At 36.2% G+C, this 72089-nt stretch overlaps 2 protein-coding genes across 2 annotated transcripts; both read left to right on the top strand.

The window, feature by feature from the left end:
• Window positions 1-19830: 19830 nt before the first annotated feature.
• Window positions 19831-70319, top strand: LOC114276690 (uncharacterized). The gene is made up of 14 exons (XM_028218516.2): window positions 19831-20173; window positions 24897-25071; window positions 26890-26973; window positions 28684-28925; window positions 29491-29734; window positions 34289-34368; window positions 51144-51228; window positions 53343-53474; window positions 59918-60031; window positions 68049-68099; window positions 68609-68693; window positions 69243-69293; window positions 69405-69559; window positions 69914-70319. The coding sequence occupies exons 1-13, from the start codon at window positions 19980-19982 to the stop codon at window positions 69494-69496; spliced, it is 1629 nt and encodes a 542-aa protein (XP_028074317.2). The 5' UTR covers window positions 19831-19979; the 3' UTR covers window positions 69497-69559; window positions 69914-70319.
• Window positions 45358-46069, top strand: LOC145806283 (uncharacterized). Its single transcript, XM_082902791.1, has one exon. The coding sequence runs from the start codon at window positions 45396-45398 to the stop codon at window positions 45999-46001; it is 606 nt and encodes a 201-aa protein (XP_082758917.1). The 5' UTR covers window positions 45358-45395; the 3' UTR covers window positions 46002-46069.
• Window positions 70320-72089: the final 1770 nt, after the last annotated feature.

Here is a 72089-nt window from a genome sequence, read left to right as displayed (position 1 = left end):
GACTTCACAATCCATCTACATATACAGACAAAATAAAGGCAGGCTGACAATAAGGTAAATCAATGAATTCACTGTTGCCATGTGACTTTCTAAGTTGAGAATCCCACATATGTAAATAAGAGATGAGTTGTGACTGTAATAAACAAATCAATAAAACCGAAGACTGTGCACCAGGTCACATGACTTCACAATCTATCTGCATATACTGACAAGTCTCTCCACGATTTGACTACTCAATGTGTGAAAAAATGAAGCTTATGAAGCTTACGACCCGCTATTTGTATTTCATTGAAAAGTATGACTATTTGAATTGTTCTTGTCATTTGGGAAGCTATTCACCGACCTACCTGTTATGTTTTATGTGTTGTTGAAGGCGGTAGTTCGATTCACCGAGTTTAGTTTTTTGTCAACCCCTCATTCATTACCGGAGTCATAATTTTTACTGGACTTTCAAGAATTGGAAGGTGACTCTTTCTTCTTTCCTGATGGAGATTGAAATTCGTTGTAATTTCATCCCTATTTCAGCAGCCCCAGTTAAGGGAACCTTTTCTCCAAGTTGCCTGATCTATTTTATGTGTTTTAAGTATTCACATAATTGAACATACATTAATCCATTAATTAATCCAGAACATTCATTAACAAATTGCAATTCAATAAAGAAAGTCATGAACTCATAAATGTGTACTTATAAATGTACGTATTTCATAAACTTCAGGTTCATAAGAAAAATACTTGAAATACATCCGTACGTTACACCAACAAGAACGTTGTCTTACACTCCAGGAACGAACATATGAAAGATAACGGTGTTTGATTTCTTATTCGTCATCTGACATGTAGTAGTCAGAGAGATATTTTTCATTGTTGAAGACATTATTTCGCTCAACCATTGTCAAATCTCTGTTGCTTGCTTCTGCCATTTCAGTGGCTAGCTGAAGCATGAAATGTCGACATCTCCGCATCAACATCCTGTTGTTCTCCTTCTTAATTCTGCTAACTGCTTTTTCATAGTCACTCACATTTCGTCTAGCCATGGTCAATGAACGACGATGAGGTACCGGTGCCCCAAAGTTACGTAGATCATTATACAATCCTTCTTGCTCCGTTACCCTGAACGCCCATTCTGCTCGGATACCAGCATAATAATCCTTCGGACTTGAGTACTTTTCGCTCTTGTAGTCATACATAAATGGAGGTAGCAGCCACACTTTCGGATTTCTTTGCCGGTGTGAACTTCCTGCACCTCTTGAAGACATTGTTAATAAAATTAAAAATAATAATAATAATAGTAATTGTATATCTATTACTATTGTTATGCCTTCAACAAACATCATACTGGGGTATTTATAGACATGATAGTGGTGCTAGGGCACTATGGAATAAGTGATACACGTGATATTATTTGATGTTATTCATTTCATGTAATTTTGATTACCCGTGACTTTGTGTACCTGTGATGTAGTCACGGGCGTGGTTGTAAGATAAAATAATAATTGTAGGCCATAGAATCACAATGCTATCCCTTCATATTCGAGCAGTGCATTGTCAAATAAAACAAAATGCAGTGAGTTGTCACATCGGCACATGAAACTATTTTGTCATGCTTACTTTTGTAATACAATAAGTACTCACTTGGAATTGACGATTTCAGTACGTATAAGTGTTTTCGAGAAATTATAAATCAAATCGAAAAATGAAATTTTCTTTGTATTACATTCGGAAGATTCTGTACAACCTCTTTCTGAATGTACACTTCCAAACAATTTGGTGGTTCGAAAGTTCCACCGATACTTAAAACGGTGTTCAACGCCTCATCGTCATTTATCGGTAATATTTTGTATTTGCTGGTTGCTTGCCACTGGCGATAAGGATATCTACATTTGAAGATCAATCGGACTGTTTCCCCGTAACTTGCGACCTTGGACATAAACATCTCCTCCAAATTGCCAAGTGTGGTGCCAAGTTGCACCATATATATCCCTTTCGGCTCAGCATCATATGACACACCTTCATCGGGATCCCGAATTATGTTTCCCCCCCAGTAAAAGATAATTGGAACAGTTGCCATATACTTGCTTCAATGAAACAATAAATATTAAAATATCAACAATATACATATATCGAATTGTACTTGTAAAATAAACATTAAAATTTGCAGAAGCCACAAATAAAAGCAACCCTCTAATTTTTTATAAATTTATATTTTCCAGGGTTGAAGGAACTGTAGAGGTGAAACATTAATTCAATTTGTATTTTGTCAACTATATATTTGTGTCTCAACTTGATTATTACTTTTTATTCAATAATCTTGTTCACTTATTTTTATTCGTATAACAGAACAGCTGAGATTTCATCTATACGTGGAGTTATATATTGTGTCTCATTTACTTCGTATGTGAAGACTCTTATCTTTTCAACGTGAATGTTCTTTGTTGTCATTGCTCTATTGTCTTCATCTAAAAAACACATAACAAGAAGTATACTTGTTGTCTTAATTCTTTCGAATTAGTGGCGAAAAATAAAATAGGTTGAGAGATATTTAGTAGAGGGTGACGCGATTGATTTGGACAATATAAAATACAGGGTGCAAACATTGAGAGAGATTTTTTTAACCTGGTGATGTAATTGTTCAGATTTATGGAAAATATAAGTTAATTTGATTTGCTCCAACTTGTGCCATTACGGACCTTAATGACAAAGTTATTTCCTATGTGAACTAGTAACCCTCGTCCATTTTGTAGAGGGCATAGAGGCTTTCTTATAAAATTAAAACAACAAACTGATTTTGGATCATTTTGGATTGTTCTGAAAAGTAAGAAAAAAATTAAATTTATTTACTCCTTTTTTTTCTTACACATACAAAAACAAAAAAATTATTACAGAGATAATTTATAATGGCCAAAAATTAGAGATAATTAAATTGAAGTTGGTGGTTAAATGTATGGCCTACATTTTGGATAGTTATCCATGTGAATCTATCGGGCCATCCGTACCAATTATTTGGTATTACAAAATACATGCTTACCCATCAACGTGCCATTTTTTTTTTCCCTTCTTACGTACGAAATTGCTATGGACTATTAATTAAAATAATTTATTACTCTTTTCATGCATATATGTCTGCACACCTCTATGGACAGAATAATTATGATATTTGCTTCCGCCAACCCCTAATTTTGTAAATCTATTTAAGTGGCCTTCGGTAATCTTAGGATTACTGGCCGGTCATACCTATAGTAGCGGGTTTGGGTCGTGATAGAGTGGTATCAGAGCACGAGTTATACTGTACACATGAGTCTATATAAGCTACTAGATGTCCTAGACAGAATTAGGGGCATTACATCAGCATGTGTTAGTGTATGTGAAATTATACGACATGTCTGAAACAATTAGACATGAAATGAAATTGAACATTGTCAAAACTATAAACGAGCTATTTGCCTATGTTTATTAGTGCTCTATTTACCTATAGCAAATGGAGAGAACAAGAAGTGATGATGTGATTGAATCCTTTGATGGCAGAATGGAAAGAATGTTAGAAGCTTTAACCGAGTCCATGAGATAACAACAGAGACAACAACTACCTCTTTCGCCTTCTTCAGTGCAAGTGGAACTGATAATTAATGACATTATCGGGTTGACTCAGAAATTTAACAAGATGAAACCTCTGACTTTTCTAGGTGTTATTGAGCAACTGAAAGTTGAAACCTGGATACTAGAAACTGAAAAATTATTTGAAGTGTTTCCATGTTGGATCATTTTGGATCGTTCTGAAAAGTAAGAAAAAAATTAAATTTATTTACTCCTTTTTTTTCTTACACATACAAAAACAAAAAAATAATTACAGAAATAATTTATAATGGCAAAAAATTACAGATAATTAAATTGAAGTTGGTGGTTAAATGTATGGACTACATTTTGGATAGTTATCCATGTGAATCTATCGGGCCATCCGTACCAATTATTTGGTATTAAAAAACACATGCTTACCCATCAGAGTGCCAATTTTTTTTTTTCCCCTTCTTACGTACGAAATTGCTATGGACTATTAATTAAAATAATTTATTACTCTTTTCATGCATATATTGTAACTACTCTAAATTTTTTACAAAGTAGATTTTCCTTTTCAATGGTAGTGGACAATCACAAAGTGAAAAAGACGATAAGTCAGTTCGTTCAATACCCATTTCAAAAACTTTCTCAAATTTTCTCCAGTTTTCTCATAAAATTTTAATTTGTACTAGAATACTATTATATGTATTACAAATTCAGCTCATTAAATGTTTTAATCATATTTTGGCTGCTTGACCCCAAATATGACCCCAAATATAGTGAAATAAACCAAACGAAATTAAACCAATTTTTTTTTTTTAAATCAAATACAGTCAGATTTAAATATTTTCAGAAACCAATAAAAATATTTCTTTTCAATAAAAAAGAGTCAAAATTAAATATTTTGATAAACCAATAAAAATATTTCTTTTTAATAAAATAGAGTCAAAATTAAATATTTTGAGAAACCAATAAAAATATTTCTTTTTAATAAAATATAGTCAAAATTAAATATATGAATTTCGGATTTTTTAATCGCAATTCTTAATTAAAAAAAATTACTTTTAAAACCCTAATTTCCTTTTAATTCCTCTTCACAAGCAAAAAAAAACAATTTCCAATTCAACAAATGTACGTTGGTTTATTCAATATTCAAAATATAGACATTTTCATTCACAAGCATAATTTCAAAATTCTAATTCCTAATTTCAAATTTAAAAATATAAACATTCAAAATATTCAAATTTATTCAATATTCAAAATATTTTTCTTTTGGGTCCAATGCCAGTGGTGCAATACATAGTAATTAATGGGTGGACATTGGAGATTCTTCTTTCTACTAATAAACCCACTTCGCAAAAGTATGAAACAAAGAACTAGCTTGTTGGTCAAGAGTCTTTTTATAGCTATTTTAGCCCAAACATGACATGCCAAACGAAACCTAAGATTGACAAAAATTAAATTTAGAAGGCATAACACTATTTACATACATCCTAAAATTATATATATTACAGCTAAATTAGCTAATTGCCCAATAGAAATCCAGTCTATGATTTTGCATAATGATGAGTAGCTCTTTCACTTGTTCATGAATTCCCTTCATTTGACTTGATTATGATTGTGTTTGAATCATAACTTTGAACACAGATTAAAAATAAAATAAAATAAGAAAAAAAAAGAAAAGAAAAGAAAAGAAAAGAAAATAGAAGAAAAAATTAGATTTTATTTTACTCACATTTTTCTTTCTCTTAATTCCAACTCAGTTTTAAGAGATTGATTGACCTGACAAATGAGACACTTTCTTAATCAAAGTTGTATTAGATTTATCATTGCAGAATTGATTGTAAAAAGAGAAAAAAATACTCTCTTTTTTTCTTTTTTTTCGGCTGAAGGTTAGATTTGATTTCAAGTTTTTGGTACACCTATTAAAAGACTTGTGAATTAAGTTAATGTGGTTATTTAATGTTGTACCCGAGCCTTGGATTTACCAAGAGAAATAAATAAATTCACCTCATTTTCTTTTTGTCAAGATAAAGAAACATAATCTTAGGGTGTTGTCATTTACTGCATTCCAACAAAAAAATCAAGATTGAGATCTGAATTTGGTGTAACCAAAGGGTTTGTTTGGATATGAGTCGATTTTTTGACTATTTAATTTGGGGCTAAAAAATGTCGTTAGTGATAGGTTTTTTTGACTTTTATGAGAGAAAAAATAAAATAATTATGATTTAGATGTAACATTTTGTCTTATATGAATAAAATAACTTATTTTATCTTATATGACTATTTTAGCCCAAACTAATATCCCAAACGGGAGCAAAGCCAGATTGAGTTGTTGTGCCCTTTCTTTGACTTGAAACCTTGAAATTTGTTTATGTTCATTTTATTTTTTATTTTATTTTTGGGTAGCCCTATTAATATTTTGGTTTTGTTGTAACGGTCCATGAAATTTTGAGATGATCAAATTATATTAAATCTAGCATTTAGTGAATCTTATCACGTTTTCAAGAGATGAGGATATATAATTAAGTAAAATATTTTGATCCTCCATGTAATTCTCTCTGCCTTAAATTAATCAGAGTATACATATGTGACAAAACTTTCCTATTTTTTTTTTTTACATTTTAATTTAATTTGTTTTTTGGGGTAGGTCATCCATATGTGATCCTAACACATTCAAAACCCAATAAAGAAAACCCCTAAATAGTCCCAAAGAAACATGGATCCTTTGTCTCTTGGGTATCACAATGCAGGTCTCGAGTCTTGACCTCTACAATTTCTCCCAAATTAATGACATTTACATGCTTTGATTTCTATTTTAACTATCTTCATTTGTATAGGAGAATGTAAAACATAAATAGAAATAAATATGATGAAACTTAGATATTTTTGTACATAGACAAAAATGTTCTCACATTTGAAATAATGAAATTAACTAATTTATAAAAAAAAATATAAAAAAATAAAATGATAGTATCCTCTTGAATAAAAAAACAAAAAGCATTAATATTTCATTATAAATAAAATATAAATTTATAAATCATATAAATAATATTACTTTCTTTATTTGGAAGCTCATTTAACTTGAAACAATTCTTTGAAATAGATTGTTGAATTTCACTTACAATTAGATTTTAATCTATTAATTTTATAATATTAGAACCAAAAAAATAAAATCCATTGATGCTATAATATTACAAAAAAAATAAAGCATTTCAATTTATTCCAAAAAATAAAAAACCAAATAAATAAAAATACTTTATTTAAAATTATATAATGACAGTATATGTTTCAAATTAAAAATACTTTATTTTGATAAACCAATAAAAAATTCAAAAAAATTCAAAAACTAACCATGATTCCAAAAAATTCAAATTCATTTAAAAACCCTAACATTGACAGAAAAACCCTAACCCGTATGCCAAAAAATTCCAAACCCTAATTTCATAACCTCAATGATAAAAACCCTAACACATTTAATAATTCACAAGTAAAACCCTAACATTGACAAAAAAAAATACAACACATTTACAAACACAAAAACTAAATACATAAAAATTAGGGTTAATGTCATACCACGGAGAGAGAGAGAGAGCAGAGACAGAGAGCGAGAGCGAGCTGAGATGGAGGAGCGAGAGCAGAGAGAGAGAGAGCGAGCGAGAGCAGAGACCGAGCGAGAGAGCAGAGAGCAGAGAGCCAAAAAACCTAAGTCTGAAAATCTGCAAAACGTATGCAAATGAGGGGGGGGTTTGTTCGTATATATGAGGACTTTGAAAACGCTGATCTAAAAAGCGATTTCATTTAAATGAAATCGCTATTACAAATAGCATTTTTTTGGCAACAAAATTTGAACTGAAATCGCTATTAGAGATAGCGTTTTTTGCGGGGAAAATTTTTTCTTAAAATCGCTATTACGAATAGCGTTTTTTGGCAATTTTGAAAAAAGCGCTGTTAGGAAAAGCGTTTTTATCCACAGCCAAACAAACACTAGAAGTGCTATTTGTAATAGCGACTTATTAATCAAAAGCGCTATTTGTAATAGCGATTTTACTGTTCATCTACTTTTGCGGTCCTAACAGTAAAAGCGCGAATAGTAATGGCGCTTTAACTTAGTTTTGGAATTACGTCAGAAGTTGGCCTAGTTTTGGAAATACAATACAAAAATGGCTTATATTGGGAAAAGCCTCGAGTAACAGTGACATATCCCTGTTTCTCTAGTCGCATTAAGCTTTTGAAATTGAATTTAGGAATTATTTAAATAAATGTATTTTTTTATTTTTTATAAAAAAATATGTAAAAAAAAAAAATAGAAAGGCGAAGGATTTGTTTGGAAAGTGTGTTGACTTTTTAACTTTTTAATTTTTTTTTACTATTTTAATTTGGGACTAAAAAGTCTGATTTGTGAATGATTTTAGGCTGTTTTGACTTTTTTGTGAAAAAAATAATATAATGATTATGGGTTGAATATAATGTTTTGTCTTATTGAACAAAAAAACTTATTTTACTTTTTGTGACTAAAATAACTAAAAAAAATCTCAACTTTTGCTTCCCAAACGAGGTCATAATTTATAAAATAAAAAAAAAAGTACGCTATTGTAGTGTACCAAAACAAGCACTTATTGAGAATTTTCATTAAACTATTTTGAAAAGATGATTAAAAGTCATTCTTCACCTTTTAAGCCTCCGTTTGGAAAGTGGGTTGGCTTTTTGGCTTTTTGACTTTTTTGGCTATTTTAGCCTGGGCTTAAAAGCTTAGTTTGGGAAGGGCTTTTTGACTTTTTGGCTTTTTTGAGTTTTTTTGTGAGAGAAGAATGTAATGATTATGGGTTGGATGTGATGTCTTGTTTGTTATGGCTAAAATAGCCTATTTTGTTTTTTGTGGCTAAAATAGCCAAAAAAACCCAAACCATGACTTCCCAAATGAAGCCTACTAATTTTGAGTCACATGTTATCTTTCACATTTTTTTTAAAAAAAAAGGTAAAAAATTAGCTTTTAGGTATCTTCTCAATACAACCCTAAGGGTGGATTATGAAGGGAAATGAGTTGTTGAAAAATAATTAGTTTGTTTGGTTTGAATTTTCATGATTCACTTTTTTAAAATTTGAAATTTTTTATTTTTTGTGTGTTTTTTTATTTTTATTGATTTTTTTTAATTTTTAGATACACTTAACGTAAATATACTTAAAAAGTATAATATTTATGAAAACAAAACTTTAGAAAAATCATTAAATATCAAAAATACAAAAAAAAAATATGAGAATTCAGTACATTTGTCATATTCTTGTGTATTTATTGATTTTTTAAAATATTTTTTTTACAAATATTTTATTTTTTAAATACATCTAAGTAAGGTGCATATAAAAGAGTAAAAAAAATGCTTAAAATTTTAAAAATATTCACTAAAAATAAAAATAAAAAAAATGAAAAATAAAAAATAAAAAAAACTCAATTTCCAGAACATAGAATCCAAAAAATTGAAACCAAACACACTGAATGATTTTTTGGCAACTTTAATGTGAAATTAAAGTGGGACTCAACTGTCCATTGAGGTAGATTTAAGTGATTTTATATTTTCTTAAGTGAGAAGGTTTCAATACAAAAATAATGAGTCAAAACTATTAGATTGTGAATGAGAATTGTCTCATAAAGTGGGCATCAATAAAAGTTAGACTTAGATTTGGACTTGGTCTTGGTTTGGTTTGAACTGTGCTTAGGCTTATGCTTGTGTATGTGCTGGGTTTGGTCTTGAATTTGGACTTGGATTTAGTTTTGAGCTTGGACTAGGTTGTGTTGTATTAGGCTTAACTTATGCATGTGTTTGTAATTGAGTTTGGATCGGGTTGTGATCCAACATCAGTATCCGCTTTGTGACCCATCTGTTTGAATTATTCAAATATACACACTTATTTGCATATACATGGGAATCTTGGACTTTTGCAACTCTCATCTTTCGATGATGGAGTTGATGACCAAATTAATGGCCATGAGTTTTTCACATTCTAACTCTAACTCTAATGGTTAGAGTTGATGGCCTTGGTTAACGATATTTGATAGCCCTATGATAATAGCCTTTATGGTTAAGACTCCTCTACTTGTATAAACAAAGGCATTTCTCCTTTAACATAGTAGGATGATTTTGAAAAGATTTTTTAGATACAAAATAAGATGGTGTTTTGAGATAATAAAGTTGAAGATAATTTTGATACAAAAGAAAAAATTTCCTATTTTCTTTTTGTTAGTCTCTTCTTTGGTTCTTGTTAGAGAGGGAGTGCTGCCATTGTCAAGTTCGTTGAAAGTATTTAGAAGATGCTTCTGCTCTAATTGATTTCGATCATCATATTTTAGGAGACAGATGTCGATGTACCTCTATCAAAATCAGTGAGGTGGCAAATCTGTTTTAAAGGAACTATGTATACCATAGATTTCGATTTGTATCCCTAATCTTTTGTTTTTCAAAGTTTTAAATTTAAACTATTTATTGTATATTATTTTATATATTCATGTGAATCCATCTTGTAACATATGTAATCTATTTCATTTATGTATTTTTAGTTCTGTAGTTTATTATGTATTTCATTTTTTAATATAAAAAAAAATTATTTTATCATTTCTATTTAATTTAATTTTATATATGTTTATAGTATTATTATGAAAAAAAATACCAACATGAGCTGGTCTCCATACTTCATCTCTCTATATTTTTTCATATTTATTTGTGGATTTTAATTTGGATTCACATTGATGATTCGAACTATTTACCTTGTAAGCCTCGCGATAAAGATTATTTATACAAAAAATTAATTTTGTCAGATATTTTTTAAAAGACATTTGCTTTAGGGATAATAGAGAAGAGACCTTAGCATTCCAACTTCTTGAGGTATAGATCCAGAAATATGGTTTTTAAAAAGGTGTAAAATGGTAAAGTTGGCCAAGTTACATATAAAAGTAGGGATGGAACCAGTGAGATTGTTTGTTGACAATTCAAGTTCAATTAGAGACCTTAGCATTCCAACTTTTTGAGGGATGGGTCTAGAAAGAGGGTTTTTGAAAAGGTGTAAAACGGTTAAGGTGGCCAAGTTCCCTATAGAAGTAGGGACCAAACCTGTGAAATTGTTTTCTAACAAATCAAGGTCAATTAGAGACCTTAGCATTCCAACTACTTGAGGGATGGGTCCAGAAAGATGGTTTTTGAAAAGGTGTAAAATGGTTAAGGTGGCCAAGTTCCCTATAGAAGTAGGGACTAAACCTGTGAGATTGTTTTCTGACAAATCAAATTCAATAAGAGACCTTAACATTCCAACTTGATGAGGGATGGATCCAGAAAGTTGGTTTTTATAAAGGTATTGTAACACCCTGAAAATTAGGCAGGGTATATCTATTTATACTACAAAACCCACCTGATAGACAAACACACATATATAGCTAATTATTCCATACATCCATTTCCATTAAATCCCAAATGCCAAATACATGTTATTCATATCTCAATGCCCCAGTTCCAATCCAAAGCATACATTTTACAACCAGTATGAAATGGAAAGCGAAACAGATAATAAGTGCTCTACAAGCTTACAAATTTATCCAAGAACATTCTTGGTTATACAAAATGGAGTTTCAACTCAACACAAATACAGCCCTGGGCTTACATTCAAAAAATAACAATAAAACAAAAATGAAGTCTCAACTCTGAGTCCTCCCAAGTCAATGCCTTGGCAGAGACATAACACCTGTATCTGAAATGGTTTCCCTTATAGGGTGAGTCATAGTCCGGTAGAGATATAATACACAACATATGAACCATGACAAGACTAAGGAGGAGTATGCTCATGCCATGCTTATGATAAAATAGTTTATCTCGCTTTTTATAAAGCATGCAATGCTGAGATGCAACAACAAATATAAAATCATTTCCATTTTAAACCATATATGTTACATGAATACAGGCTCTATGAATCTCTAGGTGAGTGCCTGCAAGTAGGCCCTAATGTACTACCACTGTCATTTTTACCAATAAACCAGAAGGCTCGACACCTAACCGTAGAAGAATGAAAAAAAAAATACAAATATATGAGAGGTGCAAGTATATTTATAATGAAGTGTAAATAAAAGATTATGAAGATATAAATGTCACTTACACCTCTCTATATATTGATAATTATTTTTCCCTTCTCACATTTACACGTAGTTTCTTTTTTTTAATAGAAGAAGTAGACTTCGACTCTAAGGCGGCCTATGATTTTGAAGGTTAGAAATTGCAGTTTAGGTAAGTAGAGTCGGGATGACAATTTTCAAAGGGGAGTGGCTTCCTTTCGTTTGTGATGACATTGATCAAATATCGATATCTATTTTATCAGAGTAGATTTTTATCAACTGTTTATTTTTTCATTGTCTATTTTTTTCATACAAAACTAATTTGATCACGTAACTATCAATATTCAATCAAAGTGATTTTTATGAAAATATAGTACTCGACTAGTTCTACACATTGAACGATTCAGATTATTAAAACGAGATCTATAATGAGCCCCCACAGGCCCAACAGTACCCTCCAGCCCGTGGAAGCCATCCCCTTTTCAAAGCCCATTAATATAATTATGACACACTATAGCTTGTTTGGGAATTGATATTTTTAGTAATTTTTTAATTTTTTATAAAAGAAAAAATAAAAAAAAATAGAGGGAATGATTTTATAATTTGTAATGATTTTTTAATTAAAAATCTTACTTTTCAAACAAGGCCTTAAAGATAATGTTTGAAGTCTATCCCAGCTAGGATAGATATCAGCCCATTGACTCGCCTAGCCCTCCCAATCCAGTCTTTTTTTCTAGGGCTTAGGAAGGTTGTTTTAGCTCATAGAGTCGGGCTAGGTTAACATTTTTAGCCTGAAATATTAATGGGTTTGACTTAAAATTTATACTTTCAATCCAGCCCAGCCTGCTATTAAATGAATCAATTAATTAGTTATTTATAATACATTAAAAAAAATATTTTTTTTTGTTGAGATTTAAACTTTATATTTATTGATGTTATTGAAACTCATATTTATGGTGATTTGTGATTGAATTTATTTAAGAAATCTTTCAATTTATACACAAAATCTTTCAATTTATAATGATGTCAATATATTTATTTAAGAAATATATGTGTGATTGAATTTAATTTTAGAATGCTTTAAAAAAAAATTTAACATATAACCCGATAGGTAGGTTTGGAATTTATAATTATTTTTCAAATCGGTTTCAAATCGGGCTTGGGAAGATATAAAGATGTGATGTCACTATAAGAAAAATGAGATTTAACGACGTTCATTTAACGACGTTTTTTTAAATGTCATCTTTTTCAATATTTAACCACGTTTGATAAGCGCCACATTTTTTTAAAAATAAAACGGTACCGTTTTCATAAGAGAGGGCGTGTTAAAGCGCCTCCAAATGTCCAACTCTCCCACGCGCAAATGTACAACTTTCCCACGCGCGCTCTCTCTCTCTCTCTCTCTTCAGATGTCTTATTTTGGGTCAATGACCCAAAACACTCGCTTACTCTCTCACTCACTCTCTGGATCGATCTCACTCTCACTCTCTCTCTCACAACCCTCTCTAAACCCTAATCTCTCTCAACCGATCGAATCAACCTTCTTCAGCCCCGTTTGATCCAATCTCAGAGCGATTGGTGATTTATCTCAGATCCAATCTCAGAGCGGTTGGGGATTCATCTCAGATCCAATCTCTGAGCGATTGACGATTTCGATTTTGATTTTGAAGTTCTCTCTCTCTCTCGATTTCGAAGCTCCCCCGCCTGTCTGTGTGTGCGCTGCACAGAAAGACGTGCCTTAACCTTGTTTCCTAGGAGAAGCAGAAAATGAAATTCAGACATTTTTTCAAGAGAGAACCAAAGAAGTAGAGCCTAGTAAACAATAAATTCCAGAATTTATGCCTATTGTTCTGTTCACAAAAGGAAGCAAAAGTGATGAGACTTGAGAGTCATCTCCTACCTATGCTGTGCTCCAAAATTTAGGCCACCATGATAGATACCGGCTCCAGAAAGCCATGCGAAATGTACAGCTCTTCTTTGCTTGATAAAGAAATGCAGTTCACTGCAAGATAGGCAAAAATGGATTTCATTTTCAAAATACGAGAATATGATTATGAGAACAATATATCCACCCAATTTGTGTAAAATCATAATTAATTTGATTACACAAAAGAGAATAAACCCATGCAACCTGTCTGCTTTAAATTTCTGCTTTTTTATTATTAAAATTTTAGTTTAAGAAAAGAAATATCAAAATTGCTGCACATTGGCATCCAACTAGACAGATATATTTTGAGTCTATATATATTTTGAGGATGTTGTATGTTTAACTCTTTTGTTTGGTTGGAGGTTAATCATCATCCTCGAAATGATTGTCTGTAGGTCCAACCCCTTTGAACCAATGATGTCTTATTTGGTCATCTCATGGATATAAAACCCTCCAGTAATTCCTTTCTTTCCCCATGCATTAATTTTGTCTTGGCAGATTGTTAGATTTTGGAATTGCTATCAACGGTTAGATGCATTTCTATTGTTTATGATTACTGAAATCAACTTCTCTCTCTCTCTCTCGCTCCCCCCCCCCCCCAAAAAAAAAAATTTATACATGTTTTTAAGTTTAGGGAACAGTAGAGATAAATGGAAAAAGTGCATTGGAGATGAAGATGGAGAGGCTGGATTACAAGTCAACAAAACTTAGATTCCTAATGTAATTGCAGAGATACATGACATTGCATAGAGAGAGGCATCCTATTTTGGTAAACTAGATTGATATGGTAGGAAAAGGATTTGTGTGAATGTGGTTATTGTGAATGGGAATATGAATATCAAGTTGGCTCAAATGTCCAGATTTCTATTTTGTTGAACTCAGATTCCTATTTTGGCTCAAATAGAGGGGCATCCTATTTTGGTGACTTCTTAATGTTATTCAAATGATTTGTGTGTGAATGTTTTTTTTTTGCACAATGATTGTGGACTATCATTTGATAAGATTTTACTATGTGAATGGGAGTTATTATTTTATATTAGTGTTATTTTTTAGTTTTATTATAGGTATTTTTTTAGTTCAATAACACAAAATTAGCATAATTAAAAAAAAAAATAGGGCTATCATGGCGTTTCTAAAAACGTCGCCAAATAGTATTTTTTTGGGAGAGATATGACGGCGTTTTAAAAACGTTGCTAAATAGCATGATGACGTCGTGTTATCGTTAATGGAACTTTTAGCGGCGTTTTAAAAATGCCACCGATAGTTATATAAGCGACATTTCTAAAGCGCCATAGAATTATAGCGACGGTCGCATCTTCGGCGTTTGGTGCAAAGCGTCACGAAAGGATTTGGCGGCGTTTTTAAGACCTATCGCGGCGTTTTTAAAACGCCTCTAAATCCTCCCTTTCCAGCAGTGTGTTAGAGTGGGGCCGGACTTTGACAAATACAAATTTTCTTATTATGTAGTATCAACCTGACTGAATCCGACCTAGCCCGACGTTTCCAACCTCTAAATTATATATAACATTTATACTTGTACATATTACAAATAATTCATATTATTTAACTTTGTTAAATTAAAAATAATAATAGAAAACAGCTTTTTTGTATAAGAAATATATTTAAAAAATGGTCTGAACATTATTTTGTTTTTCAAGTCGGGGTACAAATATATTTAAATTTAAAGAGAATTATTGCGAAGGTCTTATTACAAAGATGGGTAAATCACCAAATATGTCTTCTTAATCTTTTGGTGTATCAAAAAGTCTACACTTTTAATTGTTACTATAAAATCTTTTTTTTTTTAGCAACATTTTCGTAAAAAGTGTCACTATTTGTTAATTTTTACCGACAATTGAAAAATTTGTCATGAAAAAATATCACTAAATGTCATTTTTTTAACAAATTTGAAAATTTGTCACAAAAAATTATGAATTGTCAATTTTAACGACAGATTCATAAAATTGTCACAAAATTTTTAGTAACAATTTTGATAGAACCAATTTTGAGTGACAAATTGATAGGACTTTTTAATCTATACAAACACTTATAAAATTTAATAGCGCACAAGTCCATATGACATGACCTGTGAGTACTCCTTAAATTTAGGGCACTTAATCCATAAATCCAAATTTAGATTTTGTTTGGCCAAAAGTACACACGTTAAAATACACTGCTATAAAAATAAACTTATGCAAAATGACCAAACAACCCATTCTCGATTCACCGGTCGGTGAACTCATGATTGGAGTCACATTTATAATCTATCTACTTCTATTCTCTCTCTCTGTCTCTCTGTCTCTCTCTCTCTCTCTCTCTCTCTCTCGCGTACTTCTCATGTTTTTTGCTATATCTCTTTTTGTTGGTTTCAATTCCCAACAACACTCAATTTCTTTCTTTCTCTACTCAGGCCTCGTTTGGCAACCTTCATTTTTGGCCAAAAAGTCAAAAAGTTACTAAATTAGCCAAAAAGCCAATAACCCATACCAAAAAATCAAAGATTCTCTTTCTCTCTACTTTTTGCACATCTTTTCGTAAAAAGTCAAAAAGTTATCCTAAACATACTAGTTTTTTTTAGCTCATATTTTAGCCAAATAGCCAAAAAGTTACTAAATTAGCATGTTCCCAAACGAGGCCTCATTCTCCATTTTTTCCCCCTCAATCCAGGGGCTTTTTCCATATTAGGCTTGTTTTACATCTTATTTTCCAAACTAAGCCTAGTTTGGACGGATTTCTCAAATTAGACTAAAGGGCTATTACAAATCGCGCTTTCACTGTTTGGAAACCAAAATTTGATGAATAGTGAAAGCGCTATTGAGAAACGCACTTTTAATTAAGAAATCGTTATTCCAAATCGCGCTTTTAGTATAAAAAATTTTTTCTGAAGAAAATGCTATTTTAAATCGCGCTTTCAGTGTGCGTATAATTTTTTTTTTTTTTAGAAAACATTATTTCAAATAACGTTTTTACTGTTTCAACACAAACTAAAACCAAAACCAACCCACACTCTGACATACGCACACACCCACACACACTGAAGCATTGAAATAATATAATTTTTATATATAATAATAATTTATAATAATCAATTATATAATTTTTATAATTTTCGTAAATATAAATCATTTTTAGGTTATAGATGGTTTGATTTATAATACGTATGTAAGGGTAAAAATTTTTATAATCAAAAATAATTTTTGTAATTTTTATAATCAAAAATAATTTATAAATTATCAAAAATAATTTATAATACGTATGTATTTACTTTAAATAAATTATATATAATATGTATGTATTATATATATAATTTTTATATATTTACTTTAAATAAATTATTTTTGATACGTATGTATTATATATATTTATATATTTACTTTAAATAAATTATTAATAAATATATAACAATTATTTTATAAAATAAATTATTAATAAAAATTATTGATTGTAAAATAAATTGATTACTTTATAAAATAAATTGATTATAATTTTTATTAATAATTATTTATTGTATATTTATAAAGATTATAATCAATTTATAAATAATTTTGGCAATTTTTATAATTAATTTTTACATACGTATGGCAATAATTTTTATAAATTATTTAAACCATACGTATGTAAGGGTAAAAAATTTTAGGTTATGGATGGTTTGATTTATCATTTATCAAAATTTTTACCCTTAAACCATACGTATGTAAATGTGAAGATGGGTTTACTGTAAATGTAAATGTGAAGATACGTATTAAATTATTTACATACGTATTAATTATAAATTTTTATAAATTATTTTTGAATAATACATACGTATTATAAAATGTGAAGATGGGTTTACTATAAAAAATTTTAAATAAAAAATGTAAAGATTTAAATAATGCATACGTATTATAAAATTTTATTAATAATTTATTTTATAAAATAATTATTATATATTTATTAATAATTTGTTTAAAGTAAATATATAATACATACGTATCAAAAATAATTTATTTAAAGTAAATATATAAAAATTATATATATATATATATAATACATACGTATTATATATAATTTATTTAAAGTAAATACATACGTATTATAAATTATTTTTGATTATAAAAATTGCAAAAATTATTTTTGATTATAAAAATTTTTACTTTTACATACGTATTATAAATCAAACCATCTATAACCAAAAACTGATTTATATTTACGAAAATTATAAAAATTATATAATTGATTATTATAAATTATTATTATATATAAAAATTATATTATTTCAATGCTTCAGTGTGTGTGGGTGTGTTCGTATGTCAAAGTGAGAGTGTGGGTTGGTTTTGGTTTTGGTTTGTGTTGCAACTGTAAAAACGTTATTTGAAATAACGTTTTCTAAAAAAATAAAAAAAAATTATACGCACAGTGAAAGCTCGATTTCAAATAGCGTTTTCTTCAGAAAATTTTTTTTATGCTAAAAGCGCGATTTGAAATAGCGATTTCTTAATTAAAAGTGCGTTTTGCAATAGCGCTTTCACTATTCATCAAATTTTGGGCTCCAAACAGTGAAAGCGCGATTTGTAATAGCGCTTTAGCTTAGTTTGGGAAATCCGTCCAAACTAGGCCTAGTTTGGGAAATAAGATACAAAAGAGGCTTAATATGGGAAAAGCCTCCTCAATCCACCACATTCTCTCTCTATGAGGTGATTTTGGACTTCGTCGGCGTTGGATCTCCTAACCGACAATGAAGATTTGCATCAACGGTCTCTGATAATTGTCGATCGTTGTAAAGAGATCGATCGTGGCGAACTGGGACTCCTCGCGAAGAACCACAACTATGATCTAGTCACTACCTTTGCAGTTCTGTCGTCACAATTCCAATATAGTCATCGCCTCTATAGATTTGAAAACAAATTTGCTGTTTAATTGCGACAAACATTAGTATACTAAGAGTGATTGATTAATAAATTAGTATACTAAGGCTTTTTGAAGTTGTTTTCTCAACAATATCAGAGCCTCTGTTATTATACAATAGTTGTATTTCATTATCTTTATACAATACAAGTAATTTTTCAATTTCTTCCTTGTTTTCTTGAAATTATTGTAACTCAGTGGTTGAATAAGATATAAAAAATTAGCTCTATTTAGACAAATTATTGCATTTCTCTTAAATTGAATTGAATTTCAACAGATAGATAGTTGGTTTCTACATATCAAATTTATTTTAACAAATAAAAAAATTGAATTGTTATTTTAACAGATAAAAAATTCAACAGATAGGAAAAATAATTTTAATAAATTTCAACAGATAGGAAAAATAAAAGTTTGGTAAAATTTCAACAGATAGATTAATTTTTTTTGAACAAATAAGAAAAAAATTGAACATATAAGGGAAAAGTTAGACAGATAGATACAAATTTAAACAGATAGGTTCAAAAAAATGAACAGATAAAAACAATTCTACATATAGGTTTAAGGGTAAAATTAGAAATAAAATATCCTCCAAAATAATAAAAGGGTAAATTACAAATACATCCCCTGAGGTTTGCTTAAAATATAGATTACTTCTTGTGATTTGAAAAATTATAAATACTTCATTGTTAAAATTTTTTATTTAATAGAATTAACTAAAAAAATAAAATTCATAATTGTTCTCTTTATACAATAATAAAATTACCTAAATTATTAATTAAAATATATTTTTAAAATCATTAAAAATTGTTAATTAACTTGATGATTTATTAATAAAAGGGGTGATTTGTTATGGCATTACAAATTTTAAGGGTAGAATGTAATTTTTAAAATCACATAGGGCGGTTTATATTTTAATCAAATGGCAAAAGATGTATTTTTAATTATCCATTTTAAAATGTGCTTTTCACCACAATATTTTATAAAAAATATATTTTCATAAAAAAAATATTCATAAAACCTAATCCCTTACATTCTCTTTAAAATTTTGCCAATTTTTTTTTCTCTTATTTGTTAGTCGAATGTGCTATTTGAAAAAACAGAGGGCTCTAAAATTGGGTTAGGGTGGACCATCTGTTTTGCTAAATTGACCACAAACAACGGTCAATCAATCTGACGTGTCCGTTGCCACATAAAACCTCTCATTTCCAGTAGGGACCACCACGTGTGGTGGGACGAAAGCCGATTTCGCGTCCAGCGAAATTATTGTTTTTTACACACCACAATACCAACCAATTAACACATAAATTGATTGTACTTTCATTTGGAAATAGCTAGACAATTTCTGGCAATAGCAAGATCATTTCTGTTTATTACAGAAAAAATTTCCATTCGTCTCCGCGGGTGAAAATGACCCCTGTCCCTGCTTCGTTGTCAACATTCATCGCAATTTTTCACAAAACCAGAGAGAGAGAGAGAGAAAGTGTATAAGGATCGTGACATTTTAGAGAGAGAAAGAGGGGGAGTATGGAGAATCAGGAGGAGGACGACAAGGTGGCGCCGCTGGCGGTGGCGGAGGCGGAGGCGGAGGAGGAGGCGGTGGAGGAGGTGACGGAGGAGCTAGGTTCGAGCTTGACTCTCGAGAGAGTCGCTGTTGCAAAGCAATTCATCGAAAGCCACTACAAAGCTCATATGAAACACATCAAAGAACGCAAAGAAAGGTACCAACTCATCATCATCATCAACAATTGCTCCTCGCATAGTCAACAAAATAGGCATATACGCACCTATATACGCATATTTATATGTACATGTTAATGTATTTCATATGATATTCAACGAATTATTCACTAATCATCTCTCTAAACATTTGCATGTGTCTCTGTTTTTTGATTTTGCACTAATCATTTCATTGCGTCCCATTTTTCTACCAATTGTGTCTTCATTTTGGTTATAGCTTGTAAAGGCAGGTTTTTTATTCCGATTATGCCTTAAATTGAAGCATGACATTTGTAATTTGTGATTTCATGGCCATAATTCTATATAATTCAATGCTGGGTTACAGGGACCAGGTTTGGTTGTGGTAGTATCAGGTGCAAAATTTCTAGGGATTTAATTGGTTAAAAAATATTAATGTAGGGATTGTTGATTGTTTAATGTAGTGATTGTTGATTGTTTCTAAGTTTATGTGGCTCGGGTGGCGGTGTGGAGTGAGGTAAGTTATGTTAAGGAGCAGATAAAGTCAGGTCAGGTAAGAAAAACCAAATTTGGGATTGGCTTGGGGACTGTTGTGCAGTTAAATGGGCCTATTTTAGGGCCCATTTCGATAATTCTAACGGTCTCTATTTTAGAATACATCGAGTAAAACATATCTGCAACAATGTAGTTAATTGGATATTGTTAACTCTTTCGTCCATGCACATTCGTATCTACAAAAATAAGTGATAATTGTAATTTAAAATATTAAAATGAATACAAATGTGCGTGGATGAAAAGGTTAATGATATCCGATTAACTTGATTTGTTACAGGTATGTTCTACTTGATATACTCTAAAATATGAACGGTTTGGATCATCGGAATGAGCCCTGAAATGGGCCCATTCGGCTGCACAGCAGTGGCTGCTGTGCCCCCAGCACAGCAGCCACCCCAAATCTGCTTGTGAAGTATATATGGGGGTGTCAAAGTATAATGTGGGTTTAAGGGCAAAATGTAAAAGGCATGTTTGTCATCCCTGCCATTACAAAACCCTTAATAAAGCTCATGTCACATGTATTTGAGCAATTGTTGATGTTGATCTCAAAGACTGTGAGTCTGTGACTCTTACCAAAATAGTGCATGCTATCAATAATTCGTAAGTAGATCAGATAGCCATGACAAATTCACAAGAAGTTAGTTTTACAGAGTTAGCTTGCCCATATGCGATTCTAATTTCTGATTTATGCGCTTGCATGCAAGTGAAGAAGTATCTCTAGAGAGATGGATGATTGATCAATATTCGAAAAGCTTTGCAAATGAACCTAGTAACTATGGCTACACTGCAATGCATGGGATGTGTCGTCATGAGTACCAAGGATGTTAAATCACATAACTCATGGATGAATCTGTAGGGATTTAACTATTTGTAGTCATGTCTTATTGTTTCATGTTTTTGTGTCGACTTGAGATGTAAGTTTCTAGTGGGGAGATAAAAAAGTTGAAAGAAGCTACATAAAATTGGCATTCCACTTGAATCTTAGAGAGAGCAAAGGAAAGCAAAGCAAAATGCTCAAGTCAGAAAGAAACTATTTTTAAGTGATGCCCTTTCCTAGTTCTCTTGGAGAATACCTTAGATATACGTGAAATTCAGTCCATGATACTACGAATAAAATTACTGCATCCCTGGTGAGCAGAGCAGATTATGGAGGTAACAATGTATACCGTAGTTTAGAGGAGCATTGATATGTTATATTTTTTCACCAGCCCTGCAAAATAATGGGCTAGTGAAGAGAATAGTTCTTTCAGTCTAAGTGGGTGAATGAGTTGTTGCTAGCAAAGTACCTAATTTGGGCTTATTCACGATGTACAGTTGTTTTCTACTTCTTTTTCCTTCGGCCGTTTGACATTTTGCCTTAGTTGCTATTTGCTACCAATTGAGTTGATGGATGTTTTAGCATAGTAGAAAGAGGAATGAAGGACAAAATTTGCTGTGCTAGCCAGTTGAAACGTGGTCTTGCGTTTTGATTTTGACCACTAAAATCATATTAAATTACTCACCATGGGAAATATAACATCAAGTAGATTCTTGAGGGGATTTTTGTTTTTAATGTAATGCAAACAAGGGTTCTGTACCTATTTGTAAAAAACAAAAAGAAAAAGAAAACACCTTGTATATCCACATTTATGAGATAAGGTGGAATTGTCAACCTGTCAAGTAAACAAGTTCGGATGGTTTCGTTTGAACTCAAAACAAAGGCTGTACTTCTTGAAGTTGACATAGATGGTCAGAAGGTCCCTAGTTCTTGTTAAAACTATACAAAAGAATGATCTTCTCAACTAATAAAAGCACATCCCTTCCTGGCCTACCATTTTGCACTTTGAATTCCACAAATACCATTTTCCTTTCTTGCATATAACTTAGTTTTATTTTCCAATTTTCCATTAAAAACATCACAATACAATGGTTACCATCATTTTTTCTCATTATCAAACTTTTTGGAACTGCCATCTTTGTAGTATGGCTTCTTGCAGCCTACTTAGAGAGATGTCCTCTTATATCTCGTACTGGCACCTGCTTTATATGGCCCCTATCACAACTATTGCAGTCCACTTTCCTATCCAGACGTACATATATGTCCTATTAGCCTATTCCATTTTTAATAGGTAAAATTTATATATTAGAAAAAGTTGTGCAGTGGGCACCACCCACCGACAAATGGGGAAAAATAAAGTTAAACCTTATTTACATCACCTCATGACTCCACCGAGTCAACAAAATCCAAAAAAGATCCACCCCAACTATACAAAAGAGTCTAAAAGTTTAATCGTTATAATATGCACCAAAGCCTCCACATAGTTAAAAGATCTTGTATTTCTCTCCTTCCACAAACACCAAATCAACCATAAAGGTGTTCCACACCTTTCTTCTTCTCTTACTTGTCATAATAGCTCTCCAACCTTGAAGGAGCTTTAACACCATTCTTGGAAAAACTAAGAAATTCCAAACAAACAAAATACAAGACTCCATAACTCTCTAGTCATCTCACAATGAATGAGAAAGCGTTCCATTAATTGTCAATATAGATGCCTTGCACACACAACACCAATTTGGAAGGATATTCCTCCTTTTAATATTGATATTAATACTAAGGATATTTCCTTTAGCACCTGCTCCATATGAGAGATATTATTTTTTCCAACCTACAAGTCTTTTATGCAACCTTTGAACATCAATGTCCCAAATTGCTTTGGTTATAACCCTCGAAGTGACCTTCACATGCCAGAGCCAAATATCATCCCAAAATTTTATGCGCCAACTATCAGCATTATATATTCGACTCATTAGAAGAGTTTTCCTATTCCATCCTTCTGTTCTTCTACCGTCCCATTCTGTATGAGCTTTCAATTTGAAATCCTGCTACCCTTCTCGTTGCCACACTTCCTCTCCGCCACTTTCCTTTGTGCACTTCTCTTCTCCACCTCATGACACTGAATCACTCCCTCAACAAGGCTTGATTAAGTGGTATAACCTCTTAACATCCTACAACCCCCCACCCCCCCTTCAAAAAACATGCAACACCCCATTCAATGAAATGCTAGGTAAATTTCTTCACTAATCTTTTGCATCAGAAGTACTTTGAAGCTTGTTGAAACTCTGAGCCACCAATGTAGGAGCAGTAAGAACAACTTAAATTAAGTAGGGAGCTTCACATGGTGCTTTTAATGGGGAGTAAATCACCCACCATTTGATAAGTATTGTTATTTTCAATCTGTTAGTCTCCTCTTTGACTTTTCAAATTGAGATTCACACCACTTATTCATTGAAAAATGAGCCTCAAAGGAGCTGAAGTAGGAGGTAAAGACTCATATGCTACCTACTAGTGGCCACCTCAACCACTTCACTCCATACGTAACTCCTCAATCAACTACAACATAGCACCTTGCATTACCCACTGGACACTGAAGCCTGGCTCAAAGACTCAGGCAGCTTGGGCACCTTTATGACCTCTTACAATGATTCACTATCTCTGGTGGTAGTTGGATCTCTCCAAACTGCAGAGCATGTATTGGAAAAGTTGAGCTACTTGTTACCAACTTCACTAGGTTTTCTCTCTAGCACACAAAGGAAACGTTTTTTTCCATTAGTATCCCTTTGAAATGAACAAGATGACCACCTGAATTGCATTTGCAGAGCTAGTTCGAAGTCTCTGTGATCGTGTGAAAAGCTCTTTGGATCCATCCATTAAGGAGGGCCCCTTTTAAGCACTTGCAAATAGCAATCATTCCCCTTTCTTCTAGATGAAATGCTGCCACCCTGGGCATCCTCATCCACCAGATCAAAGGCTCCCAATCCAATCTGGACTATCACCCTTCCATCCTTATCTTCTAAATGCAGAAACACAGTCTGGATAATCATTCAAATTGGAAGCCTGGTGTGGTGTTATCATTAAACTTGTTTTTCTTTTGCCCTATTTTCACTTTTTCTATCACTGCTTGGTAACCCTGGTGGACATGATTGGTATTATTGTTGACCGTTCCAGTGGTCTTGCTTGATATATACTCACAATTTAGATGAATAGTTCGTCGCGGTTGCTCTTTTAAAATTAAATCACCTTGCATGCTTTGCACTAATGATGCATCGTCATTGAATTAACTTAAATTGCTTGAAGAATAGTATTGGTGAAGATATAACTTTTAGATTTTGATTTTAGTTTACTTTCTGACAAGTTTTATTAATGAATTGTAGGCGCTCAGTGCTAGAAAAAAAGTTAGCTTCTTCCGAAGTGTCAGAGGAGGAACAAATGAATCTATTGAAGGATCTGGAGCGCAAAGAGACGGAGTATATGCGACTTAAACGACATAAGATCTGTGTTGATGATTTTGAGCTTCTAACCATTATTGGGAGAGGAGCCTTTGGAGAGGTCTGAGATATGACTAGTTGCATAAAAGCTTCTTTTTGTTCAATTCAGTATGTATACAATATATGCCTTTTTGGATAAGTAAAAGCAATCTATTAAGTTCCAAAAGGGGTGTAACTTCTTTTTTATCCCCAAAAAGATTATACGAATTAAAAGAAGCTCTACACAAAAATTAATCTATCCTATAAATTATAAAAGTGCAAAAGTGAATTTACAAAAATTTCCTTTACACCAAACATCATTTCATTGAGACTATATGAAAATGCCAAAAGGGGTGTAACTTATTTTTTTTTCTTCCAAAAATACTATATGAATTCAAAGAAGCACAACACAAAACTTAAGCTATCCTATAAAATATACAAGAGCAAAAATGAATATACAAAAATTTCCTTTACACCAGACATCATTTATTTGATAATCTCCTACTACCTTCTTTCCGCCTCATCCTATCCATGCTATTCTGAGGAACCTCAATCCCGTAGAGAAGTTCAAAAAACTCATCCATTGCCTCGAATTCCTAATTTTAAAGAGATCTAATAAAAAGATTCATACACTTTCTTTGAATAAGAGATTCTCAAGTAATACGCCACCAAAGCATTCTTATCGACAACAATGTTATATATCCGAGAATGCGCTGACAAAAGGATGTCTCTACACCATATTTCATACCAAAATTGTATTTTTTGACCATCACGAAGCACAAGTTCTGCATTTTTGAAAAAATTTAACCAACTTATCCAAATGCCTTTCCATAATCACACCCCATACTGTCCTTGGCTCCTCTCATTTCCTTGGATGTGACCAAGGCCCAAACTACCGTTCTCAATAAGAGTACATGCTCTTTTTCAATCCACTAGATGATATTTGAATATCTCCCCCAAATCTCCCAATAAAAATGCCTATCAAGCTTCTCCAATCTTTTATCTATTGAATTATGCATGAAAAACAAAAACTTAAGAGTATGCAGGCAAACTAGATTAAGGACTCTTAATCAGGGTAATTTTACCTCCCTTGGACAATATTGCCTTGTCCACCCTGCGGCCCACTTCTCAAATCTCTCAATAACATTACTTTACCTAATTTATGACTCATGGACAATGATTACTACTCATGTTCAACAGCTATTGAAATTACCATGATACCCTTTACTATTAAAACCTATCATAATGACACAATATATGTCCAACAATATAATAAACCAAAATAAACACAATAAAAGACTTAAAATTATTTCAAAACTTCAATCCATGATGCCTTAAATATGCTCTGTTTGAAATTCCTGATTTTCCATTTTTCTTCTTTCCGTGCTTGTCATCAAGAATGCCAGTGAATTTCAAGTACCTTACACACTAGATGTCGCTGAAGTTATATATTACTAATTTACTATAACCTAAATTTTTACAAAGTAAGTTTATTTTTATATGTATATTTAACATTTTCTATGTATTTTTAAAACTTTAATGGATTCTTACAATTCACAATTTGATTCCATTTGCGATTTAGAAAAGTAGGATTTGGATTCACCATTCAAATCATAATTTCACAACTGTGTTCTTTAGGAATGACTTGTATTTTTGTTCCTTAACTAATTTTTCATAGAACTCCAAAATTAGTATCCTAGCATTCAATATAATGTTTAGTGGTGAACTTTCTATCCTTCAAGTGCAGTGTTGATTTTGTAGAGGTGTTTAGATAGGAATGTGCTTGTTTGTCCTTTTTCTGTATTTGGTTTGCTCTCTGTATATTCTTCCAGACTTGATTTATACCTTTTGCTTTTATATTGTCGAGTTTTTTGGGTGCTTACAGAGAATTGTTTTACAGGTTAGGCTGTGTCAAGAGAAGAAATCTGGCAATATATTTGCAATGAAAAAACTTAAGAAGTCAGAAATGCTTAGCAGGGGACAGGTGAGATTAGGCATCATCATTAGTTTCTTAGTTGCTATTTAGGACTATATCTGTTTTATTTGTCATGATATACTCTTTGCTCTTATTTCTTGTTTTTCTATATTTATGGTACATTAATTAGGAATAATATAAAGAGATGTTTTTGTTTCACTCAAAATAGAAGATCTATCTTGTTATAACTAGATTTTCTTGATAAATTATTCCTGTAAAATTTTGCGGAGAGAAGGACCTCAAGTGTTTTGAGTTTGTGCTTTTATGTATAGGGTTGTAGGATTGGGACTTGTCTAAGATGATTCGTTTTCTTGAGATCTAGCACAAAGATGGGGAAGAGTTTGTGGCATGGAGATTAACTAAGTTGGGGGATCTTCTAGGTGGTCTTTCTATGAGGCTTTGATTGGTCCTTGTAATTCTTCTATTCTATTTGGAACCATAAGGTGCCTCCCAAAGTGGCATTTTTGCATGATGTGCAGTTCATGTAAAATTTCTTATTATTGACAACGTGATCCAAACAAAGCAAGTGATTTAAATTGGTGTTGCATAGGATTGAGAATGGGTAAATCACCTATCCATTGCGAAGCAGTGATCATTGGACTTTGATCCTCTCTTGATTAAAGGTGGAGTTGACTTTCCCTTATGGTGACCGAGCTTCTTCATGTCTGGTAGGCGCAAGAGTGGGGAAGAGTAGGACGAAGCTGGTTGTTGACCCCTTTATGCCTTATGTGGAGTACGTGTGGTCAGTGGAACCATAGGTCCTTTGATGGTGTAGAAGTTCTTTTGTAAAGGCTGGAGAGTTTACTTGTTAGTTTTTTGCATGGGTGGGAGACGTGATTTGTTAACCCTTCTCTTGACTAATTTTTGGATTTTGTTAGCTATTTGGTAATAGAGGAGGAGGATAGGGTTGTTTTGTTTTGCTTTACTTTTCTTCTTCTTTGTAAACGGGTGACATTCCCTTAATGCGGTCTTTTTTTCTAAAAATGTAACTTTTACTTATAAAAAAAATAAAATAAAATTGTTGGATTATACAACTTGAATCACATGAAAATAAGTAATGTACTTAATCATGATGTTAAATTTCATTAGACTTTTTCTTGTCCTGCTCCACTGCAAAATAAAAAAAATAAATAAGAAGAGGACGAAGGATTAAAAAAATAGGGAGAGAGAGAGAGAGAGAGAGAATGGAAACAAAATTCTTTTTTCTTTATGGTTGATTGGAATTAACAAAGGACATTAAGTTTTATATTTCCCTCACAACTCGTAAGATTTCTATCATATAGTATACGTTTTAAAGGTCTTTTATGAAATATTAAGTATAGCACTGAATCTGTATTCGCTGCATGTACCGTGGGATTATTTATTGGGCTTTATTACTCAGCATTAAGAACTGCTATTTTCTCATTTTTTTAATCAAATAATGTTAGATGTCTCCCGCTGCTGAAAGAATTTGTAGATTTGCATACCTTACAGCTATAGACTGGATTTCTATTATCTGTCATGGTACGATGTGATTTGATTTTGAACAATTCTCATGGCTTCTGATGGAAGTGGTGTACTTCTTTGACAATTTCAACTTTTAAAAATTCTTGCTCACAATGTTATTTTAGGTCACATTCACGTTCACCATAACTGACAAATTTCCAATGCATTACATTGCATAATTTTGTTGCTTGTAGAAATTTCCTTGTTTCCACTGATTCTTTCTTTACACCACAGGTTGAACATGTTAGAGCTGAAAGGAATTTGCTTGCAGAAGTTGCCAGCCACTTTATAGTAAAACTTTTTTATTCCTTTCAAGATGCTGAATACTTATACCTGATAATGGAATATCTGCCTGGTGGTGACATTATGACATTGTTGATGAGAGAAGAGACTTTAACTGAAACTGTGGCTAGATTTTACATTGCTCAAAGTGTTCTGGCCATAGAGTCTATTCATAAGCATAACTACATCCACAGGTTGGTATTACCCTGTTGGTCGCACATTATTACAATATTACTAGACACTGAAATATGTACAATCAGTGTTTTATCATGAGACTAGATTTAAAGAAGTTTAGTCTTCCAACCACCAAACCACCACAACATTTGTATCTCTATTCCACAAGATTTATATATAATAATTTCTCTGTTAATACAGCTAAATTCTCATTTTTTAAGGAATTGGTGCATAAAATTTTAAATTTTCTATATATAAATAAAATAGATATACTAAAAAATATATATTGATATGTATAAATACATTTATACTGAATATACTAGTTTTTTTATAAAAGTTTTTAGGTAAATTTTCTTGTATTTTAATACCTATATTATTTATTTTTAATTTTAATATATTTATGATGTAATTATAACGTCACGGTTCAATTACGGTTGGCTTGATAGTTGAACCACTAACACGTGTCCCAGTCTTTTTCCAGTGTGCTTAACCGTTTGGGTTTTAAAAATTGTGTACAATACTTTATACATGAAACTGGCTGTTTTGACTTGCTAATCTTATTCAGGTTAACCATATCTTTTGCAGAGATATTAAACCTGACAACCTTCTGTTGGACCAAAATGGTCATATGAAGCTTTCTGATTTTGGTCTTTGCAAGCCTCTTGACTGCTCAAATCTATCTCCTATAAATGAATATGAAGTTATTAATGATGGAAATTTAAGGGAATCGATGGACGTCAATGGATGCTTTCCAGATAATGGTAATGGAAATCGCTGGAAAAGCCCCCTTGAGCAGTTGCACCATTGGCAAATGAACAGGAGGACATTGGTATGCAGTAGATTATTTTCTTATTATATATATGTAGCACTTTATTACATATTTCTTCAGATTAAATTCCAAAATCTATATGTTAGGACCAGAGGAAATGAGTAATTAAAGATAGGACCAGGTGTATGTACAAATGCATATGCCACTATACCACGTAAAAAGGGTCATTTCTTTAACATGCAGAAGATTTAGTTTCCGTGGGTATTGAAAGAAGCTAATTGATTTCAGAAAATCCTGGATCTATTTTTGAAAGTCACCACATGTATTCAATGCATGTGAAGTTCTTCACCACATAGCCTGCATTCTCATCTACCTGACCATTGAATGGAATTAGAGACAAAGTTAAGGGTGGGCCAAGGGGAGAAATGGTCCCACCCTAAGTTTGTAAAAGTTTTCTATTACCCCTCTAGTTTTTTAGTATTATTACTGTTAAAATCCACCTACTTTCCACCTACTTCACCCACTTAAACCTACTCCACTAAACCTAACCCACTACACCACTACCACCTCACCTACTCCACTAAACCTAACCCACTACACCACTACCACCTCCACTTCACCTACACCTTACCTACTACACACTCACCCTCTTCTATATATAGGAATCATGAATCATTGTAATAGATATCAATATAAATCAATCAATAATACAATTCTCTATTTCTCTTTATACATTAAATTTCTACATGGTATCAGAGCAAGGTTAAGCACTTAGTATTTTTCGTTTCACCGGCGGGCGGCAACCTCGCCTTGGTCGCCCGCCGGACCTCAACCTATTCCGCTTATTTTCTACACATACCTTCCCATCACTGCCTAAATCCTCTCTCTTGAGGCCAATGTGAATTCCTCTTCTTCATAATCTGCACTAACTGTGGCATCTTTTCCTGGGGCAAACTCTGCAATCCAACACTCAATCTATGCTTCTCCTCCATGCTCATTTGCCTCTTGTTAGGATCCTTCGCCTTCGGCTTTGGTTTGGGCTTCGCCACAGCCTTGAGCTTCACTGCAGCTTTCAGCTTCACGGCAGCCTTCGGTTTCACAGCAGCTTTTGGCTTCGCAGCTGGCTTGGCCTTTGCCGCTGGCTTGGGCTTCACAGCGGCTTTAGCTTTTGGCGCAGCAGCTTTTGTCTTAGCCGGAGCTTTCTTTTCCTTTTTCGCTTTTACAGCCTTCGGCTTTGCTTCCCTCTGGTGGCTCCCCAGGTTCCACCTGAGCTGCATGATTCATTTATAGCTGCAATTGATAAGGGAAGTATTAGAACAATGCCCAATAGAAGTATGCCAGCTGCTCCTTACCCTACTCCTGGAGCACTATTAATAGGTGATGCTTTCAACATGCGTCATCCTTTAACTGGTGGAGGAATGACTGGAGCCCTGTATAAGGTGTTTTGTGCATCTCCTGATCAAGCAAGGAAGGAAATGCGTGAAGCATGTTTTGATTATTTGAGCCTTGGAGGTGTGTGTTCAACAGGACCAGTGGCTTTACTCTCTGGTCTAAATCCTAGCCCATTGAGCTTGATACTCCATTTCTTTGCTATAGCCATATATGGTGTTGGCCGTCTCTTGCAACCATTTCCTTCCCCTAAGCGCCTGTGGATAGCAGCTAGATTATTTTTGGGTGCATCGGCTATCATTTTTCCCTTCTTTCTCTCACATGGGCTTGTCCCCTCTCTCTCCTCCGTTTGATTTCAAAATCCATTATTTTTATTTATTTTCTCCAAACCACTTTCCTTATTTCCCCCATCTTTCATTTTGATTTCAAATATATTTTTATTATTTCTTTCTTTATTTTTCTTTCACATTATTTTTTAATCTTTTTCAAATTCCATTCATACCATATAGCTTTGCACACCAAACCATCTTTTATTCATCTCAGGGATCAACCCCGATCACAATTTTAACAAAAAAAAAAAAAAAAAAAAACAACCACAACAACACCAACCACAACACCACAAGATTTGTTTTCTTTTCTGCAGACGGCCACCCACCGACCTCACTTTTTCGCCTATTCCGCCGGTCTTTTCTTCTTGCCTCCGTCCTGGGCGGCCCTTGACGGTGTTGCCTCCGTGTTTCCCACTCCACTGGGCACGATCACTCCACCCTGCTCCTCCACTACAGCATATGGCGGACCTCCAAATCGGAACATAACGGTGGCCTTCCGCTTCAGCTCCTTATTTTCCGCCTTTAGCACACTTATCTCTGCTCGCGCATCCTTATACATGCGTTGGAGCAGAGCCAGTTGGGCGTTTAACTGCTGCACCTCATTTGTCCTACTCTGCAGCTGGTGCGACAAGTTTGTGACCGCAGTCATAGTTTCAACACAGGACTTCAATGTATACTGATTAGCTTCAATATCCGTTTGCACTGCCATTTTTTGCTCCACCGACCGCATCGGAAAGTTCAACAGAGCAAAACCAGAGGTGTTTGGTTGAGGTTCACAGGCCACCGCACCAGTTATCTCTCTTGTTGACTCGTTGAGGTCGGGAAAGAGAGTGAGCAGACCACGGGAAGAAGAGGCTATGTTCTGGGTAGCTGAACGGGAAGAAGAAGCCATGTTTTTGGGTTGCTGAGTGTTTCAGAGAAGGGTTGGTTACAGAATGTTACAGAGAACGAAGAGGTTTCAACTGGTTTGTTATGCTTCCAAGCCTCAGACTTCGCTTTGGTTTATAAAGACAGAGACGACGAGGCCGACACGCGCTCTGTCAATCACGTGCATCGCCGCGTGTCAGGCGCCCCTTTTGATGGCTCGACGCTTTCTGTCGGGCACGTCTTTTGATGAAGTGGGCGCGCCTTTTGATGGCACGCCTTTTTATGGATTGGGCACGCCTTTTGATGGCACGCCTTTTGAAAGATTGGGCACACCTTTTGAGAGTGCGACTTTTTAAGGGTCCGACAAGACTCTGTAAACTGTCCCGACATTGATTCCGGTTAGCTCCTTCATGGGTCCGACAAGACTCTGTAAACTGTCCCGACATTGATTCCGGTTAGCTCCTTCATGGGTCCGACAAGACTCTGTAAACTGTCCCGACATTGATTCCGGTTAGCTCCTTCATGGGTCCGACAAGACTCTGTAAACTGTCCCGACATTGATTCCGGTTAGTTTCTACAAGGGTCCAGCAAGACTCCGTAAACTGTCACCACACCTGTCACAACATTGTCTGCTACAACGGTCCGACATGACCCCATAAACTGTCTTCTACATCGGTCTGACACTGCCATCCAGTGTCCTCTACACCGTTATGACACCACCATACAGTGTCCTCTACATGGTTATGACACCCCCATACAGTGTCCTCTACAACGTTATGACACCACCATCCAGTGTCTTCACCAATGGTCTGACACGACCATACAGTGTCTCCTATCCTCTTTTATTTTTATGTATTTTCTTGTTTTGTTACTCTCTCCAAACTCAAGTTGGTTAGTTCCTATCCCCCTTGAGTTTGCGGGGGGCTGTTAAAATCCACCCACTTTCCACCTACTTCACCCACTTAAACCTACTCCACTAAACCTAACCCACTACACCACTACCACCTCACCTACTCCACTAAACCTAACCCACTACACCACTACCACCTCCACTTCACCTACACCTTACCTACTACACACTCACCCTCTTCTATATATAGGAATCATGAATCATTGTAATAGATATCAATATAAATCAATCAATAATACAATTCTCTATTTCTCTTTATACATTAAATTTCTACAATTACAAAGTATATAAAATGACCCCACTAAGTATTTAAAAATTCTTTTATTGACTCTCAGTATTCCTTCAATATATATGACATGACCCCTTACTGTTTCACATATTTTTGTAATAGTATCAATTCTATTGATTTTATATGTAAAGGCCATTTTGTTACTCGATAATAAAAATCATAGAGGTAACTTTTTTAATTGACAGTCTAATAAATTATACACTAAGATTGTAATTATACAGTCCAGAGATTGTATGAAATAATTGGGATAGTATTAAAAAAATTGTATGAATCCATTTTTTTTTTATGCTTCTTTTTAAAATTTTACCTATTAAAATAAGTTTGCTAAATTTTGATAGATATCTAGAGATTCTTAAATCAAATGTCATACTTCAATCATTTGGATAAGTTGGTGGGTGGGTCTGAGGAGAATTTGACACTTCATTTTTTTTTGGTGATGCCTATTCTGAGGTGGCTTTATTATTTAAACTTCAATAATGGGGTAAGCTCAGGCTGACTATAGTGTGTCCCGTGTTGCCAACTTGCCATACACGTCAAAACATTGTTCTCTCATTATTTATACTCTTAAATTTTAAGGTAACGTGTAAGGCCAAATTTTGTTAAGGTTCTCTTCCAGGAAGGTTATTTGGATTACATACATGACTACCTACACTAAATCATGCCATTATTTGAGGTTGTGTTGTTAGGATATTATGATTTGCAGTTGCAGATACAACTAATTAAGAGCCAGTTTTTTCTTTATTCAGCTATGATTAATCATATTTCCAATATTTTTGCCTTTGATGACCATATTTCTACGGTTCTAATTATCTTGTCATTTTCTTTTCCAGGCATTTTCCACTGTGGGCACACCTGATTATATTGCTCCTGAAGTTTTATTGAAGAAGGGATATGGCAAAGAGTGTGATTGGTTAGTTAACTTTGATGAAGTTTTGTATATAAATATAGGCATTACATATCTTCTATATTGTATATCCTCTATTTTTTATTTTTTTATTTTTCAATCCAACTATTTTCTATGTAGTATTATTGAGCTTTATTTTATATATTAATGTTGTGCAAAGTTTTGACTTTTCAATACTGTGCTATTAGGTTTGAAGAGAAGCTAAAGAATAGGTTGATCATGTCTATTTTTCTCTAAGCTTCAGTAGCAAGTTTTCTAGAGAGGCACATAATAAATTTCATCTGGGCAAACTTGTAGTCGATCCCATTTGATTGGGACATAGGACTTAGTTTGGTTTGGTTTGGGGCAAACTTCTTGTAGATGTACAAGTTGTACACCTCTTTATGAATATGTTGTTGGTCAAGAAAAGAATATTCTCTAGTCAAGTTATGCTTGCTATAGAAGCCCTGTGTTTGAGATCTCTAGATGGAGTATGCAAAGAACACTTGAATGCCACAAACTTCATTATGAAAGTTTCCTAATCTTTTGTTATATTATTATTATTATTATACTTAGAAAATATGAAGAAGAAGAACTCCGAAAATATGAGGAAGAAGGAATATATTTCTGTTATATTCAAAACTTCTTATCTTACAAGACCAAATGACACTCCTTATATAGGAGATATTACAAACATCATCATAACCCATTATATGCCACTTACATATTATATATTACCACTATCTACCACTATCATATTATATACATGCCACTATCTACAACCAACACCACTATCATATTCTATACATACCACTATCTACCACCAACACCACTATCATATTCTATACATGCCACTATCTACCACCAACACCACTATCATATTATATGCATGAACACAATTTCCAGCACTCCCCCTCAAGCTGGTTTGAAGATATCTTCCATAGCCAGCTTGCTAGTCAGCTTATCAAATTGCTTCTTATGTAGTCCCTTCGTTAGCACATCAGCTAATTGTTCACCTGTTGGAAGGTAGGTCATACAGATTATGCCAGCATTGATTTTCTCCTTGATGAAATGTTTATCCACTTCTATATGTTTTGTGCGATCATGTAGAACTGGATTATGAGCTATAGATATAGCTGCTTTGTTGTCACAATAGACCTTCATAGGTGTCGGGTGAGAAAGCTTTAATTCTTCAAGAATTCTTTTAATCCACATTACTTCACAGATTCCATGGGCAACAGCTCTGAACTCTGCTTCTGCACTACTTCTAGCTACTACATTCTGTTTTTTACTCCGCCATGTAACTAGGTTCCCACCTACAAAGGAGCAGTATCCGGATGTTGATCTCCTGTCTGTAACACTTCCTGCCCAGTCTGCATCTGTGTATACTTCAACTTGAAGATGTCCATGTTTCTTGAATAGTAAGCCTCTCCCTGGAGTTCCTTTCAAATATCTTAAGATCTTATAAACGGCCTCAAAGTGCTCTGCCCCTGGTGAGTGCATGAACTGACTTACCATGCTGACTGCAAAGGCAATATCAGGCCGCGTATGAGACAAGTAAATCAATTTCCCTACAAGTCGCTGATATTGTTCTCTCTCTTTGACTTCTTCAGCCTTAGCAGCTTGTAACTTCAAGTTAGGCTCGATCGGAGTCTCCGCCATCTTACAACCAAGCATACCTGTTTCTCCAAGGAGATCAAGAACATATTTTCTCTGATTAACGAATATACCTTCCTTGGATCTTGCAAATTCCATTCCGAGGAAATACTTGAGGGCTCCCAGATCCTTAATGTGAAATTCTTTTGCGAGTTTCTCTTTGAGGGCTGCTAACTCTGCTTCATCATTACCAGTTAAAATGATGTCATCAACATAAACAATCAAAATTGCAATTTTACTGTTTTTTGAATGTTTATAAAATATTGTGTGATCTGCTTGACTCTGCGAGAAGCCACAACTGATAACTGCCTTCCCAAAGCGTTCAAACCACGCTCTTGGTGATTGTTTGAGTCCGTATAATGACTTGTTCAATTTGCATACTCTGTCACTTCCAAGTCTCTGCTCAAATCCCGGCGGTAGGCTCATGAACACCTCCTCTTCAAGATCACCATTGAGAAATGCATTTTTAATGTCAAGTTGATGTAGAGGCCAATCTGAATTTACTGCAAGAGATAACAGTACTCTGATGGAATTTATTTTAGCAACAGGAGCAAACGTCTCCTGATAGTCGATCCCATAAGTTTGAGTGAAGCCTTTAGCTACCAGTCTCGCCTTGTATCTCTCAACGCTTCCATCTGCGTTACATTTTATCGTAAACACCCATTTACACCCAACTGTTTTCTTGTCTTTGGGTAGATCAACTATCTCCCAAGTATCACTTCTCCTTAAAGCATTCATCTCCTCCATGACTGCTAATTTCCAATTCGGATCATCCAATGCTTCCTGTATATTCCTTGGAACAAACAAGTGTGAAATCCTAGATGTGAAAGCTCTATGGTTTTTAGACAGTCTTTGATAGGAGAGGTAATTTGCAATAGGATGTTTAATGCAATTTCGGACACCTTTCCTAATTGCTATAGGTACATCAAGGTCAGAAATAGAAGGAATAGGATTACCTAAAATTTCGATGCCAGAACTCGGGTGGACATTCGGGTCATTATTCCTCAGATGAAATCGCTTCCTAGTATAAACCTGAAGCTCAGGATTTAGATCATTTTGTAGTACTTCTCCCCCTAAACAAGAATCTTCTTGACTAGGCACCATAGAACTTGGTTCTCCTAAGTGATCATTATCAGACAGATGTGGTTTTTGTGTAGGATAAATGACATTGGGGAGCGGGATAGAAATATCCCAAAAACGGTCTTCTACTCCACTTGTCTCCCCCTGAAGAGAAGTGTTGGGGAAATAGGATTTTGTTTCCACAAATGACACATCCATACTCACATGAAATTTCTTGTTTTGAGGATCGAAGCACTTATACCCCTTTTTGTTTGAGGAATAACCCAAAAAAACACATTTTATAGCACGGGGGTCAAGTTTTGAACGAAATTGACTGGGAACATGAACATAGGCAGTACATCCAAAAACTTTGGCGGGTAAATCAGAAAACAACCTCGTGTCAGGAAAAAAAGTTTTGAGACAATCAAAAGGTGTTTTGTATGTTAACACCTTTGTAGGCATCCTGTTTATCAAATAAGAGGCTGTTAAAATTGCTTCACCCCATAAATATTTAGGAACATGCATGTAAAACATTATAGCACGTGCTACTTCAAGTAGATGTTTATTTTTTCGTTCTGCAATGCCATTTTGTTGAGGGGTATCCCGACATGTAGATTGATGAAAAATCCCATTTTTTTCCAAAAACTCACCCAACTGCTCATTGAAATATTCTGTTCCATTATCAGAATGTAAAATACCAATTTTGGTTTGAAATTGGTTTTCAATCATATTGTAAAAATTTGTGAATAAATTTTTCACGTCAGATTTTTTATTCATCAAATAAATCCAACATAAGCGGGTATGGTCATCAATAAATGTAACAAACCATCTTTTACCAGAAAGAGTAGTGATTTTAGAAGGGCCCCAAACATCACTATGAATCAAATAAAAAGGTTTTGAAGCCTGGTAAGGTTTTGGCAAATAAGTAGAGCGATGAAATTTTGCAAAAATGCAACTTTCACAATGAAAAGAAGAACAATCAATCCCTTTAAATAATTCTGGAAATAAATGTTTCAGATAAAGAAAACTAGGATGTCCTAGCCTATAGTGCCATAGCATTATTTTTTCTCGAACAGAGATTGAACTGGTACTATTAAAGCTCTGAGCTTTTTTATTACTAACAGGTACTTCATCAAAGTAGTAAAGACCTTCAAGCATCTTAGCACGCCCAATCATCATCCCCGAGTTCTGGTCCTGAAATTCACAATGGGATTCAAAAAATGTAACACGACAATTAGAATCCTTAGATAGTTTACTGACAGACAAAAGGTTACAGGCTAAGTTGGGGACGTGAAGAACAGCATTGAGATTAATTTTCTCAGTTAGTTTAATAAATCCTTTTCCTGCAATAGGTGAAAAACTACCATCGGCTATTCTGATTTTGTCATGACCAGAACAAGGGAAATAGGTACTAAATAAATGGGAAAAACTAGTCATGTGATCGGAGGCACCGGAATCTATGATCCACGGAGAGAAGTTTAGGCAAGAGAAGGCTTTAGGATTTCTACCTGTTTGTGCCAACAAAACACTAGGAGTACCGGTTGAGGAGTTGGATTTTATCAGCTTTAAGAGTTGATCAATCTGCTCTTTGTTGAAGGGACCTGAATCGGCTTCATTAGCGGTAGGAAAGCCACGATTCTTCTCTCCTTGTTTGCTGCTTTTCCAGTTGACAGGTTTGCCATGAATCTTCCAACACGTTTCGCGTGTATGACGAGGCTTGTTGCAAAAATCACACCAGACCCGTGGCTTATCATCAAACTTGCGCTGGTAATTTGCAGCCTTGTTGGCCGCAGCATCGCTAATTAAAGCAGAAATTTCAATTGATTCACCATTACCTTTTTTCTTAAGCATGACGCTCCTTCGGCTCTCTTCCCTTCTGACTTCGGCAAATACTTCGCCAATGGATGGGAGAGGAGGTCTGCCAATAATTCTTCCTCGCACTTCATCGAACTCAATGTTGAGGCCGGCAAGAAACTTGTAAATACGGCTGTCTTCCACAGTTTTCTTGTGGTGGTTGCAGTCGTCAACCGATTTCCATTCGTATGTGTTGAAGATGTCAAGATCCTGCCACAACCTTTTCAACGAATTGAAATATTTGGTGACGGAATCATCTCCTTGACGAATCTCTCCCAACTTCAAAGTTAATTCGAAAACTTGAGATTGATTTCCTAGGTCAGAATACATCTGACTGACATTATCCCACAATTCTTGTGCAGTAGTATAGCACATGTAATTAGAGCTTATATCCTCCTCCATGGAATTGACCAACCATGTCATAACCATGGAGTTTTCAGCGTCCCAATTGTCGAACAGCAGATCATTAACAGCAGGAGCCTTCTTGTCACCAGTGATGTAACCGATCTTTCCTTGCCCACGGATATACATCCGGACAGATTGTGACCAGCGGAGAAAATTATCACCATTTAGGCGGATGGTGGTGATTTGGACAGAGTGAGAGTTGGACGTTTTCACCGGAATGGCAGCGGCAGGCGTTGAAGTGGTTCCGGACGTGACTTCCGACATGGCTATGACGGTTTTAGGGCTGCTGTGTTTTTTGTTGCTCTGATACCAACTTAGAAAATATGAAGAAGAAGAACTCCGAAAATATGAGGAAGAAGGAATATATTTCTGTTATATTCAAAACTTCTTATCTTACAAGACCAAATGACACTCCTTATATAGGAGATATTACAAACATCATCATAACCCATTATATGCCACTTACATATTATATATTACCACTATCTACCACTATCATATTATATACATGCCACTATCTACCACCAACACCACTATCATATTCTATACATGCCACTATCTACAACCAACACCACTATCATATTCTATACATACCACTATCTACCACCAACACCACTATCATATTCTATACATGCCACTATCTACCACCAACACCACTATCATATTATATGCATGAACACAATTTCCAGCAATTATTTTATTTTATTCTGGTGTCAGTGGCTCGTCGGTTGGAGAAGTTGCAGCAGGATTTTCTGTGGGGAGGATTTGGGGATGAGTTTAGGTATCGTTTTGTTAGTTTGGATCGGATTTGTAGATCGAAGGAGGTAGGGGGTTTAGGGGTTCAGAGTTTGTGTACGTTTAATTTAGCCTTGTTAGGGAAGTGGATGTGGCATTTTGCGTGGGAGAGGGATAGGTTGTGATGTCGGGTGGTAGCTGTGAATATGGGGTAGGTCGGGGGGGTTGGAGTATAGGGAGTGTGGGTGGCTCGCATGGTTGTGGTTTGTGGAAAGGTGTTTGTCTTGGTAGGCGGGAGTTTTGGGAGCCAGCTCGGTTCCGGGTGAGTTCTGGAGTTAGGGTGATGTTTTGGCAGGATCGATGGTGCAGTGAGGTTGCTTTGCAATTTCGATTTCCATTGATTTTTCGTCTTGCTGTGGATTCGGAGGCTGTTGTGGCAACTTGTTTGGGAGGAGGGGGGGGGGGAAGGGGTTGGGGACGGGGTAGTTTTTGATCTTGTTCTGCGTCAGCAGGTTTAACATTGATAGGTTAACTAATTACTGGACTTAATGACCTTTCTTTTTTTATGGATGCATGTAGGGGAAAGGGAGGAGGGTGTTTTGGTTGGGGGGGGGGGTTCTAAAGGTATTTTCTCGGTATCATCTTTTTATCGAGCTTTGTGTGGAGGTATGGAGGGGAAGTTTCCTTGACGACATATTTGGGTTATAGGTGTTCCATCTAAGGGGACTCTTTTTTGTGTGGACGGTGGCTTGTGGCAGGATTCTTACTATTGATAATTTGGTTCGGCGTGGGCTTGCTTTGGTTAACTGGTGTTGTATGTCTTGTGGAGATGTGGAGTTAGTGGATCATCTTTAATTCAGTGCCCGGTGGCTTGTCGGTTCTTTTGAAAAAAAGTTTCATTCCCATCACTTCTTCAACCCTTAAATACAAAAGCAATTTCCATGACAATCAAAATTCATTAAGTGTATTAAACAAAAATGATCACTTAAACCAAACCAAACCAAGTCTTAAGTCCCATTAAATGGGGTCGGTTGCATGAATCCTTCTTCTCCACTCGATTCTATCTAAGGCCATTTCGTTAGTCAAATTAAGGAGATTTATATCCTTATTTAGTACACTAGTCCACGTCAATCTAGGTCTACCCCTTCTCCTAACACTACCATTTATCGTCACTGTATCGCATCTCTTCACTATTGCCTCTGTTAGTCTTCGTTGTATATGACTAAACCATCCCAATCTATTTTCTCTCAACTTATCTTCTATTGATACTACTCCTACCCATTTTCGAATATACTCATTCCTAACTCTGTCTTTTCTAATCTTGCCACACATCCACCTTAGCATCTTCATCTCAGCAACACTTATCTTATCTACATGTTGTTTCTTAGTTGCCCAACATTCTGTCCCATACAACATCGCTGGTCTAATAGTCGTTCTATAGAACTTCCCTTTTAGTCTAATGGGTACTCGTTTATCGCACAGTACTCCAGACACACTCTTTCACTTAAGCCACTCCGCTTTAATTCTATGGACCACATTCGTTCCAATCTTCCTAGTCGTTGTGATAGTTGATCCTAAATAACGAAAATGTTCACTCTTAGGTAGTTCTTGGTTCCCAATCTTCACTTCTTCTCTACTTTCATTGTGACTGTTGCTAAAATTATACTCCATATACTTTGTCTTAGTTTTGTTTATTTTAAATTCTTTAGATTCAAGTGCTTTTCTCTAAATCTCCAACTTAGTATTAACTCTTCCTCTAGTCTGATCCACTAACACGATATCATATGCAAAAACATATACCATGGCACATCATCTTGAATATTGCGTGTTAACTCATCCATAACTAAAGCAAAAAGATAAGACCTTAAGGTTGATCCTTAGTGCAACCCTACAATAATTGAAAATTCACTCATCTCTCCAGCAGGCGATCTAATAGTGGTCATCACACCTTCATACATATTCCTAATCACATCAATGTAACATTTCGTCACCCCTTTCTCCTTTAACACCTACCAGATTATATCCTGAGGCAGTCTATTATATGCTTTTTCAAGATCGATAAAAATCATATGAATGTCTCTCTGTATTTTTCTATTACTTTCCTCAAAAGATAAATCGTTTACATTGTTGACTTAACAGGCATAAATCCAAATTGATTCTTTGACACCTCTGTTATATCTTACAATCTACGTTCTATCACTCTTTCCCTCACTTTCATTGTGTGACTCATTAACTTGATTCCTTTATAGTTGTTGCAATTCTGGACATCTCCTTTATTCTTATATATTGACACTAAAATACTTTTTCTCCACTCCTCGGGCATTTTTCTAGTCAACAAAATTTTGCTAAATAGCCTAGTCAACCAAACAAACCCCTTCTTACCCTAACATTTTCATGCTCCAATAGGGTATATCATCGGATCCTAAAGCCTTATTCGATTTCATCTTCTTAAGTGTGAACTCCACTTCAAAGTCCCTAATCCTACGATAGAACCTATAGTCCTGGTTTTCCTTATTACTGCCTACTTCTTTCCCTTTTGATCTACCTCCATGTTCCTCATTTAACAACTTCTCAAAATAGTTCTTCAACCTCTCCTTAATCTCTTCATCCTTCACCAACACCTTAGAGTCCTTACCCTTGATGCACTTAATCTGATTAAAATCTCTTGTTACAAGTTTGTATATCATCTTCTTTCTCTCCTTACTATCTAGTCTAGTGTATGGGTCATCATAGGCTTTCAACTTAGGCTTCCTCACTACTTTTTTTACCTCTTTATTGGCCTCTCTATAGCGTTTAAGATGTTCCCCAGTTCTATCATTCTGCTACTTTTTAAAGTTCTCTTTTTCCGTCTTTATTACTACTTGGACCTCCTCCCTCCACTACCAAGTTTCTCTAAAGTTGGGTCCCTTTGCTTTCGACTCTCCAAGAACTTCTCTTGATATTCTCCTCATACAATTGGCCATTGAGTTCCACATAGTGTTAGCATCATCTTCTAAGTCCCAAGTATCTTCTTTATCTATTCTAGTCTTAAATGTATCTAGTTTATCCCCGTTTATGTCCCACCATCTAGTCCTGTGATGCCCACTATCTTTCTAAGCTTGGTATTGGCCTTTAAAGCATAAGTTTAGTACCAAAATCCTTTGTTGAGACGTCAGGCTCTCTCTCGGAATCACTTTACAGTCGCTACATTTTAGGCAGTCCTCTTTTCTTACTAGAAAGTAATTTATTTGTCTTCTAATTGATCCACTCTTGAAGGTCATCAAATGCTCCTCTCTCTTCTTATACATAGTATTGGCCACCACTAGTAGTCAGACGCCGACGCAATAAAATATTCTCTCCAACCTCATTTCTATCACTAAAACCATACCTACCATGCACCCTCTCATAACCTAGTTTATTTACTCCTACGTGGCTATTGAAATCACCACCTATAACTAACTAGGTTATCTCCTACGGGTATCTCTTGTAATACCTCATCCATTTGGTCCCAAAAAACTTTCTTAGTCTGATCATCTAATCCTACTTGGAGGGCCTATGCACTAATAACGTTCACGGTACTCTCTCCAATAACTAGTTTAACTAATACAATCTTATCACCTTTCCTAATGACCTCAGCTACATTTTCTACAAGATCCTTGGAAACTATTATTCCTACTCCATTCCTGTGTCTATCCTTGCCACTATAATATAGCTTAAAACTGGTATCTTCTATTTCCTAAGTTTTCTCACCCGTCCACTTAGTTTCTTATACGCAAGCTGTACTAACGATCCTCCCAATCATGACATCTACCGATTCCATAGTCTTATCAGTTAAAGTTCTTATATTCCATGTGGCTACCGTAAACTTATAATCTTGGGCTAACTTCTTTATCCGTGCTCATCCAGAAAAACGCGAAAACCTTTGCCCATTTTTCATCGCACTCAGGCGTCGATGCGGCGCCTCTTACTCACTTTTCGAAACACCCGGAGGCAGGCGCAACGCGTTAACGACTTAGCATTTAATCGATTCGAGGTATTAGGTTTCATGTCGTAAAGGATCTAAGCGGCTTTTTTTTACATGTTGGATGTCGGCTACCTAATACAAAACCCTCCTCCTTTACCCGGGTTTGGGACCGACGGAGTTGTTAAACAACCCCGGCAGAGTTAAACAAAAATGATCACTTCATTAAACAAAAAAGCCATTCCTATAACTTGATTACAACAAGTCTTCAAATTCTTGGAGTGTTGCATGGCACAGGTGGCCTAATGGCCCCTGGCCTTGGAGTGCTGAATGGTGGAGGAGAACTAATATGCATTTCCCTTGTCATGTTGAATGGTGCTGAAGATGATGGCGGTCTGATAGGTGTTGACCTAATGGCTGATGTTGCTGGCCTGAAGATGGTCCTTGTTCTTTCCTCAGCACCTCTATTACTCTCCTGCACGTGGAGTGTTTGCTGTTGCTTGTTCCAAACAGCTGTGAACAATTGGACAACTTAGACTGAAATCCAAAAGTTTAGGGAGCAAGTAGATAAAATTAAAAGTTTAGGGTTGAAGTAGACAAAGTCATGATACTTTAGGGGGTAAAAGTGAAATTAACCCTTTGTTTTATTACCAAAAGAAGAGATATGCAACAAAGCTCAAAACACCCCTTAAAATGCGGCAAACTAAGAATTGTAGTCTAACAAAACAGTCTCTAACATCCCAAGAGACTAGGCTTCAAACAAGGATCAAACTCTCACAATTGAGGATATAATATTATGAATTTTTGTACCTTTTCCAAAAATAAAAAATTATGGATTTGGTTCCCATAAACTGTTTTCTACAACGGTCCGACATGACCCCATAAACTGTCTTCTACAACGGTCCGACATGACCCCATAAACTGTCTTCTACATCGGTCTGACACCACCATACAGTGTCCTCTACAACGTTATGACACCCCATACAGTGTCTTCACCAACGGTCTGACACGACCATACAGTGTCTCCTATCCTTTTTTATTTTTATGTATTTTCTTGTTTTGTTACTCTCTCCAAACTCAAGTTGGTTCGTTTCTATCCTCCTTGAGTTTGCGGGGGCTGTTAGAATTTACCATCACCTACCACCACTACCACCTCACCTACTCCACTAAACCTAACCCACTACACCACTACCACCTCACCTACTCCACTAAACCTAACCCACTACACCACTATCACCATCCACTACACACCATCCACTACACCTACATCTATATAAGGAACCATTTGTAATAGACAATATAACATTAAATCAATCAATAATACATCAGTTTTCTTACATGGTATCAGAGCTATAAGATTTAGGCCTATATTCCTTTCTTTCCGGCGGGCAGCCGGCCGGCAACCATGCCTTCGCTGCCCGCTGGAATTTTTCAACACCTCCAAAGGAATCAGAGACCCAATAAGGCCATGGATGCACACAGCAGCGGCGGCGATGATTTCTCAGTGGGATGCATTCTTTCCATCAAAACCACTCTCGGCGACGAGTTCGAAGCCCAAGTCATCACCTTCGATCCACCTTCCAACATTCTCGTCCTTCAAGAGGGTAAATCTGGATCTGGACAGCTTCGAAACATAAGGCTATTGAAAGCTAACTACATAGAAAGCTTCAAGTACTTGGGTCAAGCCGAGGACCCTCTTGATCCAAAAAAATTTAATCTTGATCTCAATTCCCTCCAATCTCGTGAAGACTCCGCCATTAGACAGGCAGAGAGAGAAGTAGAGAGGATTGGGGTGGGTGTTACTGCTGAAGCACAAAGCATTTTTGATGCACTGTCTAAGACACTTCCAGTGCGCTGGAACAAGACTGCCATAATTGTGCTGAATGACGTACGTGTTTGCAGTCCATATCTCCCCGAATCTGTTACTGGAGGAACTCCCGCTGCCAATGACCGTGTGAGGAAAATGGTTGACTTTGAAAGGAAGAGACTAGCGGGTGGTAGTAGTCAGTGATGGTTTTCAGGTTGGCATAGTGAGATTGCTGGGGGAAAATAAAGCACTCTGAGGTATCATCTGACGCAGAGATTGAAGAACACCAAACCCAGGAGGTGAAAGAGGCAACCAGAAGGCTCTTGCCATTCCTGGCTTGTGGAGGACTGTGCAAGGGTAGGTATAGTGCGCACTCGAGGCCAAAAGTGTGCAACAGGGCATGTGGCACGTGCTGCGTGAGGTGCAAGTGTGTGCCACCTGGAACATCAGGGAACAGAGAAATGTGTGGGAGTTGCTACACCGACATGACAACTCGTGGAAACAAGACCAAGTGCCCTTAAAAATCAACTACTCAATCTCCCTTTAAACCCTCTCTTTTCTTTTCTTTTTCTTTTAATATTTACCTCCACTACCTTTTGTCTTTCAAATAAAGCCACCACCTTACACCACACCACTTTTTTTTTTTTTTTTTTATTCGTTTTATTCTTATTATCATCCTCCTCATCATGTAACCCATTGCAGGTTTTCACAAAACCGTGGGCCACGAAACCTTTTTTCATTCTTATTTCTTTGCCAAAGATTAAAAAAAAAAAAAAAAAAAAAAAAAAAAAAAAAAAAAAAAACAGCAGAAGAAGAAGATGAACTGCACACCAAACTCATTTTTTTCATGTCGGGGCTCACCCCGATCACCATTTTACACCAAAAAAAAAAAAAAAAAAAAAAAAAAAACAACAATCCACACACAACAACCTCATCCACAGGCGGGATTTTTTTCTTCTCTACTCTGCCGCCGGTCTCTTCTTCTTGCCTCCGTCCTGCGCGGCCCTTGACGGTGTTGCCTCCGTGCTTCCTAGACCACCAAGCAAGTTGCCTCCTCCCTGCTCCTCCACTACAGCATATGGTGGCCCTCCAAATCGGAACATCACGGTGGCCTTCCGTTTCAGCTCCTTGTTTTCCGCCTTTAGCACACTCATCTCTGCTCGCGCATCCTTATACATGCGTTGGAGCAGAGCCAGTTGGGCGTTTAACTGCTGCACCTCATTTGTCCTACTCTGCAGCCGGTTCGACAAATTTGTAACCGCAGTCATGGTTTCCACACATGACTTCAATGTATACTGATTGGCCTCCACATCCGACTGCACTGCCATTCTTTGCTCCACTGACCGCATCGGAAAGTTCAACGGAGCAAACTCCGGGGCGCTTGGTTGAGGTTCCAGTGCCACCGCACCAGTTCTCTCTCTTGTTGACTCATTGAGGTCGGGAAAGAGAGTGAGTAGACCACGGGATGAAGAGGCCATATTCTGGGTAGCTGAACGGGAAGACGAGGCCATGTTATGGGTTGCTGAGTGTTTCAAGAGAAGGGTTGGTTACAGAATGGCAACAGAGTGTTCCAGAATCTCTTTCTCAGAAACGGAAGAGTTTTTTCAAAGGATTTTCGGCGGTTTCAGACTGGTTTGCACAGCCTCCGCCTTAACCTTGGTTAAATAGCCGAGGCCGACACGCCACTCTGTCGCTCACGTGCCTCGCCGCGTCTCCGGCTCACCTTTTGATGGCTCGACGCTTTCTGTCGGGCACGTCTTTTGATAAAGTGGGCGCGCCTTTTGATGGCACGCCTTTTGAAAGATTGGGCACACCTTTTGAGGGTGCGACTTTTTAATGGTCCGACAAGACTCTGTAAACTGTCCCGACATTGATTCCGGTTAGCTCCTTTATGGGTCCGACAAGACTCTGTAAACTGTCCCGACATTGATTCCGGTTAGCTCCTTTATGGGTCCGACAAGACTCTGTAAACTGTCCCGACATAGATTCCGGTTAGTTTCTACAAGGGTCCGACAAGACTCTGTAAACTGTCCCGACATTGATTCCGGTTAGTTTCTACAACGGTCCGACATGACCCCATAAACTGTCTTCTACAACGGTCCGACATGACCCCATAAACTGTTTTCTACAACGGTCCGACATGACCCCATAAACTGTCTTCTACAACGGTCCGACATGACCCCATAAACTGTCTTCTACATCGGTCTGACACCACCATACAGTGTCCTCTACAACGTTATGACACCCCATACAGTGTCTTCACCAACGGTCTGACACGACCATACAGTGTCTCCTATCCTTTTTTATTTTTATGTATTTTCTTGTTTTGTTACTCTCTCCAAACTCAAGTTGGTTCGTTTCTATCCTCCTTGAGTTTGCGGGGGCTGTTAGAATTTACCATCACCTACCACCACTACCACCTCACCTACTCCACTAAACCTAACCCACTACACCACTACCACCTCACCTACTCCACTAAACCTAACCCACTACACCACTATCACCATCCACTACACACCATCCACTACACCTACATCTATATAAGGAACCATTTGTAATAGACAATATAACATTAAATCAATCAATAATACATCAGTTTTCTTACAGTTTTCGTCACGTGTAGACTCTACACAAGAAGAAGCTTAAAAAGGTTAAAACGGGAGAATGTGGATAATTAATCTTGGTATAAGCATTAATCATGGAGCCTTGTAGCAAGAAAAACCTAAACGACAATTTTTAGAGAAACATAACCCCAATTGTTGTGAGTGGAGTAAAGAGAGCCAAAAGATATCTTTATATTATCCTCCTATCAAGTGATCCTTGTGGAGTTTTAGTTGCTATGAAGTGTGGACACTTCTTTTTAGTTGTCAGAGTTGTGTTGTGTTGTGTCTGACACTTTGTGGACATGAACAAGCTTCGGACACGCTGGGGTTCACATCGGACATGCCACATTGTGTGTCCCATTTTCTAATTATATTTTCTCCAGCCGAACACATTGGGGACATGTCACGAACATGTGTCTTGTTTCTGGACACGCCCCAAGACACAGTTATCTTGCTAGGAGTTGTAAGAAGAGTCCTTATAAATTCATAATCACTATGTAAACATGTTATCTGTGTTTTTTTTTTTTTTTTATAGATTGGAGATGTTATCTGTGTCAATCATCACAATGTAGTATTCTCTCCCATATTCTTTGAACAATACAAATAACTAATAAGTAAAAATCTGTCCCTTAATTTCTGAACTAGTGGTTTGATTGTTGAAGTTGTTGCATTGTCATTTTGAACTAGTGTTTGATTATTGAAATTGCTAATTTTTTTTAAATACTTCTAATGGTTCTAGGAGAACTGGTCGTCTTCTACTTGTGCTAGTAGCATATCCTATTGATGAAGGCAAATAACTAAGATGTAATGGTTTATATTAATAAAATAATATTTTATATTGAATAAGGTTTTTATAGATTGAGTTGTTTTACATGTTGAATTAGTGTTATTTTTAATTATTTTTTAGATGTTTGTGGATGTAATATTTATATACACATCAAATAAAAATATATAATTTAATTTTCTTTTGCAGTATCTACACCGTGTCTATATCCTGATTTTTTTGGAAATCGCCCTGTCCCATGTTGGTGTTCGTGTCTGTATCCGTGTATGTGCTTCTTATCTTAGTGGTGCATTGAGGCTATGATGTGGCTTTTTCTTCTAAATCAGCCATAGATATGTGTTAAGCAATAGCCTATGAATTAGTTGAGGGTGGGTGATCCTTGATGTGTATTGTACATGTAGGGCTGAAGTAAAAATAAAAACTAAAAAATAGATAAAAACTGGTGAATTATATATCTTTCTTTATCATACAATTCATGGAAAGATGTGGTGCGGGTCTTCTCTGCTACGCTTTCTTGTTATGCCTCAGATGATCTCACTAGGAGTGATGAACATGTTGGAAACAGTGATTTATGGTGTTGGGCAGAAATGAATATTGTTGAGACAACAGCTTCATGATTTTTGGTTGATATGTTAGGAAAGGGACCTTTATATGGATTTACAAAAGACAAGGAGATCCGATGCTTAAAGATATTTTCATAAGATCTCTTAATTCTTGGAGTTCTCATATTTTCTCTATTCCGGCCTTCTATTGACTATTGCAAATAGCCTTGTCTTGTGATTTCAAGGTCATTGTGTGTACCCTGCATATACTTGGTGTCATCCAAACCTCGGTCATGGGACGTTCAAGCCACGCATCACCGCACTCAGGATCACTAGGAACTTGTGGATTGGTGGCTAGAGTTGAGGGATCATCAAAGTTGCTCGGTTCACCCTCTTGGGGTGACCCTACTTTGATCAATCTTGAACATGATAGATGCCTTTTGACCAAGTCAAGGATAAGTTGGCCTCCATGCCCCAACTCTTCTATAAAAGGAGAATCCTCTCCATCTCAGGGGCTCTACTCTCTCTCTCTCTCTCTCTCTCTCTCTCTCTCTCTCTAAGTTTATGGCTGCCTCAGCTCTCTCCCTCTCCATCTCTGGTGGTCTTGCGACATCTTACTGCCTACAATCTTCCCAAAAGACCATTTCCGGCCACCTCACCTTCCTTCATACAAACATCTTCAATTGATAGCATGTCTAACTTTTTCCTGATGGATTCTTTTCTTATTTTTATTTTTTCTTGTTACTCTACTGATTAATCTCAATATTTTTATTCCAACTACACCCCTTTTCTAAACATATATTTTTTTTTGTTTGCTTTTTGTTTTTTTGTTTTTTCTGAACCACTCAACATTTGGGCTCTCAAATTGTTGATTGACAAAACTAGACGTACGAGATGGACTCTCCAGTTGTTGATTGTGTAGTAGATTGCTTGCAAATAGATGGATACATATCTGTGGTTCTTTGGGTCTCTGTTGACAACTTGACATGCTGTCTATACCCTATGAATGAAATATTCTCTCTATCTGTATGACAAGTGATCATATTTGCTATTACAGTTAGAGAGCAAGTCAATTTTTTATTCACTGTTTCTGTGCTATGGAATCAAACAATCTTGAATGATGGGTTGAATTTGAACTTCACCTAAAAATACAGATACATTAGTTTTGTATTCACCACAACCATGTTGTCTGTCACCTTTGTGTAGTTATTAACAGTTACATGAGGATTTCTATGTTATTTATGGCTGCTTTAACTGTATACCTTTACAATCTAGTTCTGTTCTATTATTGGATACTTGCATTACAGTGTGACAAGGTGACTTACCTTTTGGCAACGCATCAATATGGTGGAAGACTTGAGAAATTTTCTATTTTTCATACAATTATTATGTACTCTTACTAGTAACCTGCTTGCAGGTGGTCACTTGGTGCTATAATGTATGAGATGCTTGTTGGTTATCCCCCATTCTACTCCGATGATCCTATAACAACATGTAGAAAGGTGAACAAACTATGTACTTTGTTTTTTTCATGATGAGCTGAACTTGTTCCGCCATTAAAGTGAGATGAGAATTACATGTAAACTGGTATCCTTTGGAAGTCTTAATATTTGGTTTTTTGGTTTTTCAAAGGAAAAATCTATCCAGAATGTAATAAATGTGTGTTCACCATTAAGTTGACGATCTTCCTTTATGGTCATCTTGATTTGGTAATGATGCCCAAAGCACCTTATCAGGAATCTTAAGAGATTTATAGATTGGCATTTCTCGGATGTTAGAAATTTCTAGCTGAAGCTATTTGTTTCAAGTTTAGCAGCACTTGTGTCTCTTTGTATGAATAGTTAAGATGATGCAAAATAACAAAAGACACAGAGACATCTTTTTGTATTTTAGTTGTTCTCTTTATGTTTGCTCGTGCTACTGGCAGAAGAGCCTAGCTTGGTCAATACTAACAATCAGCATACAAAATTGTGCACCAATAACTTGAACAAAATTACCTTTTCTAGCCAGATTAAGCTGGCTTAGCAGTGGCTGTAATTCAAGAATTCTGACCTATGTTAGATATTTTCTGTGTCATTTAATGTTGTTATGCTTTATCCTTTTAACTGGAAGGCTTTTCTAGTAGTTCTGTAAGAAGATAATCTCTTTGCAATCATGGATTGAGAGAAAGTGAAGAACCAAAATAATGGAGAGAAGTTTGTTGTAGTCGCACTCTCTTTCTCTATGAGACACTCACACACAGGAACACACCATGTAGAGAATAAAAGAAAAGCTGAATAGGAAACAAATACAAATTGTCTTAATATTTAGCAGATTCTTCATTAGACATCTAGCATGTCCATTGAAACGTTATATGCCTCTAATACAACTGGCAAATCAGAACCAGACTTGTTGTCGACCTTAAATTAAAATCAGCCATTCAGTAACAGAGTATGTGGGAATATTATGATAAACAGGTTGGATTTGTAAGGATTCCAACTCAACCAACAAAGTATGAGCTTGCCTATTATTTAAATGTTTCAAACAGCCTTTATGTTGTATAATCTATCTGGCATGAAACTTTTTAAGCTATTATTCAATAGTTGAGTTGTCCCAACCACCCACCCAATACCCAATCTGTTATACTATTTACCTCAATCTGGTTTCTTTCTTAGCCTTCCATGTTATTGTATACTGTTATTTTCTTTTCGTAACTAATTTTTTTGTAGACAAAGAAAGGTTGAGGAAAAGCTAAGTATTATGGATGATTTTGGAATGGTGAATTCTCTTTGGGTACTTATCAAAGAACGTAAAACCAATATAAAATTTTCTTGAGGTTTCAAACAAAAATAATAAGCAAACAAATTGTCAAGGATAACAACAATGAAACTTAGCAGTTCCAAGGGGATAACTAATAAGCTAATGTTCCTTCTTCCTCAATTGAACAATTCGTTGCCTAGGACCACTCATCTAGTAGACCCATTGGTAACCTATATGTCATGGGCCTAAACCCTTTGTAGCCTAGCAGAGTGAAAGATAAAGAAAGGGAAGAATTTATTACTTAGGTAGGTGAGGATCGTGTATTTTCTGAGTTTCTTTTTTTATTTTGCAGACTGGTTTATTAAAGCACTGGTTTCACTATGATTCAGAACATCATTCTCCAATTGTTTGAGCAGTTTGTCGTCAGATTGGATTGAACATTTTATCTGTAAGCATGCATGTGTGGTGCCTCATTTTCTATCACTCTCTCACAATATTTTCATTGGAACTCCTGTTGAAACAGAAAAATTAAAGTGCCATAAGCAAGATATAATTAGCACTAACAAGGTAGCATATAACTGCTTCTTGGTCTCTCATATTAGTCATGTTTCTTTTATTAGATTTACATTAGAGCACTGTTTCTTATATATTTTTAGGTTTTCATTTCCGTTATCCATCTATTTCCATTGAACACTTTTACTAGTAGTTGTATGTTTCTTGTATATTTTTTGTTTTCATTTCTGTTATCTATCTATTTCCGTAGGACAATCCTACTAGTTGCTGTTTGCTTCTACCTTGTAACAGAATGTAATGCTTTAAAATTTTTAAACAGATGTATGTATTACATGTTCCTTCATGTGTTGATTAATACTTTCAGATTGTACATTGGAGAAATCACTTAAAGTTTCCTGAGGAAGCAAGGTTGACTCCTGAAGCAAAGGATCTGATCTGTAGGTTGCTTTGTGATGTTGAACAAAGGCTAGGTACTCGAGAGGCACACCAAATAAAAGTATGTTTTCTTTGTCAACTACAGTGCGCTCTTCTTCTCTTTTAATTTTGGGAAAATTACACCGGTGGTCCCTATATTTTACCTCTTGTGTCATTTTGGTCCCTACACTTTCAATTGGATCTGTAAAATAAATTGATGTATATTATTGATTTATAGTTCTGTTATTTACAAATGTTGAGGTGCTGTTTATATAGGAGATGTTGAGTGTGGTAGTGGAGTGTAGTAGGTGAAGTGTGTATATTATTGATTTATAGTTCTGTTATTTACAAATGTTGAGGTGCTGTTTATATAGGAGATGTTGAGTGTGGTAGTGGAGTGTAGTAGGTGAAGTGGAGGTGGTAGTGGAGTGTAGTAGGTAAGGTAAATTCTAACAGCCCCCCGCAAACTCAAGGAGGATAGGAACTAACCAACTTGAGTTTGGAGAGAGTTACAAAACAAGAAAAGACATAAAAATAAAAAAAGATAGGAGACACTGTATGGTCGTGTCAGACCGTTGGTGAAGACTCTGAAAGGTGGTGCCATAACGTGGTAGAGGACACTGGATGGGTGTGCCATAACGGTGTAGAGGACACTGGATGGTGGTGTCATAACGGTGTAGAGGACACTGTATGCTAACCGGAATCAATGTCGGGACAGTTTATAGGGTCATGTCGGACCGTTGAAAAGGTTGCACCCTCAAAAGGTGTGCCCAATTTTGGCAAAAGGCGTGCCATCAAAAGGCGTGCCCACTTTATCAAAAGATGTGCCATGAAAAGGCGTGCCAGTTTGTCGGACGTCAAGAGGCGCGCGATGCGCGTGGTTGCCTCGGCTATTTAACCAAGTAGGAGCCTGAGGCCGAGGCAAAGGCAAAAAAACCTGCGAAAACCTCTGAAAAATTCTGCCGTGTCTGAGAGAGATTTCTGAGAGAGATTCGGTAACACTCTGTTGTCTGAGAGAATGGCTTCATCGTCTTCCCGCGGGCTGCTCACCCTCTTTCCCGACCTCAACGAGTCAACGAGAGAGAGAACTGGTGCGGTGGCACTGGAAACTCAACCAAGCGCCCCGGAGTTTACTCCGTTGAACTTTCCGATGCGGTCTGTGGAGCAAAGAATGGCAGTGCTGTCAGATGTGGAGGCCAATCAGTATACTCTGAAGGCATGTGTGGAAAGCATGACGGCGGTCACAAATTTGTCGAACCGGCTGCAGAGTAGGACAAATGAGGTGCAGCATGTAAACTCCCAGCTGGCTCTGCTCCAACGCATGTATAAGGATGCGCGAGCAGAGATAAGCGTGCTAAGGGCAGAAAACAAGGAGCTGAAGCGGAAGGCCACCGTGATGTTCCGATTTGGAGGGCCGCCATATGCGGCAGTGGAGGAGCAGGGAGTAAATGTGCTCGGTGGCGTGGGAAGCACGGAGGCAAGACCGTCAAGGGCCGCCCAGGACGGAGGCAAGAAGAAGAGACCTGCAGCAGAGTAGAGAAGAAAAATCCCACTGTGGGTGTTGGTTGTTTTTTTTTTTTTTTTTTTTTTTTTGGTGTAAAATGGTGACCGGGGGGAGCACCGACATGAATAAAATGAGTTTGGTGTGCAGTTCTGCCTCTTTGTGTTTTTTTTTTTTTTTTTTTTTTTTTTTTTTTGAATGAAAAAAATAAATAAAGAAAATAAATAAATAAATAAAATAAAATAAAATAAAGAAAGTGGAGCAACGTGGGGGAGTTGGAGGCAAGATATGATAATAAACATATATATTTTAAAAGAAAAGAAAGTTGAGTGGGAGAGATGATGATGTTTGTTGTTGTTATAAAAGAAAAGGAAAAAGGAAGATAAAAGAAAAGAATAAAATTGTGAAAAGTGGGATTGTGTGTTGAGTGTGTGCCCATGTGCATCGGTCTGCCGAGAGGGAGAGATAAAGAGCCCCTGTGATGTTTTTTTTTTTTTTTTTTTTTATTATTATTATTATTTTTAAATGTTTTAATGGGCACGTGATGGTGACGGCAACCCAAAAAAGAAGAAAAACAAATTTTGAATCAAAACCCAAATCAAAGTCAGGAAGAAACAGTGAGAAGAGGGACTTTGTGCCAAGCTAGAGAGAGAGTGTGTGTGTGTATGAATCTGGTGGTGTGAAGTGTAAGGCTAGATGATGGAAGGCTCGGGACTTTGTGCTCCAGCAACCTCTCTTTACCTTCCCCTCTCTCTCTGTCCATGGATGAAGAAGAGCCGTTTTACAAGGCCGAATCGGCCCGTGAGAGCAGCGAGACAGCTTGCATGGGTGTCTCTCCAGGGTCGGCTGGTCGGCGCCGAAGAAGCCAGCTCGGCGAGAACCAGGCCTTCTCTTCTGTGAAGCAACCCGGCGAGAACCGAGATCTGGCAGACTTTTGGTCCAGATCGGAGGACGACGGCGTTGGTGCTGTTGGCGGAGTCAATGTAGTCGGGTTCGGAGGACCAGCCGAAGAGTGGGGTCCACCAGTCGGAAGACGTGCTTGTCCGGCTGTGTGTGCCCGGTTTCCGGTGACCTCCGGTGGAGCATGCGCGGACTCCTATCGGCCGGAAAGCTACGAGAGTGGTAGCCATTTCTTTGTGTGTATGTATAGGGATATAGATATAGATATAGAGAGAGAGATGGGTGGAAGGTATGTCCAGAAAATTCCAGCGGGCAGCAAAGGCAAAGTTGTCGGCCGGCTGCCCGCCGGTGACAAAGAAATAGGCTTAAATCTTATAGCTCTGATACCATGTAAAATAAATTGATGTATATTATTGATTTATAGTTCTGTTATTTACAAATGTTGAGGTGCTGTTTATATAGGAGATGTTGAGTGTGGTAGTGGAGTGTAGTAGGTGAAGTGGAGGTGGTAGTGGAGTGTAGTAGGTAAGGTAAATTCTAACAGGATCAATTTTGATCTTTAATTTTAGATTTTGTTTCAATTTGATCCAATTAATAATATTTGTAAAATTGATGTATTTATTGATTGATTTCTTGATGTTATATTCTGTCTATTACAAATGGTTCCTTATATAGATGTAGGTGTAGTGGATGGTGTGTAGTGGATGGTGATAGTGGTGTAGTGGGTTAGGTTTAGTGGAGTAGGTGAGGTGGTAGTGGTGTAGTGGGTTAGGTTTAGTGGAGTAGGTGAGGTGGTAGTGGTGGTAGGTGATAGTAAATTCTAACAGCCCCCCGCAAACTCAAGGAGGATAGAAACTAACCAACTTGAGTTTGAAGAGAGGAACAAAACAAGAAAATACATAAAAATAAAAAAGGATAGGAGACACTGAATGGTCGTGTCAGACCGTTGGTGAAGACACTGAAAGGTGGTGTCATAACGGTTTAGAGGACAGTTTATGGGGTCATGTCGGACCGTTGTAGAAGACAGTTTATGGGGTCATGTCGGACCGTTGTAGAAGACAGTTTATGGGGTCATGTCGGACCGTTGTAGAAGACAGTTTATGGGGTCATGTCGGACCGTTGTAGCAGACAATGCTGTGACAGTTGTTGGGACAGTTTACGGAGTCTTGCTGGACCCTTGTAGAAACTAACCGGAATCAATGTCGGGACAGTTTACAGAGTCTTGTCGGACCCATAAAGGAGCTAACCGGAATCAATGTCGGGACAGTTTACAGAGTCTTGTCGGACCCTTGTAGAAATTAACCGGAAACAATGTCGGGACAGTTTACAGAGTCTTGTCGGACCCTTGTAGAAACTAACCGGAATCAATGTCGGGACAGTTTACAGAGTCTTGTCGGACCCATAAAGTTGCACCCTCAAAAGGTGTGCCCAATTTTGTCAAAAGGCGTGCCATCAAAAGGCGTGCCCAATTCATCAAAAGGTGTGCCGGACATGATGGCGAGGCACGTGGGCGCCTTGGCTTGCGTGCCCGGTTGTCGGCTGGTGGCAAGAGGCGCGCGATGCGCGTGGCTGCCTCGGCTATAAGACCAAGACGAAGGCAGAGGCTGAGGCAGAGAAAAACTGAGAGAAACCTCTAAAAAATCCTTCGCAGTCTGAAACACTCTGTAAACACTCTGTAACCAACCCTTCTCTGAAACACTGAGCAACCCATAACATGGCCTCTTCGTCCCGTCCAGCTAACCAGAACATGGCCTCCTCTTCCCGTGGGCTGCTTACGCTCTTTCCAGAACTGAATGATTCCACAAGAGAAATAACTGGTGCAGTGGCCAGTGAACCTCAACCAAACACCTCTGTGTTTGCTCCGTTGAACTTTCCGATGCGGTCTGTGGAGCAAAAAATGGTAGGGCAAACAAATATTGAAGCCAATCAATATACACTGAAGTCATGTGTGGAAACCATGACTGCGGTTACAAATTTGTCGAACCGGCTGCAGAGTAGGACAAATGAGGTGCAGCAGTTAACCTCCCAGCTGGCTCTGCTCCAACGCATGTATAAAGATGCGCGAGCAGAGATAAGTGTGCTAAAGGCGGAAAATAAGGAGCTGAAGCGGAAGGCCACCGTGATGTTCCGATTCGGGGGTCCGCCATATGCTGCAGTGGAGGAGTATGGAGGAGGCAACTTGCTTGGTGGTCTAGGAAGCATGGAGGCTGGGCAGTCACGGGACAACCAAGAGAAAAGTAAGAAAAAGAGACCTGCAGTAGAATAGAGAAGGGAAAAGAAAAAATCCCACTGTGGGTGTGGTTGTTTTGTTTGTAGTTTTTTTTTTTTTTTTTTTTTTTTTTTTTTTTTTTTTTTTAGTGTAAAATGGTGATCGGGGTGAGGCCCGATATGAATAAAATAAGTTTGCAGTTCGTTTTCTTCCTCTTTGTTTGTTTGTTTGGTGGTTTTTTTTTTTTTTTTTTTTTTTAAATAAAATAAATAAATAAATAAATAAAATAAAAGAAAAGAAAGAAAGTGGAGCAACGGGTGAGGTGCAAAAGGTGATGATAATGTTTTGTGAGTGAAGAATAAAGAAAAGAAAAGAAAGGGGTTGTGTGGTGTGGGTAAAGTGGGAGAGAGAAAAAGGCATGGGGGTGGGCAAGTATATATATATATATATAGATAAAAGAAAAGTGATGGATGAGAGAGGGGATCTGAATATATACAATACAAGTATATAAAGGGAAAGGGTTTATGGTTTCATGGGCAACACATGCCGTGGATCTTTTGGAGTGAAAGCTTTTTTCAGGGCTACAGATACAGTCAGCCCCTAGACCAGTCCCTTTCCAAGCAGCACACCACCACCACTACTACTTCTTCTTCTTCTGTTGACTCACCCTCTGCCTTCAACTCTCAACAGCTCAACCCTCAACAAAGACTCTAAAAACAACAACAGTAATCTTCCTCTTCTTGGTCCTGTAAAAGAAATCACCATGAGACGCGGCACCGATAACCAGAATTTTTTTGTCTTGGGTCATAGGACTGCCAACATTCGCGATCTTTACACTTTGGGCACGGAAGACAGCCACCAAAGCCGAGCGCAAAGATCTCGATGTTCGAGATAAAGAAGACCAGTACTGAAGCCGAGGGCTCGAGGTCGCGCGCCGCCAAGAAGCCGGAGGAGGAGGCAGACAAACGCGCCGAGGCAGACGCTCGCAAAGCAGAGGCGCGCCGGATCGCCGAACAGGAGGAGAAGGAGCTCATCGTTTGGCCCGAGTTGCTGGGTTTTGATATAGCTTTGGCTATGAAGATCGGCCAGTTCATGGAAATGGTTGACCATGCTTACTAAGGCTGTTGCTCAGCACAAGCCAGTAGCCTGCATAAGAGTGGTTGGGTCTGAGTTCGTTTAGAAATACTTGGGCGAGGTGTTCGACGAAATATCCCAGAGGGATTTTGGGTTTGCTTCGGCGAGGTGGTGAAGAAGAGTGAAGGTATGTGTAGAAAATTCTAGCGGACTAGATTGAGGTCCGGCCGGCGGCCAAGGCGAAGTTGCCGCCCGCCGGTCAAGAAAAATATTAGGTTCTTAAACCTGCTCTGATACCATGTAAAATTGATGTATTTATTGATTGATTTCTTGATGTTATATTCTGTCTATTACAAATGGTTCCTTATATAGATGTAGGTGTAGTGGATGGTGTGTAGTGGATGGTGATAGTGGTGTAGTGGGTTAGGTTTAGTGGAGTAGGTGAGGTGGTAGTGGTGTAGTGGGTTAGGTTTAGTGGAGTAGGTGAGGTGGTAGTGGTGGTAGGTGATAGTAAATTCTAACAATATTGTTAGTGTGTTTTACGAAAAATTATCACTAAATTGGTTGGGGTTAACTATTTGAGTTGAGTAAGTTTATAATTTTACCCTTAAAATTATGGCACGTGAGTCGTGACACTTATGTGCGTATTTTTCATAAAAAATGCTAAGAGTTGTAATCAATTGGACCAAATTGATACAAAATCATAAATTCAGAGTCAAAATCGAGCCAATTGAAAGTATAGGGACTAAAATGACACAAGAGATAAAGTATAGGAACTATCGTTGTAATTTGCCCTTTAATTTTTAGTTTCTCATGCTCAACTTTCATTGAATTGTATCAGGTTCATCCCTGGTTCAAAGATGTTGTATGGGACAATCTCTATGAAATTGAGGCAGCATTTAAGCCAGAGGTCACTGGGGAACTTGATACTCAGAATTTCATGAAATTTGATGAGGTAAGGTGCCATGAGTACTGATTTCTTCATTAATCCTTTAGTACCAAACCATTAGTTTTCTTTTTTCCCCGCATCTTTTATTCATGTAATTAGTGTATTCCTTCTATTTTACTTGATATTATGGCTTTTCTGAGCCCTTTAGATCATTTAAGTATAGATGCAAGGAAAAATCTTGAATGTGAAGAGTGCTTAGTAATACATGAAGGCAAGATGTATCTTTTGACAAATCTTTCAATGGATTCGGAAAATGTAATTTTATTATGCAAGGCTTCTTGCTTTTAGAGGTTGCATGGTTTCTCTGATTGTTTTGAGTGGGGGATGTTTTTAGTATGTAGCATGCACACTTCTATAGACGAGTTGTTTTCCTTTGAGAGAATGGCATTTCTCAGAAGACTTGGACGTGTAATGTTTCCAACTTATCTAGGATTAATCCACCATTTGCAAAGAAATTTCATCATTCCCAAATCTTGGTTGACATCACACTCCTAACCGAGACATACCTATGCACTTGGAATATGACTTTCATTTGCTATTGAAAGATAATGATATGATAACTTGATTAGTCGTTGGCATGTTTTAGTCAATTGAGGTTGTTTGTGTTGTGCTGATGTGGAGTCGGGGGATCACTTTCTTATTCATTGTCTAGGTGCTTCTCAGTTTTGGATGTTAGTTGTTGCGACTTTTGGTTTGGTTTGGGTGCAACTGGGTTTTGTGATGGAAGACTTACAGAGTTGGGGTGGGGGTCGGGTTGGGCGGAGGCCAAAAAAGGCATGGATGCTTGCATCCCATTGGTTGATGTGGCTGATTTGGTTGGAGCGTAATAGGCGCGTTTTTTAGGGCGTGTCTCATTCGGTTTCTTGGTTGGAGAGGCGGCTTCTTTTGGTGTTATATAGTTGGGTAACAAGTTTGTCGATCTAGATGTTTTGGCCTTTGTGGATTTTGTGGAGGATTTGGTTTCTTAGTTTTGTCCGTTTGTAGGTTGCCTTTTTTTTTGTGTTCTTTGCATCATCTTGACGTTTTTTTAATAATAAAGTTCAGTTATTTATCCAAAAAGAGAAGGTAATAATATGATTTGTCACCAAAAACAAAATAAAAGGGGGTGCAGAGAGAGCGTGATTGTAAAGGAGAAAAATCACAATACAGGTTTTTGTTATATGCATTAAAAGCCTTTTCTATATCAAAGAAAGAAAAGTAGTTATATATAGTGAAAAGACTGGAGGTGGTGGGCTAAATGAATTCTCAATAAGGTTTCCCCCAAGCATTGTTATTAAGTCCTCATTTTTTTTGCATGTTATCGATTAAATTATTTTCACATTCTAGGGAATGTTTTGTGGTATATGTTGATTGCTATGACATAGTTTTAAATGATGAAATTAGACTATGGGTGAACTCTAACTTAGAACTCTATGTAGATACTTTTGGATTTGAAGGTTCAGGTTACGTAGAACTAAAATTACATAGAGTACAAGTTTAGTAAAACTGGCAATATGAATGAGAATAAAGTGAAACTTGAGGGAGAGGAGAGACCTAAGACTAACCATTTTTGATATATTGGGTAAAGTGGAGATTGAGGAGGATGTTACTCAGACGTAGATGAAATGAAAAGTGCATCTGGAGTGTTGTGTGATCATAGAATTCTTGATAAATTGAGAGGAAAGAACAACTATAAATCAACTATTTTGTAACCTAATCAAACCAAACTACACTTGTGTCCCAATCAGGTGGACTCGTCTATATGAATCCTTTTCTCTATACCGCTCTGCCAAAGTTATATTGTATGGTAAAAAAAATGTTGGACAATAAAAAACTTCAACAAATAAGTATCACTAAAATGATAATGTGGAGATTGGCAAGTGTTATGACAAGAAAATATAGTTTTGAGGAATGACTGCATTGAAGCAAGTTAGTAATTCCACTTCTTGAAGATAAAGTGAGAGAAAGTTGATTGAGGTGGTGTGGCCAAGTCCATCATCGATTAAATAATTACATCATCTAGGTACAAAAGGTACTAAAAATGAACAAAAAATAAAACAAAACAAGTCAATAGCAAAGAAGATATAGTTGAGGTGGTGAGAGAGACACAATTGCATTTGCTTAACCAATAACATGATCCGTGTACCCAACCCCAAGTGACTGGGTAAGTTTTGTTAATTGCATATACTATACTTCTTCATTTGCTTTTAGATTGTAAAAACGTCATCACCGCAAAAGGGGGACTAAGTTCAAATCTTGCATTAGTCAAAAAAGAAAGGAAGATATAGGAAAATAATTAAGAACATTTGTGATCATTTACATGCATGATCATTGACAATCATGGTTCATAAATTTTTCATGCTACAATTTTATAGTATTAGATCTGTTGTTTTTTTTATAAAAGAAATATTTGTTGAGAGTAATAACTTCTATTTGCAAATAATAATAATTTTGTATTTTCATGTTCTTGCCTGATATTTTAGTATTTTATCAGTTCGTGTCATGTTGCACTTGCATATGTGCCTGTGGTCCACGGTTTGCCCTTATATAAAGGTAACAGGTTTTCAAGATTTTTGCCACCACAAAACAGACATACACAAAGAAGCCTTTCAAGATTTTTGACAAAATGGAAACAAATTCAACCCTTTTAAGAACTTGTTCCTGGTACAAGAGGTGCATGTTGGTTGAAAACTGATAATCATTTGCCTATGTGCACAGTAAATTAAGTAGTTTTGTAAATAAGGGGTAATAGTTCTTGACACAGTGCATGAACAACAGTAGAATCACGCAGCAAAGAAACCGGCAACTCTTATATAATCTATCGAATCCGAATAAAAACTATAATTATAGGAAAAGAAGAGAATTATCTCAGCAAAACTGTAAATTATTTTTAAAAACTGAACAGCCCTAAAGCTTACCACCCATATTTGTAATAGAAGAGAATTCCTAAAACAACTACGACAAAAAGGGAAAATAAATTATTAAGAAATAAAATAATTCTTATTAAGAAATAAAATAATTCTTGTAAAGTAAGTGATCCTAATTCTTGTAAAAGAAGAAAATAAACGGAATAGGAAACCTAAATAAGTGGGAAACTAAAAATTATAGCCTTAAATAATACTCCTAGTTAAAATAAAATAAAAATGTGAATTTTCCTAATCAAAATAATTCTTGTAAAGTAAACGATCCTAATGTAAGATTTCTGTCTATTCAATAAGTTCACGTAATACAAAGATACATTGGTTTATATAACAATCTAGCCCTAGAACGAAAAAGGAAATACGACTTATATACTACCATATATACTTAACACCCCTAATATATTCTCACACCCCCGCTCAAACTCAAAGTGTTTTAGCAGAAAATATTGAGAGTTTGCCAAGAAGAAACTGAAACCAAGCAGTGGTGTGAGTCTTGGTGAAGAAGTCAGCAAGTTGCAGAGCTGAAGAGACGAAAGGAAGTGAATAGAGCCAGACTGTAGATGCTGACGGACAAAGTGACAATCAATCTCAATATGCTTTGTCCGCTCATGGAAGACAGTGTTATGGGCAATCTGAATAGCACTGCGGTTGTCGCAATAGAGAGAGGTCGGAGAAGACTGAGGGACACCCAAATCAGATAGAAGACAACGAAGCCAAACAATCTTAGTAGTAGCATGAGCCATAGCACGGTACTCAACTTCAGCAGTAGAGCGAGCAGCAACAGTTTGTTTTTTTGCTTTTTCAAGAGATCAAGGAATCACCAAGAAACATACAGAAACCAGACGTGGACTTGCGATCAGTAACATCATCAGCCCAATCAGAATCAGCATAGGCTAGTAAATCCAGAGAGGAAGTAGAGGACAATAGTAAACCCTGAAATACAGTAATTCGGAGACAGCGAAGAATCTGAATCAATGCAGCCCAATGTGTGTAGCGAGGAGCAGAAACAAACTAGCTAATCACATGAACAACATAGGCAAGATCGGGATGAGTAACCGTCAGATAAACTAAACAACCTACAAGCGCGCGATATAAAAGTGGGATCAGCCAGAGGGACACCATCAGTAGAGATGAGCTTCACATTAAGCTCAATAGGCGTATCAGAAACCTTAGTATCAGTAAGACCAGCACTGTGAATGACCTCATTAGCATACTTAGCCTGAGATAGAAAATAGCCCTTTAGAGAAGAAACAACCACAATACCAAGAAAATACTGCAATGGACCCAGATCTTTCATTTCGAAGTTGCGGAAGAGATGCTGTTTGACCTCAGAGATAGCAGAAGAGTCAAAGCCAGTGATGATCATATCATCCACATAGAGTAAGAGAGCAACAAAACCAACCGAGGTACATCTCAGAAACAAAGCAGAGTCGGAAGCAGAAGGATGAAACCTAAGCTTAATAACAGTAGTCTGAAAGGAATCATACCAAGCACGAGGAGATTGCTTCAAACCATACAGAGCACGCCGAAGACGGCAAGCCTGTCTAGAGGAATGGTGTAGACCAGGGGGAGGACGCATTTAAACCTCCTCAGCGAGATGACCATCAAAAAAAACATTCTTAACATCCATTTGATAAAGAGGCCAATGGCGACAGTTGCGACAGATATCAAAGTACGGACAGTAGTCATTTTAGCAATAGGGGCAAAGGTCTCCTCATAATCAATACCATATTCTCGTGAAAAACCCTTGGCAACCAGACGAGCCTTGTAGCACTCAAGAGAACCATCAGATTGAGTCTTGACTTTGTAGGCCCATTTGCAACCAACCAGATTCCTAGCAATAGGCAAAGGAACCAACTCTCAAGTACTAGTTTTCTATAAAGCAGACAATTCATCTTCCATTACTCGAACCTAATTGGGATCTTGACAGGCCTCCTTGTAAGACTGAGATTCTGAAAAGGAATGAATAGCAGACAAAAAAGTACGATAAGAAATAGAAAAACATGTATTAGACCAACCCAACCTGTTTGGAGGACGATGTAATTGAGTAGGATATCGGTGGTTAGCAGGATCAGAGTCTTCAGAAGCAGAAGAAGGAGCAGACAGGGCAGAGACAACTGGTGGATGGGGAGCCTGGCGATGAGAATAGACTAATAAAGGAGGCGGAGAAGAAGCCGAAGGAGGAGAGGAAACCAGAAGTGAAGCAGGAGGAGAAGGAGGAATAGCCTCAAGGGGGATCAGTGGAAATGCACTCAACAAGTGGGGTGGAAGGTGGAGAAGAGGGAACAAGGTCATGGGGAACGGTAGAGATGTACTCATCAGGAGAAACCTTAGAAGGAAATAGATCAATGTGAACCAAATCCTCTTTGGAAACCGTAGCAGTGATAGGAGAAAGCTGAAAGTAAGGCAGATGTTCGAGAAAAGAAACATGACAGGAGACATAAAGACGATGAGAAACAGGGTCGTAACACCGATAGCTTTTTTGAGGAGGACTATAACCCAAAATGACACAAAGGACAGACCGGACACTAAGTTTGGTCCTATCTTTGCGGGAAAGAAAAACAAAGTAGACCCAAACACACAAAGGAGGGAGTAGTTAGGAATTTGGGAAAATAAAGCCTCATAAGGAGACCGACCAGAAAGAAGGGGAGTAGGCATGCTGTGGAAAAGAAAAGCACCAGTAAGAACTGCCTCTCCCCAAAATGGAGCTGGAACTGGGGTAGAGAGAAGAAGAGACCTAGCTGTCTCAAGGAGATGATGGTGTTTACGCTTGACTCGACCATTTTGGGCAAGTGTATCTGTACAGGAAGTTTGGTGAATGATACCCAAATTGGCCAAATATTTATAGAACTCATTTTTAAAATATTCCCCACCTAAGTCAGACCGTAATACTTTAATTGTAGACCCAAACTGAGTAGTAATCATAGACTGAAATGTATAATATATTTAATAGAAATTGGACTTACAAGTCAGAAGATAAATCCAAGTGTAACGGGTGCAGTCATCAACGAATGACACAGTATGCAGAACCGCCTTTGGTGAGAATAGGAGAAGGGCCCCAAACATCAGTATGAACTAAAGAAAATGGTGTATTAGATATAGAAGTACTTTTACGAAATGGTAAAGCTGTCATTTTGGCAAATTTACACCCCCGACATTCAGTAAGTTCACTAGGAGAAACTTTACGCAATATACCTAACTGAGCTAAAGACCGTAAACGGTCAGTAGACAAGTGCCCTAATCTAGAATGCTACAAGTAGAAAGGATTGGACAGAGTATCTAACTGAAAAGAGAAAAAAGTAGTTGGAGAAGTTGTCATAGGTAGATGCAAGCTCTCCCCCACATAGAGATCTCCAACTCTACGGCCAGTCCCAATCTGCTGTTTGGACATCCGATCCTGCACAGAACAGAGAGAAGAAGAAAAGATAACATTAAAACCAGAGATATCAAGCTGACTGATAGATAATAAACTGATAGATAACTGAGGAACATAAAAGACATATGGAATAGAGAAAGTAGACATAGCAGACGGTAAGACAGACCTAACAGATATAACAGACATACCAGATCCATTAGCAGCATTAATAGTAAAAAAAAAAGGGAGGGGGAGTACAATTGTGAAGGAAAGAGAGATGATGAGTCATATGATGAGAGACACCAGAGTCAAAAATCCAGACAGACAAAGAGATACCTAAAGGAGACCTAAACAAACCTGAATGAAGAGGAAACAACTGAGGCAGGCGGGGAGGGTTGGAAGGTAGACAATATATGCTAAAGTTGAGTAATCGGAGCACTCATGGAAGCCAAATCAAGATCAGGAACCAAAGCAGATGCAGTAGAAGTGGCTGGAGCCTGAAAAGTACTCTGAAAAAGAGCATGGAACTGAGTCTAAGACTGCTGAAAAGACGAGGCAGACAAATGTCCCTTCTTGGGACAATGATACTTCCAATGACCTCGCTGATGGCAAAAAGCACACTCATCTGATGCCAGTAGCCTCGTCTTGGGCTGTGCAGGAGATTGAAGCTGGTGGGTATTCGATATCATAATGAACCAAAAATAGAGAACCAATTGGGTGAAGTATAATAAATAGAAAACTGATGAGTCAAATTGAAATAACCCAAAACTAGCACTATATAGATCAAAATGTGATAGCAGAGATCTATCACCAATCACAAGCAGAGAACGAGAAGACCTGAACCCACTTTGAAGCAACCAGCAAACCAGCAACGAACCACAGAGAGAGACGAATTGACCCAGAAACAGATGAGAACCAGGGAACTGTCCTTCGCAAGGAGAGAGGGCAGACTAGACCTTCACGCGAAGCGCGAGAGAGGCAGAGACAGACGACCAGAGTCCTCTTCGACTCAAATGGGTTGCGATGATGGGTTTCAACCTGAACCCAGACGGGTCACCACGAACAGATGAGGGGAGCAAGGGCAACATTGACGAACAGATGAATCACGATGGATAGATTGATCCAATCTTTGACAAACCAGAGATGGATTATGGGATGGGCAACTCCGACGACCCAGAGAACAACCTCAATTGAACCACCAAACACCCATATGGTAATTCTGAACTAGAGTATGTCGTGACTGTTGTTTTAGGGTTTCAAAGACGGCTCTGATACCATGTAAGATTTTTGTCTATTCAATTGTTCACGTAATACAAAGATACATTGGTTTATATAACAATCTAAACCTAGAACGAAAAAGGAAATACGACTTATATACTACCATATATACATAACATCCCTAATATATTCTCACACCTAATTCTTGTAAAAGTAGAAAATAAACGAAATAGGAAACCTAAATAAATGGGAAACTAAAAATTATAGCCTTAAATAATACAGCTAGTTAAAATAAAAATAAAAATGTGAATTTTCCTAATCAAATATTAATTCTAAAATAATAAGAATAAAATATATAATTCTTTAAATTCGGTCTGCATCAGTTCTCCTTATTGCCTTTTGTGTATATCCATGTTTGTGATCTGTGAATGCTTTCTTTCTTCTCTTTATGGATCCATGAATGTATAATGTATACAAATTGTTTTGCTGATTTTCAGTATACTTCCTTCCCTGATTACTATTTCTGAAATATATTCAAATTATGCCCCAGGTGGATCCTCCAGCTGGAGCAGCAAGAATGGGTTCTGGACCCTTGAGAAAGGTGTGTAATTTTTCTGTATAAAGGAAATGGAAACCTTAATGTTCGTATTTATTGCTAGAATTTTAATGAAATTAGGAGGATAATCTAGGAATCACTCCTAAATCTATTTAATCCTATTAAAATCATTACCCAATCACATCACATGACTTTTGTTATACCCCATGCCCAACAACTATAATCTCTGTCCGAAATTCCAAGGATTATTTAAATACTACAGACTTTTAACAAACTTAAAAAATATATATATATACTTCTTTAACTGATCAACAGCATGGCGACCTAAAACATTTACATAAATCAAGACTCAAGACTTAATTATGCAAGGGCCTTAGTGGTTTGCTGCTTGGAAACCACCAATTTTTAAATTTTGTTGCTACTTTAATTTGCTTTTTTCTCAGCTTCCAAACACCTGCATCAATTATGTTTATTTATACTTCATTCTTATGCCATTTTTCTTTTTGAAAGATTCAGCAAGGCATCTTATTTAGTTCTTTTTAACTTACGGGCAGATGTTGCTGACTCCCAAAGATTTAAGTTTTGTTGGCTACACATACAAGAATTTTGAGGCTGTCAAAGTGACCCGTCATTCTGCTGGTATGTGACCTCTTCTTAAATATGATTTATTTGTCCTATTTTCTTGTTGTCCTGTTTCAGTTTTGTTTGTGCTGAATGCTATCTTTATCTTCCAAACAATATTAAGATGATAATATCTCTACCGAGCATTCTTGTACATTGCAGATGAGTCCGGTTTCTCCATGGTTTTCCTTTAATTATCTTTGCTATGCTTTTTTATCACAGAAAGACACAAGCAAACTAACATAATTCAATGGTTTAAGTTAAAACTGAAATAAATAACATTAAAACTACACCCCCTAAAACAATATAGTTTTTCCGTAACTTTAAACATAGGCTGTTGAATAACACAACAAGACCATTGCATAGAGATCCATTGCGGAGAATCTTTATCTGATAACTCATAGCTTAGCTTCTGTCTATAGGGGCTAAGTTTGGATAGTCAGTTCAAAAATCTTTTGGGTGTGGTACTGTTGACTTTTGTATTAGTGATCACGGAGATACAACTGTTGTATCATACAAGTGTAGATACAAGATGATATCTGATCTAAAATGATTGTTTTATTGCAGGTAAAAAGAGGAACACGTCACCACCGCGTTCATCTACTGATTCGATCCTCAGTAATGGATTTTGATTATGCTCACATTTTTTATATGCTTTTCTTCTTCTTTTTTTTTTTTCCGATAAACATATGGTCATGGATTTTCCTGATTTTTAATATACCTTTGTAGGTGATTCTGGAGTGGAATACTCTTCCAAGTATACAATTGACGGAGCAGAAATGCTGACACGTGCTTCATCAATGGATACTATTACACAGTGATGAGCCTACACCTTGCTCGTAAATCCTCCTGTAACAAATGGACAATCTCTCCTCATCCAGATGGTGGGTATACGTACCTGTATTTTTTAGGCAGAATTACAAATAAATGGCAAGACCCAAAAATAATTACAAAACAGTGGAGAATAAAAAACAATTACAGTAGACACATGGAAAGTTGTACGATAATTAGAACAAAATTGTGAAATTACTAGAATGCTCTCCTTTTCTATCTCCCATCTTCCCTGAGAGGAATGGGAAGATGGGAGAGAGAAAGGGAGGGTACAATGGTAATTTCAAAAAAATTTTCACTGTTTTGTAATTATTTTTTGGGCTTCCCATTTATTTGTAATTCTTTCATATTTTGTTTTAAATCCCGTTCTGCATAATCTCTCAAGTTAACAGCCACATATTTTGCAGAAACCTGTACTGTACAGTAACATTGAAAGAACTTCAGGAATGCCCTTCGTTGCATTGGCTTGTAGCAGTGGCGGTTAATTATAACTGAAAGTTTTGTATCCTTGTATCCTATATCGGAGAAGATGTAAGAATATTTATCAAGTCCTGACTACCCAGGTTGGCAGAGCTAAACGTGCCTTCGCTTGTGGCAGTTTATTGGCGCTTTTTAGCCTTTTTTTCGTTTCCTTCTTGCCCTAACTGATCAGCTTAGACGACTGTAACATGCAAAATAGCTGTGTTGTAAAACATCGATTCCTAGCGTCGTATGGGAAGCTATGGTGCTTTGGTTATCCAAACAGGGAATAACCGGGGAACTATGTTGTTTTGAAATGTTCATGAATAAGATCATGTTGTGAAATGTTGTATATATTATACCTTGTGTTGTGTTTGATCTGCATCATTAGATTGCAATATAAGCTCTCAATTTTTTTATTTATTTTTTATTTATTTATTTATTTTTTTTTGTCAATTTAGTTTGTGGCAATTTTATATCCTTCAATTTGGTCAAAAGTTTTTTTTAAGTGTTTTTTTTTTTTTGGGTGCAGTCTCGGCTTACCAATGCCTTTAAGACAATAAATGGTTATCAGTCAATAATTTATTGTTTTGTTTTTTTAATTTTAATTATTCTATAGAGTGAGATTGAGCAACTCTTCCTATTGAAAGGGATGTACTAAAAAAGCTTTGATCATTAAATTGATTTTGTTCATATGAACATGGGTTCTGATTTTTTGGCTAAGAAAAAATCAAACAATCATGTTAGGGACCTAGAAAATTTATTTAGAAAAATATTTATAAAACACAATATGTTATGGGGATTCATTTCAAGTGTGAGTCTTATTATATAAAAATTAAGGGGCGGTTTGGTAGTATATTTTTTGATTTTTTATGAAATATGGGTTGGGTTTAAAGTGATAGGGAAGAGAGGTGATGTGACTTAAATAAGATGATATGACTTAAATAGGATAGTGACTTTTTGACTTTTTTAAGTTTTGACAAACAAAGTCTAAATTTGATCCATTCATCACTTTTTCAAGATAAGTTTCAAGGTAATTTTTTTAGATCTCTATCTTTACTATAAGCCAAAAAGCAATATAAAAAAATTAAAGTCAAAAAATTACTACAAGAACAAGTTATACATGCAAGTCCTTAATGTTTTTTTCATATAACTAGAAAAGGTTATTACCAAACATATGACATTTTCCTTTGGCTAAAAAATTCAAAGAGCCAAAAATAAGTCAAAAAGTAAAAAAATCAAATCATACACGCTAGTCATTTATTTTTTTTATACAATTAAAAAAAAAAATTCTTAGACAGATTAACTTATTTCCTTTTCTAAAAGGTTTGGATTATTTTAAGTTGGTTATTTTTAGACTTGAGAGCCATTCAAAAACTAAGAACAATGGACATTTTTCAGAAGGCGGTGTGTCTGTGTCAAACACATGTCTGATACTCTTTTTTATGTGTCCTCAATTAAAATTAAAAATATAAGGGGTTGTTTGGGGTGTCTTAAATAAGTACACTTTTTATCTTTTTGGATTAAAAAGTTGAGGAAAAAAAGATAGATGTTTGGATTAATTTTTTGACTTTTTTATGAAAAAATGTGTATTTAAAAATTATATAAATAAGTGTATAGTATAAGTGATTGAGTAGCCGTGTGGTACCTACGGCAGTGTAGTCGGCTGTTAAGAGTTGGAAAATGGTTGCCTCCTTTTTGGGTTTGAATTGGACGGTGTTGTTCGGCTTGTGTGGGCCCACCATAGGTCCCATTTTGCTAATTGGAACCGTTCAATATGTAGAACTCGCCGAGTAATATATGCTTGTAAAAAATCACGTTGATCGGATATCGATAGCTATCTGATCGTGTTAGTTTTTTTTCAACCGTTAACTATAACACCATCTATTGTTTATACAAAACTGATTTAATCATATAACTATTTATATCCGATTTATGTGATTTTTTACAGGCATATAGTACTTGACGATTTCGACACATTGAACGGTTCGGATTATCAAAACGGGACCCGTGGTGAGCTCCCATTGGCCCAACATTACCCTCCAATTTAATAAATATATATACCTAATTTTTTCCCCTCGTTTGACCGCCTTTCCATCTCCTTCTCAGTACCAGTCACGTCTT

Source organism: Camellia sinensis, chromosome 13 (genome assembly GCF_055761805.1).
Source record: "Camellia sinensis isolate YWXY chromosome 13, ASM5576180v1, whole genome shotgun sequence".
In the NCBI taxonomy this organism is placed as follows: domain Eukaryota; kingdom Viridiplantae; phylum Streptophyta; class Magnoliopsida; order Ericales; family Theaceae; genus Camellia; species Camellia sinensis.
Note: the sequence above shows the minus strand (reverse complement) of the source record. Positions and strands in the feature narration are given on the sequence as shown.

Coding starts and splice junctions, on each gene's coding strand:
- LOC114276690 (XM_028218516.2), top strand. CDS start 19,980: ATGGAGAATCAGGAGGAGGACGACAAGGTGGCGCCGCTGGCGGTGGCG. Junction 60,032..68,048: donor ATTTCATGAAATTTGATGAG/GTAAGGTGCCAT, acceptor ATTATGCCCCAG/GTGGATCCTCCAGCTGGAGC. Junction 68,694..69,242: donor AGTGACCCGTCATTCTGCTG/GTATGTGACCTC, acceptor GTTTTATTGCAG/GTAAAAAGAGGAACACGTCA.
- LOC145806283 (XM_082902791.1), top strand. CDS start 45,396: ATGCCTTCGCTGCCCGCTGGAATTTTTCAACACCTCCAAAGGAATCAG.